We start from the raw sequence: 72,089 nt of genomic DNA on the forward strand, positions 1-72,089 counted from the left end.
AAGTTTGATTCATTGATCTGTAAATTTGCTCATGTTGCATCTGCCACAGCTACCTAGACTACACCTCCTCCCACCCTGCCCCCTGTAAAAAACGCCATCCCATATTCCCAATTCCTTCGTCTCCGCCGCATCTTCTCCCAGGAGGAACAGTTCCATAACCGTACAACCCAGATGGCCTCCTTCTTCAAAGACCGCAATTTCCCCCCAGACGTGGTCGACGATGCCCTCCACCGCATCTACTCCACTTCCCGCTCCTCTTCCCTTGAGCCTCGCTCCTCCAACCACCACCAGGACAGAACACCACTGGTCCTCACCTACCACTCCACCAACCTCCATGTACATCATATCATCCGCCATCATTTCCGCCACATCCAAACGGACCCCACCACCAGGGATATATTTCCCTCCCCTCCCCTATCAGCGTTATGAAAAGACCACTCCCTTCGTGATACCCTCGTCAGGTCCACACCCCCCCCCCCAACCCAACCTCCACTCCCAGCACCTTCCCCTGCAACCGCAAGAAATGCAAGACTTGCGCCCACACCTCCACCCTTACTTCCCTCCAAGGCCCAAAGGGATACTTTCATATCCGCCACAAATTCAACTGCAACTCCACACACATCATCTGTTGCATCTGCTGCACCCGATGTAGCCTCCTCTATATTGGGGAGACAGGCCGCCTACTTGTGGAATTTTTCAGAGAACATGTCTGGGACACCCGGACCAACCAATCTAACCACCCCATGGCTCAACACTTCAACTCCCCCTCCCACTCCACCAAGGACATGCAGGTCCTTGGACTCCTCCATCGCCAGACCATAGCAACACGACGGTTGGATGAAAAGCGCCTCATCTTCCACCTAGGAACCCTCCAACCAGAAGGGATGAACTCAGATTTTTCCAGTTTCCTCATTTCCCTCCTCCGACCTTGTCTCAGTCAAATCCCTCGAACTCAGCACCGCCTTCTTCTTCCTGACATCTTCTTCTTGACGTCTCCGCGCCCACCCCAATCCGGCCTATCACCCTCACCTTGACCTCCTTCCATCTATCGCATTTCCAACGCCCCTCCCCCAAGTTCCTCGTCCCTACCATTTATCTTAGCCTGCTGGACACACTTTCCTCTTTCTTGAAGAAGGGTTTATGCCCGAAACATCGATTCTCCTGTTTCTTGGATGCTGCCTGACCTGCTGCGGTTTTCCAGCAACACATTTCCTGCTCTGACCTCCAGCCTCTGCAGTCCACATTTACTCCTCTGTCTTAATTGTAAAAAGAATGGGACCAGCTTTTCAGAAAAAAAACAATGAATGCAATGGAAGTATTCAACAAAGCAAAATCAACTCATACTATTTCTGGCTCCCCAGTTGTATCCCTTTGCAATTCCAGCCTCCCATTTGCTATCCTCAGCTGGTCCAAATCCTTTACAACTCAGCCGCATATTCCAGCCTCGAGTGAACCCAGCATTTACTGACCACAAATCTGTCTCTGTAAAGGTACATGTATCATGCCTCATCATCCATAACTCTCACCAACAGACTTGATAATTCCATCTTCTTTTGGTCAGGTGTTTCTCCTTATACTCCATAAATGTGAGCACTTCCAAAAGTCTGCGGCCTGTATTCTGGAAAGAGCTCTTATTGTGAAAACTATCGGTCTGGCCTTAATGACTTTTGCCTCCTAAACTTCTAACTTCTCCAATCTAATTGTCACATTTTTTAAAGTCTTTCATGATGAATCCATGCCTTACTTTATGACTTTTAGTCTAACATCATCCTCCAACCTCTTGTGGTTTTAAGTTCTCTCACTGGTGCACCCCTTCCAGAGTAAACCTAAATCCTGGCCATGTATAGTAGCCTCATTGCAGAATTCCTTTCCAAATCCCATTTCTCTCCTGTCCTTCAAATGCATATCGTTTGAACGCTTTTAGTCTCTAGCTTCATATTTTGGCTTTTTTCCTCAATATGTTTCTGACCGTAATTGCACCATGCTTACCGATGCTGACTGCCAAGACAGTTCTGCTGTGTGATTGGGTGGTGCGTATGGTGACACTGCCGGGCTGATTTGTAGATGTGTATGGCGATACCGTGGCTGCCAAGTGGTCAGTGCGTTCATTGCGCGAGGGTTTTGTCTGGGCATCGCAGGTTTGATTAAAGTTGTTGAACAGGATGTGAGAAGTGTGACCAAGTGTTATGCAGATTTGCATATATCCCTTATCCACTAATGTAGTGTCCAAATTCAGTTTGTTTGTAATGAGACCTGTTACCATTCACTGGCTGGATCTTCCACAGAAACTACGTCAGTCCAGAGTGATAATGAGATCAGTATCCGTGCACTGAGGACGAACTTAAAAAGCACTAGACCATTGTGGACAAACTGAAGAAAGAACAGAAGAAATGTCGAAAGGAGCGATTAAAAGCTCAGGGGTCCAGCCTCATCACACAACGAGAGTTGAGATTGAACACACCACGACGCTGCAGATTTCAGCTGGGGACATATGGAACATGTGATCTTGAAGAGATTGCAGTTCAGAACATTTCGCATGTTTCCATGCTGCGTTCTGAAAACCAAATCAGCATCCATCTCCTTTAATTAAAAATTGATGGAGTCTATGAAGTTTTGTTCTTGACATCTTAAGGAAAAGTAATCTAGCAAGTTTCCTTTTTCTGTTTTTTTTTCTCTCTGCCATGAATAAGAGTTCATATATTCTGTCTAACGTTCATTCAAACCTAATTCCTCAAATTCCTCTACATAGCATCCTGTCTTCCTACTTTCAATAGCTTCCTTTTTCCAATGGGATCTTGTATATTCTGATGTTATACTTCCTTCTTCCTGACCAATGTCTCATTATTCTTTAATAAAACAGTTATGGGTCCTCTTTCTTGTTAAATGCTGCATATATGAATTGCTGTGATGTTGAATGGTGTGTGCAAGGGTTTGAGAGGAAAATATGGAATAAATAAACTTGTTTTTGATGACATTCAACCAACTGTGTTTTTTGTTATCCATGTTAATCTTTCTTAATTTTGTGGTTAACAAGATTTTACAGATAGCTAAAATTAGATTTGTTCATTCAGAAAAGTATTTGTGGTTTGTCTTGTACAGATTGCAAAGTAGTGTCGTGCGTACTCCTTTACATCCCAAAGTTTGATGTCATCTTCTCACCATATTGCTTTCAGTCGTGTGATAGTTTTATTAAGGCGGCCCAAGCTGAACTCAGTAAAGATCTTGATGTTGCCAACTGAAGTTTAAAAAAAGCACAGATTAAAACTCTGTACTCTACTGCTACTGAGAAATCAAAGATTAAACCGCTCTCTCCCTCTGCAGAGATACCTTAAGTAATGGATGTTAATTGTATAACCTTAGGAAGGGATGGCTCTTGTATTTCTCTGTTACACACTAGTGGAAACTTTTTTTTTCTAAATTAGTGGGTGACTAAATGATTCTTTACTGAGGAGACCAGGACATTTACAGAGACTTCACAGCAGAGAAACATGCCTTTTGGCCCAACAGGCAAGTGCAGATATTTAGTTTGCATAGGAATATACTCCAACATTTTCTCATCCCATCAGTATATCTTTCTGTATGTTTCTCCGTGAGGTACTTAACAATTTCCCCTTGAATGTATTCATGATTTTCAACTTAAGCATTCCTTGTACTCGATATCATGTGGTTCCATGTTGTCACCTTTGTCAAGGAGAATGTTTTGTTTTGAATTTCTGATTTGATTCCTTAATGTTATCTTCCTGTTCAGGTCAGCCTCAAAAGTGAAAACATTTCTCCCTGCATGCAGTTTAAGCACCTTCAGTTTTAAATTTCTCAATGAAATCTGGTTTAAAGTTCTCCATCCAGTTACTATCTTGTACAGTTAATAGTAGGGCCCTTGTGAGTGTTGCTGACAAAAGAAAGACATCTCGGCTTGCAGGTATATAGTTCCTTGAAAGTGGAGTTTCAGGCAGAAATAGTGGTGAAGAAGTCATTTGGCATGCTTGCCTTCATTGGTCAGAACATCGACTGTAGGGGTTGAGGCAAGTAGACAAGTCCCCTGGGCTGAATGGGATTTATCCAAGGATTCTCTGGGAAGCTAGGGAGGTGATAGCATAGCAGAGCCTTTGGCTTTGATATTTGAGTCGTCATTTTCTACAGGTTTGGTTCCAGCGGACTGGAGGATTGCAAATGTTGTGCCCTTGATCAAGAAGGAGAGTAGAGATGACCCAGTTAATTATAGACCAGTGAGCCTTACTTCTGGTGCAGGAAATGTTTTGGAAAGGATTATAAGAAATAAGATTTATAATCATCCAGCAAACACCAATTTGATATCACATAGTCAAAATGGTTTTATCAAGGGCAGGTAGTGTCTTACAAACTTCACTGATATTTTGAGAATGCGACCAAGCATGTTTATGAGGGTAGGGCAGTTGACGTGGTATACATGGACTTCAATAAAGCCTTTGATAAGGTTCCACATGGTAGGCTGTTGGAGAAAATGCAGAGACATGGAATTGAGTGTGATTTAGGAGATTGGATTAGATACCGGCTTTCTGAAGGAAGGCAGCGAGTGGTAGTTGATGGAAAATATCCAGCCTGGAGTCCGGTTACTAGTGGTGCGCCACAAGGATCTGTTTTGCAACTACTGCAGTTTGTCATTTTTGTAAATGACTTAGATGCAGGCATAGGTGGATAGATTGGTAATTTGCAGACAACTCTAAAGTCGGTGGTGTATTGGACAGTGTGGAAGAATGTTACAGGTTGCAGGGGGACTTGGATAAACTGCAGAATTGGGCTGAGAGGTGGCAAATGGAGTTCAATGCAGATAAGTGTGAGGTGATGCACTTTGGGAAGAATAACAGGAAAGCAGATACTGGGTCAATGGAAAGATTCTTGGTAGTGTGGGTGTGCAGAGGGATGTTGAAGCCAAGTACATAGATCCCTGAGAGTTGGCACCCAGTTGGATAGTACTGTTAAGATGGCATATGATGTGTACAGTTTCATTCGTAGAGAGATTGAGTTCCGGAGCCGCAATATCATGCTGTAACTACTCAAAACGTTGGTGCAGACATACTTGGAATATTGTGTACAGTTCTGATGCCCATATTTCGGGAAGGATGGGGAATCATTGGAAAAGGTGCAAAGGAAATTTACGAGGGTGTTGCCTGGTCTAGAGGGAAGGTCGTATGATGAAAGGTTTAGAAATTTGAACCTTTTCTCATTCGCAAGAAGACTAAGAGGGGATTTGATGGAGATATACAATTTGATCTGAAGTTTAGATAGAGTCGACAGTGAAAGTCTTTTCTTCTGAGGATGATGACATCAGTGTGTACAAGGGGTCACAACTACAAATTTAGTGGTGATAGATTTAAGATAAATGTCATAGGCAGGTTCTTTCGTCAGAGTGTGGCTAGGGCGTGGCATGCACCAATGTAGTTAACTCAGCCACATTAAGTAGATTTAAACAATCCTTTAGTTAAGCACATGGGTGATTTTGGGATAGTGTAGGGGGATGAGCTGAAAATAGTTCACAGGTCGGCGCAACATCAAGGACCAAACGGTCTGTTCTGCGCTGTATTGTTCTGTGACTATAGTGCCACAAGAGATTTCTCCTGTCTTAACTAGAGTGACAGATTTTGTATTGTGAGCTTACGAAATGTCACTGATCTCTATCAAACATGTACGAGGAGAAAGTGAGGACTGCAGATGCTCGAGATCAGAGTTTAAAAATGTGGTGCTGGAAAAGCGCAGCAGGTCAGGCAGCATCAAAAGAGCAGGAGAATCGACGTTCAGGCATGAGCCCTTCTTCAGGAAACCTGAAGAAGAGCTTATACCCGAAACGTTGATTCTCCTGCACCTTTGATGCTGCCTGACCTGCTGCGCTTTTCCAGCAACATATTTTTATTCAAACATATACGAGGTAGAGCCAGGGCAATAATACTATGCTGCAACAGGAGGGGAACAGGTAACTCCATACAAAACCTTCTCACATATTTCACCACAAAAATCGAGCGCCTTCCACAAAAGCACCTCTATATCGCACCACAACACTTTGCCCCACAATTGTGGTAACTGGTTATGCACAAGGAGTGCAACCTTCTGTTCAGGTGCCCTGAAACACTTGGTAAAGACTAAAATCATCTGACATTGAGAGCCCCACCACATTGCATTCATTTTCTATCGTTTTAACTGTTCCTGACTTCCCTTGTTTTTCCTAATGAGCCTGTTCAAAGTTGTTATTACACGCACCTGCACAAGCTGTGAATTGAACCCAGGCCTCTCAGTCCAAGATTCGGGGTATTTTCACCGCATCACAAGGCATCGACTCTAACTTTCCTTGTCCCTAAGCCTGTGCGTCACGCCTGAATCAACTCTGCAATTAGGAGGAAGGAGCGGAACTGGAGGACCGAGCAGCGGTCTGTCCTCCACAGAGTGAGTGAGGAGCGAGGCCAATGCATTCTCGGGGAGTGAGCGCTTTAGGATTGGTCAGAAAGCAAACTGTTTTTGCAGGATTGATCATTCTCACTACATAGTGGAGCATAAATCAATGTGAGATTTTAAGGAATAGTTGAGATGTAAATCTGATAACGTACATGTTTCCAATGGATTTTCACAACTCGAGTAAGAAATTTCTTTTCAAACTCTCAGAACGATTGGTAATTTACATACCTGGCCTTTATGGTTGAGTTGGGCCGAACAGTCTGTTTGCACTTTGGAAAACAGAATACAAGCATGGACTACTTTCTAAACGGTGAGAAAATTTATAAAGCCAAAGTACAAATGGATCTGGGAGTGCTCGTCGATGATTCTCTAAAGGTAAACATGCGGGTTGAGTCCGTGATTAAGAAAGCGAATGCAATGTTGTCATTTATCTCAAGAGAGTTGGAATATAAAAGCAGCGATGTGCTACTGAGACTTTATAAAGCTCTGGTTAGGCCCCATTTGGAGTACTGTGTCCAGTTTTGGGCTCCACACCTCAGGAAGGACAGACTGGCAGTGGAGCGTGTGCAGCGGAGATTCACACGGATGATCCCTGGAATGGTAGGTCTAACATAGGAGGAACAGCTGAGGATCCTGGGATTGTATTCATTGGAGCTTAGAATGTTAAGGGGAGATGTAGTAGAAACTTACAAGATAATAAATGGATTGGAAAGTGTGGACGCTAGGAAGTTGTTTCTGTTAGGCGAGGAGACTAGGACCCGTGGGCACAGCCTAAGAATTAAAGTGTGTCAATTCAGAACAGAAATGCGGAGACGTTTCTTCAGCCAAATAGTGGTGGGCCTGTGGAATTCATTGCCGTGGAGTGCAGTGGAGGCCGGGATACTAAATGTCGTCAAGCAGAGATTGATAAATGCTTGACATCACAAGGAATTAAGCGCTGCAGGGAGAATGCCAGTAAATGGAGTTGAAATGCCCATCAGCCATGATAAAATGGTGGAGTGGACTCGATGGGACGAATGGCCTTACTTCCACTCCTGTGTCGTATGGTCTTATGCTAGACATTTCTATGACTGGAACTCGAGAGAGAAATTGTTAGTGTCTAAGATTTCACCCATGATTCTGTGTGGATATGAATATTCTCTATAAACTCACCAATATCATCAGATGCATGCACTGTTTGGTTTCTATGGAGAGCATGCACAGTGTCACATTGATCAGGACAGTGAGAGTGTGAGAGAGAGAGACATGAAGCTGCTTTCTCCGGCAGCGGCTGCAATGGGCTTCAGAGAGCGGCGCCCAGAGCCGGTGTGTGGGAGCCTCGCTGGTGAAAAGGAACGGAGAGAATTCATAAATCCCGGAAAAAACTGAAGAAGTCCCTCTCTGCCCGGGTGAGGAGGTGGCGGTCTCTGAGCAGGGAAGTGGCCCAGGGTCACGGCAGCCCTTTATTTGAGGGAAGAGGGCGCGAGGGCCGCCATCTTGAGAAGGTCAAGGTGCAGGAGGGCGGGGCTATCTGGGTCTGTAGAACAATCAGAGGAAAGGGAAGACCCATTGTTCTTGATTAATTCCACGAGCACAGCCTCACTGCGCGATCCCACAGGAATATACTCTCTCAGTCCTGATGTGATGTTTCACCCAATCAGAACCAGCAGCTCTCCTCCTCTCTCAGTTCCCCTTCTGATCTTCCTGCAGCATCTGTCCCCTGGAACATTGAGCTGCCTGTCCTGTCCCTCCCTTAGCTGTTGTTCTGTAATATCTGTGATATCCCAGTCCCATCTTAGATTACTTGAATGCACCTGATTGATTTTTCTTAACATCAGCATTTGTTTAATACTCACTTACAGATTTTTAATTACTTCTTTTTTGAAGCATTTGTTTCATAATCAATCATTTGCCATGGTGGGATTTGAACCTGTATCCAGAGAACATTCGCTGAGTTTCTGCTTAAATTGTCACACGGCCATAACTTCGCCTGCTCACGGGTTGCTCATCCCAGTGCAATATGAATCAACGCGCCTTCTTCCTGCTCAATTATTTGATCCTGACACCTTCCTGCAAGCTGGTGATATCACCCAGTATGTCTCCATGTGGTATCCCTCACTGTGAGGGTCTAATTGCTGCCTCTGTCAGGGACTCTCGCTCTTGCAGCTACTCCAGATCCTGAGCCAACAGAATTCTCTACTCCAGAGAGACGAGGCTGCACAGGCCAGGGATGAGCTTGGGATTTTCCAGATATCCGTGGGACACAGTGCCGTTCGACATGTGTCGCCCTCACTGAATCAGACTAATTTCCCATTCTGTCCATTGCTCTGTCTCCTGTACGGACTCAGGAAGTTCCTGACTCAGTAGACTTCCCAACTGCTGGGTGTCTCATCCATCACCTCATTGAAGATTATTGGTCAGCCAGAAATACGAAGGGCAGGGAGATCTGGAGCCTTCAATAAATCCTGCAGCGAGGTAAGATAATTCACAGTGTACAGAGCGGAGAGCAATGAGAGGGTTTCAAACATTGGCTAACAAAACATGACACAGATACATTGCTGGAGGGGGAGCACAGTACCGACACAACCAGACTCAATCACCATCCCTACTTGAAGTATTGTTGTACGCGGACAGCATCGGGAGTGTCACAGTTATCAATCTAGGCCTGTGCTGTCTTCGTGAGCATCAGTACAACAGAGGGGCAAGCAAACCTCCCACGTGAGGGTGGGAATGCTGCCTGGAAACTTTCTGCTCTTTGTTCCCTCTACAACACTTGTATCTATGTATGTTTCGTGATCAGTGACTTTAATCATTCTAACGCCGATAACAGATTCTGTATCTGTAATCTCCTCCACTCACACCAATCCCTTCACATATTTGAATTCTGCTCCAATGCAGGCTACCATCCATATCTCGCTAACATGCTTAAGTCTTGACAACATGTCTGTCTTGATAGTCTCTCCTCCAATAACTGGAGACGTAGGGTCTATTTCTGTGCAGCATGACTCTTTGGCTGAACTTGTCCATGCTGCCCAACTTTTCTAAATGTGATAAGTCACGTTTCCCTGCATTTGGCCCATGGCCCTTCAAACATCTCCACTCCATATTCCTGTCCAAGTGCCTTTTCCATGTTGTCATTGTACTTGTTTTTACCATTTCCTCTGACAGTCCATTCCGTCTATGCACCATCCTCTGTGGAACGTGTTGTTGCTCAGCTGGTTCTTTAAATCTTTGCTCTCTCACCTCACACTTATACCCTTTGAACTCACCATCTGTTCATCTTACTTATGGCTCTTATGGTTTTACAAATCTGAATAAGGCCACCCCGTAGCCTCCTCTGCCCAGGAGAAATATTGATGACAATGTTACAAATATCTCCAATTCATATACTCAATGCTCTGACCTATGAAGTGCACCAAATGCTGCTTTCACCACACTGTCCACATGTGATGCCACCTCCAAGGAACAATGTCACTGCACTCCTTGGTCTCTCTCCATTCGACCTCAATGGCCAGGGCCCGACCATTAACTGTTTTAGTTCTATCTGGTTTGTCTTAACAAACATCCGACACCTGAATTAAATTTCATCTTTCACTCCTTGGCCTAGGGGCCCCATTGATTAAGACTCCCTCCAATAACTGTAATCCCTGCCCAACATCCCACTAATCCTGGGATCCACAAACATACTAACAGGGACTCCTATATTTTCACTCATATCGTTTATATAAATGATGCAAAATATTGGTCCCAGCACCAGTCTTTATGGCAAGCCGCTGGTCAGAGGCTTCCAGTCTGAACAACAACCCTCGACCACCACCCTCTGCTTCCCAAGAATTATGTACCTGAACCCCGAGGTGTCTCTGTTTTACAACACTACTGAAGGTCCTGCCATTTATTAAATAGGATCTACCCTTGTCTGTTGTACCAATTGCATTGCCTCACATTTATTCAGATTGAACTCCATCCAAGGTTTGTCAGCCGTTTCCCCCATATTCTCAAGATCCCATTTTGTGTGCAGATGGATAGCTCTCCCTGATCCCTTGGGATCCAACCATAATAACCATTGTATCATGCTCAATCATTTTCATTCCCTTGCTGAATCGAGAAACGGCGTCTGTTGCTCTGCCTTCATCTCTCTCCTTGCTCACACAGAGTCATAGAGTCATAGAGATGTACAGCATGGAAATTGACTCTTCGGTCCAACCCGTCCATGCCGACCAGGTATCCCAACCCAATCTAGTCCCGCCTGCCAGCACCCAGCCCATATACCTCCAAACGATTCCTATTCATATAGCCATCCACATCTTCAACAAACTTAATTAAGTTTATGAGACATGTTTTCCCATTCACAAATCCATGCTGACTGTCGGTGCGCAGTCCTTGTCTTTCCAAATGCATGGGTATCCTACCTCTCTGAATGATCATCAATAACCTACCCACCCTGATGGCCGGCTCATCAGTCTGTTGTTCCCTGGTTTTCCCTTGCATTTCGTATCAAATAACGACACAACATTATATTTTGAGTCATACGGCATGGAAACTGTTCAGCTTCATCTGAATAAAATCTAAAACCCATCCCGTCCCACCTGCCTATTTTTGGATCATATCCATTCAAACCTTTCCTATTCCTATTCTAATCCAAATGCCTTTTCAACATTGTAATTGACCTGACATTCACCCCTTGTTGGCAAAATTAATTCCACATGCAAACCTTCTCTGTGCAACAATTTGCCCCTCATGTCTTTCTTTTTAATGTCTCTTCTCTAAACTTCAAAATGTACACCGTTTTGAAACTGCCCTGTCCACGGTAAAAGATAACTATATCCATCTCCCTCATTATTGTATTAACTTTTATCAGGTCGCCTCTCAACATTCATGCTTCAATGAAAAATTCCAGTCTATCCAGCCCTTCCTTATTACTGAAACCTTCCACACCCAGCAGTACCCGAGTACATCTCATCTGAACACACTCCAGCTTAATAGTATCCTTCCTATAACTGGGCGACCAGAACTGTACACAGTATTCCAGAACAGACCTCACAAATGATATGTACAATCTAAACGTGACTTCCCAACTCCTATACCCAAAGGACGAGGCAATGAAATCAAGTGGTGCAGCACTCTCATAAGCATCCTTTCTCTCCATGTGGCACACTTCGCCGAATTATGTAACTGAACCCCGAGGTGTCTCTGTTTTAAACCACTACCGTAGGTGCTGCCATTTACTAAATACGATCTACCCTTGTTTGTTGTACCAATTGCATTAAATCACCTTTATTCAGATTGAACTCCATCCAAAGTCTTCAGCCATTTCACCCATATCCTCATTATCCCTTTATAATCTAATCAAATCTCCTCCACTGTCCATTATTCCAACCTCCAGTCTTCATGGTGCACGTACATGGTGTCAATGGAACAAATATCTTTGATCATCTTGCCACAATCTCTTTTTCAGCTTCCCAAATGTCCTAAAATACTCTGGATCAGTCCTGGAGATTGATCTACCTTTGAATTTTACAGCCTGCCGCACCCCGTCTTCTATATTGTGGACTAATTTCAAAAAATAGCGTCATAGAGATGTACAGCATGGACACAGACTCTTCTTATCAACTCCTGCATGATGTTTCTAGTCCCATTTGCCAGAATTTTGCCAAAATCCCTATAAACCCTTCCTGTTCATATACCCATCCAGATGCCTGTTAAATCTATACCAGCCTCCATTACTTCCTCTGGCAGCTTATTCCATACATGTACAACCCTCTGTGGGAACCAGCTGTCTCTTAGGTCTCCTTTAACAGTTCCACTCACAGTTTAAAGCTATGCCCTGTAGTTTGGACCCCCCAAGTCGGGAGAAAATGTCTTGACTATTCACCTATCGACGCCCATCATGATTTTAAAAAACATTATAAGATAACTCCTCAGCCTCCCATGTTCAAGTGAAAATCGCACCAGTTAATTAAGTATTTCCCTGAAGCTCAAACTCTCCACCACTGGTAACATCCTTGCTCATTTTTTTCTGAACCTATTCAAGTTCCACATCATCCTTCCGATGGCACTGAGACCAGAATTGCACACAGTATTCCAGAAGTGGTCAAACCAAACACTATTTAGTTCCCAGAGCTCCTCAGTCTTTATCCACAGTAAGCTGCAAAGTGAAATATTTGTTTCGGATCTTGTGGTTTCACACACCGTTGGCTTCGTTGATCATTATGGACACTGGTTTTGTCCCTCGCTATTCTTTTCCTCTTAACGCATATGTAAACTCTCTTTGGATTCTCCTTAACCTTATCTGCCAAAACTATCTCATGAAACGTTTTGCATTCCTGATTTCTATCCAAAGTGCCCTCTTCTTCTTCACCAGAGCATGAACAGTCAGCCAGTGTTTCCTAATTCTGTCACCATAGTGGTGCACACAAACGGGAACGTGCATCTTATCTCCCATTTAAAATATTCCCTCTTGCTAGACTTCCCTTTACCTGCAAATGGCTTCCACTTTTAAAAATCATTATGTCTAATAACATCAAGACTGGTCTTGCTCAATTTTCTAACTTGAATTTGTGGACCAGGCCTGTGATTTACCAAAGCTATTTCCAAACTAATACAAGGTGCGGGCAGATTAAGCCCCATTCTCCAGTTGGGCCGTTTATATATTGACTGGGAGTTTCTGGAACGTACTTAACAAATTCTTTCCATTCAAATATTTTTTTTTACGGTTGCAATCCCAGTCCAGGTTTGGAAAGGTTGAAATCCCCTCCGATTACAACTCTCTTATTCTAACACATATCTGAGATCTCCTGACAGATTTGCTGCTCCATCTCCCACTGACTACCGCTGTAGTACAACTGCGGTACAATCATAGCAGACTGATGAACATTTTTTTTTCTCAGTTCCACTAATATTGTATAACCAGGCGATTCCTCATGAATGTTCTCTCTAAATACTTTTTTGATGTTTCCCCCAATATAAACCAGCACCGCTGCGCCTCTTCTGCCTCCTGTTCAATCCTTCCCATAGCATCTATTCCATGGAACAATGAGCTGCTGCCAGTCCATCTGTTTTGCAAGTCTACCATATCTATTATCTCCCATTTCCAGTACCCCAGCCGTGCCCTGCGTTCATCTGCCTTAACTGTTGAGGGCCCCACAGCCCTGCCAGACTAGTTTAAATCTTCTCGAGCAGCTCCAGCAACTCACCCCATCAGGATGTGGGTTACCCTCCCGCTGCCAGTTCAGGTGCCTTCCCCACCCGGTCTATCTGTGGTTACACCTTCAGGGATCTATGGACTTTGACACCAAGACCCCTGTGTTCCTCAATACTCCACAAGGACTTCTGTTCATTCTGTCTATACTTCTCTTACCATACCTTCCACAGGATTTGACCTCACACTGATCAGAAGTAAACTACATCTGAGTTTACTCTGCTCAGTTTATCATCTGATCGATTTTAGACAGGAGCCTGAGACCATCCTCCTGACTGTGAACAACACCCTCATCTGCAAACCTACTAATGATATCTTCTGTTTTTACATCCAAGTCATTAATGTACATAATAACCAGCAATGGCTCCTGCACAGGTCCCTGTGGTACACCGGCTGGTGAAAGGCTTCCAAACACAAAACAGGCCTCCACCAGGTGCCGATCCAATTTGCCAACTTGCCTTGGATTCCATGGTCTCTTCCCTTTTCGACCAGCCTTCCATGTGGGACATTGCCAAAGACCTTACTGACCTCCATGTAACCCACATCATCGGCACTGCTCTACTGAATATTTTGAGAGGCCATTTCAAAAAATTCAACTCAATTCCTGAGGCGGCATTTTCCTCTACCAAATCCGAGATGTTACAGCCAATTTGATCCCTGCCTTTCCATGTGTTTATGCATCCTATCCCTCAGAATTGTTCCCAATAATGTCCCTCCCACTGATGTCAGACGATCTGTTCTGTAATTACCTGGCCTATCCCTGCTGCCCTTCTTCAACAACTGAACCATATTAGCTATCCTGTACTCATTCTGCACTTCACCTGTGGTCAGCAAAGTATTAGATATATCCACCAGGACCCCAGCAATCTCCTCCCTTACCTCCCTCAGCAGCCTGGGATGCATTTCATTGAGCCCTGGGGATTCCTCCGCCTTTATGCCTGTTAAAACTTTTAATACCTCCTCCTGATTGATCTTAACATGTTCCACAACCTCACCATTCCAACTGAATTTCCCGGCTACAATGCCTTTCTCCTGTGTGAATACAGATGGGAAGTATTCATTGAAGAACTCACCTACTTCCTCTGGATCCATGCAAAGATTGTCCCTTTGGTGTTTAACAGGCCTCACTCTTTCACCAGTAATCCTCTGACTCTTACTGTACTGTTAAAATATCCTGTGGCTTTTCCATAGAACTGTCTGCCAAGGATATTTCATGACCATTGTTTGGCCCTCTTTTCTAAGGACCCCTTTGCCTTCTCTATACTTGTAAAGGGCATCAACTGTGTTTATTGCACTGTATTTTATTTATCAAACTCACGATATCACTTGATCAGTATTTGCTGAAATTGCTGCCTTTGCCATTCACTCTACAAGGAACACACTGGCCATGGATCCTCACTGCATCACTTTAAATTACTCCCACGTTGCAAATAACGCCCAAATGCAGGCATTTCCTCCCAGTCTCTGTTTGTCAGATCCTGTCTAATGTAGCGGTAATGACAGGAGACTCCGTTGTGAAGGGAAAGACAGGAGAATGTGTGGCTGCAGAACCAGTATGGTGTGCTGCCTCCTGGGTAACAGTGTCAAGGATGTCTCCGGGCAGTTACAGAACATTCTGAAGGTAGAGAGTGAACAGCCAGAGTTCATTGTGCACATCGGTCCACATGACAGAGGTAACACAAAAGGAATTGGATCCTGTGAAATGAGTATCGCGCGTTAGGTCAGAAGTTAAAAAGCTGACCTCAAGGGTAGTTATCTCCATTTTATTCCCAGTGCCACTCACCAGTGGATATAGAAATAGAAAGTTAGGTCGGATGGATGTATGGCTGAGGAGCTGGTGGAGGGGCAAGGGTTTTTATTTCTTGGATCATTGGGATCTCTTCTGGGTTACGGGTGACCTGGACAAGGGGCTGGTTTGGACTTGAAGCAGAGGTTCACCAGTATCACTGCAGGGAGATTTGGTAGTGTTACACTGGAATGTATAAACTAGTTAGGCAGGATTTTAGGACTCTTAATAAGAAAGGGACCATTGAAAATCAGTGGAAAATACATTATCCATCAAGAACAAGTTTCCTATTCAGGATATCCAGGGGCACAGTCAAGGGAGGGAAAAGATACTTGGTTTAAAGGGCATTCATTTCAACACACGAGGCCTGACTGTTAAGGTAGACGAGCTCAGAGCATGGATGAGCGCTGGAGACTGGGACATTATAGCCATAACAGAAACATGGCTGAGAGAAGGGCAGGATTGGCAGCTCAATGTCCCAGGAGACAGAAGCTACAAGCATGACAGAGGGACAAGTGAGTGAGGAAGGGGAGTTGTCCTTTTGATAAGTGAGGACGCCAAAACAGTGCTTAGAGAGAATACTCTGAAGGGGTCATCAAATGAGGTCATATGGTGAGAAGTTAGAAACAAAGAGGGGATGGTCAGTTTGCTGGGAGCGTGTTCTAGACCCCCAAATACCCAGCGTGAACTAGAGGAGCAGATGTGTAGAGAGATTGCAGGTACCTATAGAAATAATAGTATAGTACTGTTTGGAGATTTTAACTTCTCCTGTATTGACTGGGACACTCAGAGTGTAAAAGGCCCATAATGGGTGGAATTTGTTCAATGTGTCCAAGAAAGTTTCCGAGATCAATATATAGGGGGCTCCACTCAACTCAGGCGGGAGCAACACTGGACCTCCCCTCAGAAACCGAAGTCGGGCAAGTGACTGAAGTGTCAGTCAGAGAGCACTTTGGGTCCAGTGACCACAATTGTCTTCGTATTAACATTGTTATGGAAGAAGATCAGACAGCTCCACAGGTTAATGTCTTAAACAGGAGCAGGGCCAGGTTTGGGGCCATTAGGCAGCATCGAGCAGGGGTCGATTGAGTGAATTATAAAATCACACAACACCAGGTTATAGTCCAACATGTTTATTTCAAAACACTAGCTTTCAAAGCGCAGGTGATCTTCCCAAAGGTTAAAATTAACACTAAATTTGTTTGATATTGCATTCCATGAAACTACTACCCTGTTGCTATAAATTCTACGTCTTATGATTGGGCTCCACAACCACCTGATGAAGGAGCAGTGCTCTGAAACCTAGTGCCTCCAAATAAACCTATTGGACTGGTAGCTGGTGTTGTGTGATTTTTAACTTTGCCCACCCCCGTCCAACACAGGCTCCTCCACATCATGCTCCCATCACCTGGGTGAGTCCGTTTGAAGGAAAAGGAATGGCTAACAAATGGGAGGCTTTTGAAAGTGTGTTGTCAAGAATCCATGGTCAGTGTGTCCCCTGATAGAGTTAAGGGCAGGTTTAGGGATCCCTGGCTCATGAGGGATATTGAGGCTCTGTTCAAGAAAAAAGAATACAGCATACATTGTCTTCAATGTTTCTGTGTTAATGTAACCTCTTCCAGTCCTAAAGATACGATCACTCGCTGGAGACTCTACAATCCTTTCAGGACCCTACACCACTTCCAATCTGCAGAACCCAATGAAAGCCTGTGACTCTCCCAATCCAGTTCCGACAAGACTCACTATTTGTGTGACATCCTCCTGTCGCCAGCACCCACTGTATCAATGTAAGTTCCTCCTGTATCTCCATGCATTTACTCATCTCCGTAACCTTCTCCAGCTCTTACACCCATACCTGTGTAAATGTCACCCTCCCATACAAACCTTCCCAAATTGACCAAACTGGAGGAGGTTACTTATACTTCCTTATTTGAGAAACTGTCTCCAGAACAATTACTGTCCTTCTGGAAAATCCGTCAGACTCCACACCCTCCATGTCTAAATACTCTGCCGAAGTAAACCTTCCTATATCTATGAACAGTTTCAGTCACGACTACCCTCCATATCTCTGTTTGATCCTCCAGTCTATACAACCGACTTTATCTCTGTCATCTGTTCCATTCACCGCACTCTGGGGAAAAAAGCTTCATGCTATCCAACCTGTCTGTACAGCCCATGATTTTGTAGACCTCAATCAGATCCCCAGTCAACGTTTGTCTTTCTAATGAAAATAATCCAAATCTATTCAAACTTCCTAAATAACTCGCCCCTTCCATACCAGACAACATCCTGGTAAAACCCCTCTGCACCCTCTCCAAAGCATCCACATCCTTTTGGTAATGTGGTGATCAGAACTGCATGTAGTATTCCAAATGTGGTCGAAACAAAGTCCAATAAAACTGTAACATGATCTGCCAACTCTTTTACTCAATATCCCATCCAATGGAGGAAATCATGCCATATGCCGCCTTAACCATTTTACAGGCCTGTGTTGTCACCTTCAAGGAACAATGGCCCTGAATACCCAGATCTCTCTTTATGTCAGATTTCTCCAGGACTTTTTCATTTACTTTGGTCTTGAATTGGATCTTCTGAAAATGCATCGCCTTGCATTTGCCTGGATTGGACTCTCCATCTATCATTTCTCTGCCCATCTCCCCCCTGTTGTATACTCTGACAGTCCCCTTCACGATCTGCTTCTCCACCAATCTTCGTGTCATCTGCAAACTTGCTAATCAGACAAACTATACATTGCTCCAAATTATTTATGTATATCACAAACAACAGTGGACCCAACACGGATCCTTGTGGATCACTGGGCACAGGTCTCCATCTTGAGAAATTCATTTTACTATAATCCATGCGCATGTCCAAAAGCTAAGTAAATGTCCCTAATGTAACTATCTCGACCACCAATGCTGGTAGTGCATTCCACACACCCACCACTATCTGCATAATGTACCTACCTCTGACATCTCCCCTAAACCTACCTGCAATACCTTAAACTTATGCCATATCGTAATAGCCATTTTCACAAGGGAAGATACTCAGGCCACCCACTCTCTGTATGCCTCGCATCATCTCGTACTCATCAATCAAGTCAGCTCTCATCCTATTCATTCCAATGGGAGAAGCCCTGGCTTCCCCAACATTTCTTAATTAGACCTACCCTCCAATCCAGAAAACATCCTGATCAATCTCTTCTGCGCCCTCTCCAAAGTTTCCACAACTTTCCTATTATGAGGAGACCAGAACATAACAAAATATTCCAAGAGTGGACTAACCAGGGATATATGGAGCTGCAGCCTCACCTCACAGGTCTTTCACTCAATCCCCTTGCGAAAGAATGCTAAGACATCACACGCCTTCTTCACACCCTTTCAACACGGCTAGCATGTGTGAAGGATTCATGAACGTGGACCCCAAGATTCTTCTCTTACTCCACACAACCTAGAATCCTGCCTTTAACACAATAGAGGTTCTCAGCAGAAACCTTCAATCTTAAACACTCCCTGTTTTAGTACCTTCCTCCAGTCCCCACAAAACCCATAAACTGTGAAACGTCTTCCAGTCCCTACAATCCTCCCCAGCTCCGTTACCTCCTTTATTAGCGTGAACCGTCAAAATTGTCAAAGCCAATTTTAGCCACTTCAACATTACTAATAGCTACAAAATCATCCAATCCTGATATTCCTCCTAACCCTGTAACTCCCACCACCCTACAGTACTCTTCCAGGGAATATTGTAAAAGAAGGAAGAGTTTTAGAGTCCCAGTCATGATAGGAGATAGGAAGGGCTGCTGAATCTGGAGGGTCGTCCAAATATAGGAGGGGATAGGAACCTGCAAGAGGTTAGAGGGAGCGAGATTCATAGAACCTGCAGGGTGAGACCGGGAATGGGTTGTGCAATCTGATGGATATTTTAGTCTGAATGACTGATTTATTTTTGATTAGACTTTTAGGTCGACCTTGATGACCTAATTTTGGAGATGTTTCCCAGAATGTCTGTGCACAGCTTCAGATTGCCCGGCTGGGAGATATGAGTTCAGATGTGTATCTATTTGCCCATTCTGTCTGTGTGACTGATACTGACCTGGAGCTGCACTGATAAGAAAGCACTCTCCGTGCATCTGGTAACCTCCAGATCTACATGGCTGACCAGAGCTCATCTCATCAAAGCCTTCATTTATTTTTTCATTATATTCAAATGGCAGTTTAGTGAGATGCAGGAATTGAGGATTGGGAAAATGAAACCTTTATCATTGGAAGATGAGAAGCCTTCAAAACTGAGATTACAGCTTTCCAGAGACAGTATACAGTATTCCAATTAGGGTGGAAGGAAATGCTGGTGGGTGTAGGGTATGCTGGATGACGAGAGAACTAAGCTTTTGGTTAAGAAAAAGAAGGAACAATTTGTCACGTATAGACTCGAGAAATTAAGTGAATCCTCAGACTATAAAGGCTGGAGCAGTGTACTTAAGAACGTAATCAGGAGGTTAAAAAGGGGACATGAGATAGATCTGACAAAGTCGAGTCGCAGGGAAGTGGATAGTGAAGAAGGTGTTTGGTATGCTTTCCTTTATTGGTCAGATCATTGAGTACAGGAGTTTGGAGGAGAATCTAAAGGGTTTATATAAATAAATAAAGGACAAGAAGTTAAGGAGGGAGAAAATAGGGTCCCTCAAAGATCAGCAAGGCTGCCTTTGTGTGCAGACGCAGGAGATGGGTCCGATACTAAAGAAATGTTTTGCATCAGTGTTTGCTGTGGCGAAGGAAATGGAAGAGAAAGAATGTGGGCAAATAGATGGTGACAACTTGAAAACATTCATCTTAAAGAGAAGGAGGTGCTGGATGTCTTGAAACACATAAAAGTGGATAAATCCCCAGGAACTGATCAGGTGTACCTTGGAACTTTGTGGGAAGCGAGGGAAATGATCTATGTGTGCCTTGCTGAAAAATGAGTATAATCGATCATCACAGGTGAGGTATTTGAAATTTTGAGGTTGGCTAACATGCTGCCATTAATTCAGAAATGTGGTCAGGGAAGGCTAGGAAACTATAGACCAATGAGCATGACATCAGTAGTTGTTAAAGTGTTGGAGGGAATCATGCGAGATAGGATTTACATGTATTTAGAAAGGCAAGGAGTGACTAGGGATAGTCAGCATGGCTTTGAGTGTGGGAAAACATGTCTCAAGAAATTGATTGCCTTTTTTGAAGATGTAACAGAAAGGATTGATGAGGGGCGATCATTGGATGTGATCTATATAGACTTCAGCGAGGCATTCATAAACGTTCCCCTGGAAGATCGTTTCGCAAGGTTAGATCTCATCGAATACAGGGAGAACTAGCCGTTTCGCTAGAGAACTGGCTCGAAGGTAGAAGACAGAGGGTGGTGGCAGACGGTTGTTTTTCACACTGGAGGCCGATGGTGTGCCACAAAGATCGGTGCTGGGTCCGCTACTTTTCGGTAATATATGAAAGAGTTGGACATGAATGTAGGAGGTACAGTTAAGAAGTTTGCAGATCACACCACAATTTGGGATATAGTGGACAGTGACGAAGGTTTTCTTAGATTACAATGGGATCTTTATCAGATGGGCAAATGGGTTGAGGAGTGACAGATGGAGTTTAATTCAGATAAATGTGAGGTGCTGCATTTTGGGAAAGCACATCTGAGCAGGACTTATCCACTTAATGTCTAGGTCCTAGGGAGTGTTGCTGAAAAAAGAGACTTTGGAGTTCATAGCTCCTTGAAAGTAGAGTCGCAGGGAAGTGGATAGTGAAGGAGGTGTTTGGTATGCTTTCCTTTATTGGTCAGATCATTGAGTACAGGAGTTTGGAGGTCATGTTGCAGCTGTACAGGACACTGGTTCGGACACTTTTGGAATATTGCGGACAAGCCTGGTCTTTTTACTATTGGAAAGGTAGTGGGAAACTTGAAAGTGTTCAGAAAAGATTTACAAGGATGTTGCCAGGGTTAGACGATTTGAGCTATTGGGAGAGGCTGAAACGACTGGGACTCTTTTCCCTGGAGCGTCAGAGGCTGAGGGGTGACATGCTTGAGTGTTATAAAATCATGAGGGGCATGGATAGGATAAACAGGCAATGTCTTTTCCATGTGGTGGTGGAGACCAGAGCTAGAAGGCAAAGATTTAGAATGAGAGATGAAAGATTTAAAAGGGACCTAAGGGGCAACGTTTTCACGCAGAGTGTGGTGTATGTATTAAATGTACTGCCAGAGGAAGTGTTGGAGCCTGGTACAATTGCAGCATTCAAAAGGCATCTGGATTGGTATATGAATAAATAGAAGGATTAGTAGGATATTGGTCAATTGCTGGCAGATGGGACGAGATTAGGATAGGATATCTGGGTGGCATGGATGAGTTGGACCGAAGGGTCCCTTTATGTGCTGTACCTCTCTAGGTCTCTCTGGCTCTAAATGTTTTCCACTGTTCATTTACAGCCTGACATTTCAGTCTGTTTACCCTGTTAACCTTGGTCAGTTTTCTCTCTCAATATCATGTAATTGGATTTGTTACTGATGCTTTAGTATGCTTTATGGTCACTTTAAAATGTCATAATCTCTTTAAATTCCGGTATAATTTCTTCAAGGATCTCGATGCAATATTATTCTTTCACTGAGCTTCATCACCCAACGGTCGATCTGAGATAGGTACATCCCTAGCCATTTGCACAATGTGTTATTCAAAGAAACACTGACTAAAATATTCAAGAAGGATCTCGGATAATATCATTCTTGCCAATATGTCTGTCCCAGATTATACAAAGATTGAGGTCTCCCAAAATCATCACACCACCTTTGTAACAGAGTGTAATGAATTCCTGTTTAATGCAGGGATGAGCAACGAAATAATGCAAGGCAGTTTAAAAACTGTTCTCTTGCTATTGTTTTTGACACGTGGCACCCAGAATGTGCATTTAGGCTGATTCAGCTGCATAATCTGAGGCCAAATGCTTTCTCTGTAAGGCCTTTGTTATCCATTACTGTCAGGGATCCCATTTTGCTTTTCCATTCTCCCTGAGTTCCTGTAAGGTTGTTTACTGTTGAATATTTATGTTCCACCTTTTGTTCACCCTGTAATCACGTCTGTCTGGTGACTACATCCCAATTTTCTCTGTGTCACAAGTCTCCATAATACAGATAGTTTATCCTTGCGAAAAAAAACTTAATAATTTACATTTTCCCACAATGTCCTGTTACAATCCTATTCGCTGGTGCACAGTTTTCTTTCAACTCTGTCCCTTACTCTTCCTTTCTGCTTGTCTTCAGCCACATTCCCATGCTGTTCTGATGCTTCACCTTTTCTCTTTGGATTTGGAAAGCTCCATTCACCTGAACCCTGTCCCTGCATCCTCTTTGTCAGTTTAAAGCCCTGTCCATAAACCTACCGACATGATTGACCAGGACACTGCTTCCAGCAGGGTTGGTTTTAATGCACTCATAGCATGTTGCTGTCTCTGGCTGACCAGTATCTCAGGCCCACCCTGACCAACCTTTGAGCTAAGTGGATTGCCAGATCATTTCAGAGGGAATTTGAGAGTCAAACCCATTGCTCTGTGTCTGGATACATATGTAGGCCAGACCAGCAACCTATAACAGATTTCCTTACTTAAAGGGTATTAAGTAGTCGGAGGGGTATCCCTGCTACCGGGATTAAATTCTGGATGAACAGTCGAGTGAGAGTAACCCGAGGCCATTGCCTGGCCCACTGATAGCTACCTCATTCGTGAGTGCTGATCCCAGTGCACCGTCTTCGTGACCGTGGTTTGATTGTGATACCTTCCTGCACTCTGGTGATATCTCTCCATGTGGTATCTGTCACCGTGAGGGTTTAATTGATGCCAGTGACTTCAGCTTTTGCAACTACTCCAGATCCTGAGCAATCGATCTCTCCACTCCAGGGAGACGAGGTAGCACAGGTCAGGGATGCAGATTGGGATATTTCAGATCTCTGTGGGGCTCAGTGCCATTCTCCATGTGTAACCCTCACTGCATCAGTCAAATTTCCCATTCTCTCTATTTCTCTGTCTCCTGTAGGTAATCAGGATGCTTCTGACTAAGCAGAATTCCCAATCCCTGTTTCGTTCATGACCACAGTGAAGATATTTGGTTTGCCAGAGAGAAGGAGAGAGAGAGATCTGGAGCCTGAAGTTAATCCTGCAGATAGGTAACATCACTCACAGTGAACCGAGTAGAGTGCATGTAAGGTCCGGAAGACATGACATCGATACAGTGTTGAAGGGTGAACACAGAGCAAGATGGTTTTCAGGCTCAATCCCCACCCTCTTGTTTACTTTCATCACTGCTGTACTGAGCCTTCCCATGTCAATATAGGAAGTTGACAGTTATCAATCCAGGTCTGTGCTGTCATAGTGAGAATCAGCACAACAGATGGGAAAGCAGGCCTCCCCCCAAGGAGATGGCATTGAAACCTGGGATCCTTCTGTTCTATATTCCCCCTCACGCTGTCTCTTGTTGTGTGATAGAGTCATACAGCAAGGAGACATACCTTTCGGTCCAACTCATTTACGCCAGTGTCTTGAATACTTGTACTTCCAAGAAAATTTCATGTTTCTATAACCTCCACACTCCCATATTCCCGCTGTATCTTTTAAACCTACTCGAATGCTGACGACTCTTTCTATGTGTAAATTGCTTCAGTGATGATAACATGCCCAATCTCAATAATCTCATTCTGCACTCAGAACAATAATGCCTAGTTCTGTATTCTTGCACAATACTTACAGTGCCCCGTCTCTATTAAAAGTTCCAGCCTGGACCGAAATACCCACCTGTGTACCTTCCTCAAGCCCCAGGAGAACATGATATCACTGTAACGTTCTGCAAGCCCTACAACGCACCTGCCTCCTGGCCTACAGCACCACACAATCACAGTAACCTTCTCCCATCCCTACTGCACTCCTTATCAATATAAATACCTCCAAACACTTTTCAAATCACAACAGCACTCCACATCTCTGTTTGCTGCTCCACTCCCTACATCCCTCCCAGCACCTCAAACACCCTCTCTTTGTGTAATTCTGCAATTTGGCTTGCATGGTGGTTCAGTGGTGAGCAATGGTGCCTCACAGCGCCAGGGACCGAGGTTCGTCGGGTGACTGTCTTTGTGGTGTTTGCACATTCTCCCTGTGTCTGTGTGGGTTTCCGCTGGGTGTTCTGGTTTCATCCCACAGGCCAAAGATGTACAGGTCAGGTGAATTGGCCATTCTGAGTTGCCCATAATGTTTGTTGCATTGTCAGAGAGATGTGGGTCTGGATGGGTTACTCTTTGGAGAGTTGTTGTGGACTTGTTGGGCTGAAGTACGTGTTCCCATGCTGAAGGGAATCTAATCTAAACTCTCCCTCTGCGTTTCATATTATTATCCCTTATTTCTCCTTCTATCCATAAACAGCCACGGACCCTTCAAACCTCCGAGTCTCTGAAGCTCCCACAGCTCCCTCCTTAACGGTGTGACCTTTTCCAGTCCTGGAAAACTCTGAAAATGTGAACATCCTGCAATCCTCCCCATCTGCGTAATCCTCTCAGGTCCCTGTAACACCCCCGATCTGTGGAACCAACTCCAACGTTTGCGTCGCTCCTGATCAGTTTCTACAAAACTTACGATCTCTGTCACATTCTCCCGTCACTATCACCCGCTCTGTCAATGTAAGCTCCTTCAGTCTCCCCATCAATCTAATCATCTCCATAACCTTCTCCAGCTCTTATACACCTATCTGTGTAAACGTCACACTCCCCTACAACCATCACGAAAGCAGAAACCTCCTCTAGTGTGTGCAATGCTCCCAATCTGTGTTCGTGTCTCCAGTCTCTATTGCTGTTCATGTCTCTGTAACCTCTGACATATTGTCCAGCTTTCCGGTCCAATTAATTTCCAGAACATCAGCATCCGACATCAACAAATGTTTTCATTAACTACAGCCTTTCTTATCTCTGTTCGTTCCCCAATTCCATACAACTTCATAATCACTGTAAATAGCACCATTCCACAAAACACTCCCTGTCTGTGTAAACTACCCTAATCCTACAGTGAGAAACCTCACTGTCCTTTTGATCACCTGTGATCCCTTCAGATCTCCCTTTATCTTTCCTGACTCCATTGAATACAGCTCATCTCGTGTTATAACTCCTCTAATTCATATGTTACTCCCCATCTCTGAGATATTCTTCAGTTACTGCAATTCTCATTCTTTATCTCCAGAGCTTCCAATCCCCCTGGTCGATGTAAGGTTATTGATCCCTGGCAGCATGTTTAATACCTGGAGCAGTCTCCAACTCTTCAATACATCCTGTCGCTGTAACCTCCACAAATACTACAGCTCACTGTCTTTGTAATATCTTCCAGTATCTGCAACCCTGTTGATTTCTGTAACCTCCTCCAGAGCAGCACTCCACATCTCTGTGTAACTGATGGGAATGCTGTAAACCTGCCTTCACAGCCTCACTAACTCTCTGAACTCCTGCAGCCCTACAACTTTCAGTATCTCTGGCTCCTCCAATCCCTACACTTCTCCCTGGCTGTGTGAACTGTTCCAGCCCCTTCAACCCTCCCTATGTCACTCACCCCTGCAGCTTCAACTATTGTCCATGTCAGTGTAATTCCCGGCACCAACAATCCTCCCGGTCTCTATAAACTCCTGCAGCTCCAACTACCACCCCTATCAGTGTAATCTCCAGTCCGTCCAACCCTCCCTTTCTCTATAAACTCTTGTAGCTCCAAACACCACCCAATCTGACAAATCTACATTGCCTATAACCCTCCCTTTCTCTAAATACTTCTGTAGCTCCAACTCGTACTGTGTAATCTCTAGTCCCTATATTCCTCCCGATCTTTGTAAATCCTTCAGAACTGATAACCCTGTAACTCTCCTTGACATCTTTCAGCCCGACAACCGATCTGAACTCTAATCACCAACAGTGATCTCAAACCACCTGAAATCTGAAACATCCTCCAGTCTCTACAACCCCCTTTTCTCTGTTAACTTCTCTGATATCTGTATTCCCCTTTATCTCCAGTTAGAGATCCTTTTTCAGGGAAACAATGTCTCAGTACCGTATCTGTAAGAACAAAAGAATCTTTGGTGCATCAATAAATTTGCCTCATTTTCTAAATTTTAACGACTACAAGTTCAACCTTCTCTACCTCTTCTCATCAATATCCCTCCATTTTGAAGAACAGCCTGTTGAACATTCGCTGGGCTGCCTCCAATGCAAGGACATTTTCCCTTTAGATAGGAGACCAAACCTGTTCACCATATTCTCAGTGTGGGCTGACTGGAGTCCTCTATATTTATTATAAGCTTCCTCTATTTTTATTCTCCATTCCCTTTGAAATCAATGCCAGCATTCCATTTACATTCTCTATGATCTGTTGTCCCTCTTTTCCACTTTTCTGAGATTTATACACAAGAATTCCCACGTTACTCAGTGGCGGAGCTTTCTGCCCTTGATCCGAAACCAAGGGGTGACAGCGATAATCAGGAAAGTGCTGGAATGTATGGTAAAAGATATGCCAGAAATGCTTACTGCACACTTAGAATCCCATGGAATAAGCGCAGTCCATAAGACTATCATGTATAGGGGTAGAATTAGGCCATTCATTCCATCAGGTCTATTCTACTATTCGAATATGGATGAATCGTTTCTCAACCCCATTCTCCCATTTACTCCCTGTAACCCTTAATCCCCTCACTCATCAAGAACCGAGCTATCTCTGAGTTAGATACACTGAATTACTGAGCATCCACAGCCCCATGAGGCAGTGAGTTCCACAGTTCCATCACCCTCTGGCTGAATAAATTCCTCCACATCTACATACCAAAGGGACATCCCTTTACTCTGAAGCTGTGCCCTTGGACCCTAGTCTCTCGTACTAGTGGAAACATCCTCCCCACGTCCGTTCCATCCAGGCCCCTCAGAATTCAGTAAGTTTGAATGAGATTCTGCCGTGCCCTCTGAAACCTCATCAAGTACAGACCCAGAGACTTCACCTGGTCCTCATATGGCACGAAATTCATCCCTGGGATATTTCTTGGAAACCCATATCTCGTACCCTTTCACATTCTTTGTCCAGACTCTGAATGATTAACGTGTAGAGAGTAGTCCCAACACTGATTCCTGCGGAGCTCCCTTCATCACCAATTTCCATCGTGAAAAAGACCCCTTTCTTCACACTCTCTGCCTTGTGCCAATCAGACAAATCCTCTATCCATGTTCAGCATGTTGTTCTGAAACGGAAATTTCATTTCACACCCACTGCTGGATTTATTTTTATGTCTGGCTGTAAACAGCAGAGTTTCACCGTTACCTGTCCATCTGTAATTCCCTGGAGAAGGTGGTGGTGAGCTGCCTTCCTGACCCATTGCAGTCCTTTGGATGTAGGGACAGACACAGTGCTGGGAGGTTGGAGCGTGCCTTGGAGGGCACGTTGGAAATGCTGGGGTTCCCGTGCACCTGGAGCTCCTGTCTTTCCAGTGTATAGTGGTTCCGGGTTTGTGAAGTGCTGTTGAAAGACCCTTCCTGAGTGACCTCAGTGCTACTTGTAGATCTTTTATTCATTCATGAACATGAGCTTTGTTGGCTGCACCAGCATTTATTGTTGATTTGGAGTTGTCCCTGAGAAGGTGGTGGTGAGCTGCCTTCCTGAGCCACTGCACCAGCCGTTGGAGCTGTTGTTATCTGTGTCCCCTCCAGCAGGCGCTACAACACTCCTCATGTCTCTAACTGCAGACAGACAATGCAGCTCTCCCTTTCATATCTGACATCCTCCTCACCTTATAAATCTGACAATTCCTCACAACATCTCACCTCCTCCATTCACATCTGTGCGTGAGATCTCGAAATTTTCTTTATTCTTGTTTAAACATCTGATCGCCCAAACTCCCTCCTTTTTTAAATTTGTAACGCCTTCAGTTTCTGTAACTCTCCATATCACTGTAATCAATGGCAGCACAGGTTCCCTTCCTTCAATCTCTATAATTACAATGTGTGTGTGTGTAAAATTGACACATTTCATCCTCCTTATCCATCTCAGGATTCCAGCCCCCACAATCCCACTATTTGGAATGCTCCTATTCTCTGCACCTCCTTAATTACTGAGGGTCTTTGAAAACCATCACTGCCCCAAAGGTTTATATTACCCCAAGTTACTGCAAGTCTTCTCACTCTGTCTGTCACTTCCAAGTCTGTCACATCCAAGTCTCCAGGACCAGTCAACACTTGCTGGATGTCAATTTGCATTTGTTGAAGTCTGCACATCTCTGTTAGCAGTTCTGAAAAAGCCCTTTAGGCTCTACAAAGCTCCGTCATGAACAAGCTACCATCTTTCTATTTCCTTTGCCTTCTTCGATGTCTGAAACTCTCATGTCTCTTCAGTAAACTTCTTTAGTTGCTGCAGGTCTGCCTTGCTCCCCACATAACCTGTTCCATCCCATAAAACTTGCCCAAAAACTGGAACACCGTCTGCTCTGTCTAATCCTCCTCGTTTCCACTGTTTTCCAGGAACAACGGCGATCCTATAAGAGAGCAGTGCGGAATGGGACGTTATAAATCTCAGCTGAGGCTTGAGGCCTAACATTGCCTGGGAGTCGCAAAGGGAGGGAACCTGAGTGAAAGCAGCACAAAGCGAAAGAATATACATCAGCCACGAGGATCAAGGCCGACTGGGACTTGGAGTTGGAGAAACAGCAGAGCAGGAGGCTTAAAATCAGCACCGAGCCACAGAGGGAGTGATTGTGTGAGGGAGTAACTTGGAGCAGAGGCTTGAGGCTAACTTACACCTGGGAGTTACAGAGGCAGCAAAGTGGGAGGATATAAATCAGCACTGAGGATCAAGGCCTAATCGTGCCTCACAGAGACGGTGACCCTGTGAGGGAGCGGAGTGGAGTGGGAGCTGGAGGATTACACGTACCCGGGATTCACAGAGACGGTGACCCTGTGAGGGAGCGGAGTGGAGTGGGAGGTGGAGGATTACACATCCCTGGGAGTCACAAAGACTGTGACCCTGTGAGGGAGCAGAGTGGAGTGGGAGCTGGGGGATTATACGTACCTGGGAGGCACAGATATAACTTTCTGCTGCTGGGACCTGCCTGCACTGAGTTTGACAGAAGTGCAAGAGCCATCACAGAAAGTCTGTAAGTTCATTGGTTGATAAATACACCGTTATAAGCAACTGTCCGTAATTGCTATAATATGCAAATTTAGTTTTTCAACTCTGAAATAAGGGTTGAACACAGAAATAGGAGGGAGAAGTGAAATTCTGAGCTAGTATCGTAAATTTCCCTCAGTAAGCCACAGTTGAATAAGGGACTTAACCATATTGTTATTTCCCTGATGTTAACTTCATTCTAAGTAATTAGTTAAGTTACTCTAGACATGTTGCATTTTACGACATGGCAAGACATATTTGTCGGATGGAAAATGTATTCTGTTACATTGGGAAGTCATAGCCCCAGCTGATGTCCTAGAAAAACACTGGGTCTTGGAGCTCAGACAGTGACTCGAGACTGTGTTATGCTGAGAGTTAGGGGGATGGCACACACACAGAGCAAATCACACTGCAGACATGACGGCCTGGAATATGGAAGGGAATAGGGGACTAGGCAGTTGAAGAGAAACAGTCAGGGAATCCAGGAATAGCCTGATGTCTCCCTCCCAATTCAGTTACCCAGTTTGGAAGCTAATGTAGGTGTTGGCTGCTCAGGTGAGTGTACTCAGAGCCATGTCTGGTACCACAAGCAGCCTAAATGTACAGGAGAGGAAGAAGGAGCAAAAGGCACAGGGGAGACAGGAAATTGAAGAAGATGTCAGCATGGAAATAATTCCAGGATAGTGGAGTTAAGATTGTCACTGTGTCTGCAGGACATTCGTCTGAGGGCCAGTGAGCAGTCAAATGTCATGTCCAAGTTGGTCGGAATGACCTGGGTCGGAAGGATGAAGTGGTCTCGGCATCAGAATTTAGGGAGCTAGGTGGATGGTTACAAGCGGGACCTCAAATGTGGCAATCCCTGGAATACTCTCAGTGCCGTGTCCAAGTGAGAACAAAACTCGTAGTTTTAGGTAGATGACCATGCTGCAGCAGGAAGGGCTTCAGATTCCTGGGAATCCTGGGAAATAGGGAGTGGTTCTGGGGAAGGCAGCAGCTGTAGAAGCTGCATGGGCTAACGTGACAGAGCTGGGACTAAATGTCATACGGGGTGTGTGGGAGGGGTTGAAAATAACTTGGTGTATGCTTAGGATCCAAAAAGGAATCGTAGAGGAGCCTACCAGGATTCTCAAAATAATGGGAGATGCAGTTGGTACTAGTTTACGGCAACAAGCTTATCAGTGGAAGATTGAGTAAGAAAGAAAACCTTAATCTGAGGTACTCTGCATAGACATGAATACCCGGAGTGCGGGAGTTCCAGATGCAGATTGGTGTGAGGAAATCTGATGGACTGATCACCGAGAGCTGGCTCAAGATTGACAGGACTTGGTGTTAAATATTGCTAAGTATAAAGGATTCCAAAATGATAGAAGGGAAGGGAAAGGATGAAAGTAGAAGTATTGATTTAGATTAGCGTTAGTTAAGGAGTCCAAGAGAAAGAGGATCCGTCCAAGGACAGAATGAATTTGGCTGGAGCTACAGAACAAAAAGTATACAATTACACTGTGAGGTACAGTCTGTCGGCCAGCAATCATTGGAAAGGTTGGAGTGAATAAATATGCAGGGGCATTTGCGAGCGATATAATACTGCAGATTAGTTCGACCGAGAAACGTAATTTAATCAGATCTTGACAGAGATACTGGTTGTGAAGAGTCACGATGGGCAAGTTTTCCTGGATTACATGGAGGAAAGCTGACTGCAGGAGTATGTGTCCAGCCCAAGAGAGCACGTACTGTTGGACCTGCTACTTGGGAAAGAGGTGTTGCAAGAGGATCCACTGTCGGTAGGGGATGGTTTTGGGGCAGAGCGATCATTTTATTGTAAAGTTCAAGATGATGGTAGAGAATGATATGCAATAATTGAGATGGAGAAACATTAGTTGCTTGAGAGCAGCCTTCAATGGGGCAAGAATGAAGCTGGGAACTTTTCAATAAGGTCAGTGAAATGGTAGCTTTATATAGTGTGAACCCAGTCAGGTTGAGCAGGGATTATGGAGATGTGGCTGCAGTGTAATCACGACTGAGAATAGCAAATTTAGCAATTTTGTAGAAATCTAACACGCTTTCCATTGCACCACAAAGTTTGTGAATTTGAACCACACCAGAATTGGAGTTTAGTTCAGTTTTCAGCTGAATCATTAATTGTTGTGCTGATTCATCGCCAATTCCTGTCTTCTGGAGTTCTTGTCCCTGCAACTGACCAGAGGCAATTCCTTACCTTCTTGGTTGTGAGTTTTTACGGAATCATGATCAGACCAGAACCACATGCTCACTCGCAAAACCTGCAAATTTCGTGCAGAAACTCATTGTCGCGAAACACATTTCCCTCCCAAATGCACAGAAATGTTCGATTGCTTAAATGTCTTTATCCCGTTCTGTGACAGGATGTTGTGGATGAGCTGGGTAAAGACATTGAGGTGTTGGTCAGCCATGATGATATCAAACGACGGGTAGGACACGTGTTTGGAATAGCCTCCCCCTGTTCCTCTGTTTCTGTACTGTTTCTTACAGAGGGTTTTCAAAATTAACATGATGAGGACAATGTGAATCGACACTATGGAATATCAGCGTCCTCCCTTTTTCACCACCGCTCTCACAGCCAGAACAGACAGCTCCTATTGCAGCTTTAGATCAGACAGTGAAGGATTCTCTCAGGTGCTCTGACAGACTGCATGCTCCTTCACACAGGTTTCCAACTGGGTACATGGAGCAAGCAAACGTATTGGGATTCAGGGACAGATTTCCATTCTGCTGGGCTGTAGTTCTGTTCACGTGAATTTCTGACATGCTGGGACTTTCTGTGTATTCTTCCTACTTTATGATTTAAACTGTAATTGAATTTTTGTTATTGTATAACATTCTTACATCTCCAAATTTCTGCAAACTGTGCAACGTGTTCTTGGATGTAGGAATGATGAAGATTATTAATGTAAGCAATATATTTCATATTACCTGTATGAACTTTCAGAAGGAAGTTGGTGAAGTTTCATTGATTCGAATTCTGAGCCGATTGAAGCTGATCGAAGGAAAAGCCCTGCGACAGCGGCAATGTAACATTGTCTGTAAACAACACAGGAACCAACGGAATCCCATTTTTCAATGTCGTGTATTTTTTCACATTTTTTGTGTCCCTTTGGTATCCTTTTCGTGAACCTGATGCTTCAATAATCACAGGTTCATGTCAGTTTCACCTTGTCTGCAATAGCTTTAATTTCAGAACCAGATGGTTCAGGGAAATAAAGCAGGTTGAGTGACTGAGGTACCAGTGGGGCAGCACATCGCCACTAAAGATCCCACAGTGTTGTGTGGTCCAATGGTTTGTACTGCTGCCTCAACAGGGACTAAAGTTCCATTTCAGCCTCGGTGGACTGTCTGCGTCGAGATTGCACATTCTCCCGTGAATGTGTGGGTATTTTCCGGGTGTTCCAGTTTCCTACCACAGTCCAAAGATTGTGCAGGTCAGGTGTGTTGGGCATTCTAAATTGCCCATAGTGCATTTGTCAGAGGGGAAATGGTTCTGGTTGGGTTACTCTTCGGAGGGTTGGTGTGGACTTTTGGGTCCGAAGCGTCTGTTTTCATACTGTATGGAACCTAATAATCACAGCAAAAGTAGAGCATTGAGTTAAAGTTACCAAAGTACGTGTAGGTCACATGACAGTTACGCTGTCTGTGGCTCCAGTCTCGCAATTGGTCAGCGCCTAATACTTAAAGGTGCATAACATGCCAAGTTGTAAGTTCAATGCTTATCTGAAGATGCTGTTACTGACATTTACCAGGGATTATTGACGCATCAGACTGAAGCGCAGTTGAAAACAATGTTGAGTAAATTAGCCTTTGTTTGTAAATTCCATTTTGTGACGTGGGGAAATGTTTTGCCTTTGTTAAACATGCCAATTATTAACAGATAATCTGCAAATATTCCCCAGGTGAATATCCATCTGTGGATAGAGAAACAGAGGTGAAGTTTTAGCTTGATGACCTTCCTCAAATCGCTGACCCAGCACTGGATTACATCCTGGGAAAGTCTGTATAAATCGTTTCATATCATTCAATTTCCTGCAAGCTGCACAGCTCATTCAATGATTCGAAAGTATTAGATTTAACTCCTTGTGGAGTTTGACTATTGTCAGTAAACCTGGTAAAGCATCTAGGCAAGTAGTTTTGCTTTTGTGAGGAACAAAGGGTCCATCTGGAATAAGGTTGAATCTTGACGCAGGATTTTTCAAGCGGATTTAAAAGAATATTAAATGGACTCACTCCCCTTTCGGTTGATTATGACCAAATGTTCAAGACAACAGATGGCAATGATAATGATGTTTTACATCGACAGGCCAAATCTTGCTCACTAGAGGCACCACAATATTACAGATCAGGTGAGTGGTAGAGATGATGATCCTTGTGGAAACCTGAGACAGTGAGAGAATTAATCCCACGCAGTTGGTCTCACTTTTCTCATAAACCAGTTAGTCAGCGGACTGAGCTAACAGACTTCCAATCAAGAGCTAAACCAAACAACTCAGTGCATTCAGAGTATATAATATTTCATGTTGAATGAGTTGCTGCACCTTCCAACTCCACCAGCTCTTCTTATACTTAATATTTTCAGTTGCAGGTGTCATGCAATTTCTTTCCTATGAATGTTTCCATTTTGCATCCCCATGCAGAAAGTCCAGAATCACTGTCGCTGTTTAATTCTCCCTGTGGTTGAGTGGGTTTGCTCAGGGTGCTCCGGTTTCCTCCCACAGTCCAAACATGTGCAGGTTAGGTGAATTAGCTGTGTTAAATTGCCCGTACTGTTAGGTACAGGGGTAAATGTAGCGGAATAGGTCTGGGTGGATTGCGCTTCAATGGGTCGGTGCGGACTTGTTGGGCCGAAGGGCCTGTTTCCAAACTATAAGTAATCTAATCTAATCTAATCTAATCTAATTCACTCCTTGTCTGCCTGCACTCGCTTTTCAAATATTCTTGAATCAGCTCTTAAAATGATTCTATTTCTGAAAATTCATCTCCGAATTCAATAACTCTCAGAATAAAAATACCTACTCCAAACTTCTTTATCATTTCCTGATGGGTTTGAAGGTCTAACGTCTAGTTTCTACTCACCTAAACGAGGGAATTTCCCTCGTATTTACTCGTAACAACTTCACATCAGCTGGATAACCTCTCTTCGGACACAACTAAGTCTTTCCTGATTTCTCCCGCATTATTCCTTATTCAATGCCACCATCCCATTAAACCCCCTCTTTTCGTTTCTAGTGGCTTTACCTCCCAGTTAACCTTATTTCCATCGTTTCTAACGACATGGTATCATGACTGTGTCATTCCTAACGTGTTTATAGTCCAGGAAACACTGCCCATGTCTTTTATCTTGTCTTTATATCCCTATATATTTCAACCTGAGATAGGATGCTAGGTCCAATTCAATGAATGAAAACTCACCACTAAGCTGTGCAAACTTATAACCGACACGGAAAGGTGGAAGCAATTTCAATTACAGCTGACTGGATTGGTTGCAGCAGAATCGGGTCAAATCCTAGTTACATACATGACTCTTGTTCTTATAGTTATTTGTTCTCTACGTGGGCTGAAGTTACAGAGTGAGGGATCAATCACTATTGCTAGTCATAAATAAGGGGTTGGGTATGAAATACTGAAGTTGTGAGATCAGAGCAGTTTCTATTGACATAGACCATTCACTGTTCGAATATCAGTATTAGGATTTAGACAGAGAGCGATTTTGAACGAAATTTGAGCAGGGAAGTTTACTGCATGATGTAACACCAAATTGTGTGGTTACTTTGTTGTTTGCCTCATTTGTGTGTTTTGCCTCTTTGGGGATTTTGAAGTTGCCCACTCTATACAAAAGTTCAGTGCTTTTGTACCATTATACAAAAGATGCAGTACAACAACACCCAACACTGTTTCAGTCTACTTGCACAGTTATTGACCCCTGGAAACAGTACTGTGCACTCTCCTTTAGTCTGGAAAATAATTTGCTGCATTCCCGCTCTTATGGCTCTTTTCATTCCATCGGCTTCTGTTCTTCACGGAATTCGATTCAGCAGATCTTGTCACTGAGTCATTTCTGTTTTGTGTTCAGATCATGTTAGCAGAATATCACAGTCCATAACACAGAAGTCAGACCATCCTCAGGGAACCGTATTCTGCTCTTGGTCATATCATGAACACCAGGGAAAAATATCTATGATCTTCAAAATTTGCTAACCTGTTTTTCAGAAGCAAGATAAACAGTTCCAGGTTTCTGCTTTTGTTGTCACACGGACCAAGATTGTAAATGCTGTAACCAGTTGAGACTGTCCGCTCTCCCACATCCATTTTCTCCCCAGGAAGTGTTAACTTGATGGTCTGAATTGGATTCTTCTCAAAAGAAGAATATTTTTATCCATTGATTTCTGGTTTATAGCCACTAGGATCCCGCTGGGCCCCTGTTATCGCACTGATGACAGCAGTTTCCAGCCGTCTTCCGCTTCTTTGTAGCAAGTACCTTCGCGGATGAAATCAAAAGACGTTCGCTGTGACTTTGTGATACTCTACCAATGGAAACAGCTCTATCAATGGAGGCAGCTCAGTCCGCTAGGATGGGATAATTTCTGCAGTGTGTCCTGCGGATCAGATACAGTGCATTTTATCATTCAGATCATACAGAGTGAGAGCGCTCGAAAAGGCCAATTGGTCACTCGTACCTGTGTCCGCTTGGGAGTTACAAAATATGGGTTAAAGCGGAAACACTGGGGATTGGATAATGTTTGAAGTATTTACGTGAGGCAGGAAGCAGTAAAAGATACACTGTGAAGTGATTGGGATCTGACTACAGGAGCAGCAAATAGGTTGCACAGCGCAGAGGAGAGCTTTGAAGTATTGAATTCTGATTGATGGGCCGATCATGCTTTCACTAGGCCACGCTGTTGCAGAAGATAATATGTCAGAGTCTCTTGGAATTGTGATGTCGCAGGCAAATATCACCGTTACTTTGCAGGAAATTCCCTTTTCCAATGTGACGACAGTCTGTATGTAAAATAGCTTCAATATTTAATCCTTTCTCATAAATAATTCCACTCCATCTCAGTGTGTTCAATTGTCTTCTTTCTAATTTACCTGTTATTGTGCCTGCATTGAAGTTGCTTTGCTCCTTCTGCGTATCTTTTACAGTCTGGGTGATGTGATGCATTTGTACTGACCCACCTTCTGACAGAATTTTCCACTTCACTTCAGCCCACCCTAACTTCGCTATCTGATACCATTCCCATTGTCTGGTTTAGCGCTCGTCTCAGACCCAGACTACCCTCGCCCAAAATACACGCAAAACTCAGACACAATGTGATCACTGCAATCCAGGGACATCTTCACTCCGAGGTTATTGATTATTCCTTGGAGAAAGTTCGGACTGCAGATGCTGGAGATCAGAGTCGGAAGTGTGGTGCTGGAAAAGCACAGCAGGTAGTCAGCATCCACGTTTCAGGCATAAGCCCTTCAACAGGAATAAGGCTTTTGAGTCGGGACTGATAGATAAATGGTAGGGATTTGGGGTTGGGGGAGATAGTTGGGAAAGTGGTGGTTGGATGAAGGTGAGGGAGAAGATGATAGTTCAGAAGGAGCCGTGATGGAATTGGTCCAGAGGGCGGTGCCAAGTTTGAGGCTTGAGACTTGAGGCAACGGAAATGAGGAAACTGTTCAAATCCACTCTTATCCCGTGAGGCGACAGAGTCCCAAGGCGCAATATACGGCATTCGTCCTCCAGGTATTGGGTGGTTATGGTTTGGCGCTGAAGGAGGTCTAGGACCTGCACGTCTTTGACGGAGTGGGAAGGGGGAGTTGAAGTGTTCAGTCACGGGATGGTGAAGGTGGTGGGTGCGTCGTCCCAAAGATGTTCTCTGAAATGATCTGCAAGAAGGTGTCCTGTCTCCCTAATGTCGAGGAGACCACACTGGGTTCAACAGATGGAGTAGATGACATTATACGTTGCAGAGGTGAATTTCTAACAAATGTGGAAGGATCCCTTGGGGACCTTGACGGAGATGAGTGGAGTGGTGTGGGAGCTGCTTTTACCATTCCTGCGGTGGCATGGAAATATGCCAATAGTGGGGTGTGGGTTTTTTGGGGGTGTAGACCTGACTAGGGGTTCGTGGATGGAATGGTCTTTTCAGAATGCTGATAGGGGTGTGGAGGGAAATATATACCTGACAGTGGGGTCTGTATGGAGATTGCAGGAGTGGTGGAGTCTGATGTGTTTTATGCTGAGTTTGGTGGGGTGAAAGTTGAGGACCATGGGATTCTGTTCTTGTTGCGAGAGGGGTGGGGTTTAAGGGCGGTGGTGAGTGAAGTGGAGGAGATGCACTGACGGGCATCATCAACCACGTGGGAAGGATACCAACTGGGACTTTCTGAGGTGGAATTGGTCATCCTGGGCGAAAATACGCTAGAGGCGGAGGAATTAGGAATAAGGGATGGTGTTTTTACACGAGGTGGGGTGGAAGGAGGTGTCGTGTTGGTAGCTGTGGGAGTCGGTGGGCTTGTAATATATGTCTGTCATTGGTTATTCGCTGGAGACGGTGATGGACAGTTCCAAGAAGTGGAAGGGAGTTGTCAAGAAGATCCAGGTGAATTTCAGTTCTGGGGGAAAGGTGTTGGTTGGTGAACTGTTCAACCTCCTCGTGGGAGCAGGAAGTGGGGCCAATGAATTCATCAATGTAGTGGAGGAACAAGTGGAGAGAGGTGCCAGAGTAACTGCGAAAGTTGGACAATTCCACATATCTGACAAACAGGCAGGCATAGCTAGGTCACATGTGTGTGCCCATGGCTACCCCTTCGGTTTGGAGGAAGTGGGAGGATTGGGCAGAAAAGTTGTTGAGGGTGAAGACTAATTTAGCCAGCTGGATGAGGGTGTCGGTGGAAGGGTACTGGTTGGGATGGGGTGAGATGAAGAAACAGAGGGCTTGGAGACTCCGTCATAGCTAATGCATGTGTACAGAGACTGGATCTCCAATATGAAGATGACGCGTTGTGCACCAGGGAAATTAAAGTCTTGGAGGAGATGAAGTGCATAGGTGGTGTCACAAACGTAGGTGAGAATTTCCTGGACTGGGGAGACAGGAAGGTGTTGAGGTAGGAAGAGATGAGTTGGGTTAAACAGGCGCAGGCAGAGACAGCAGATCTTAGGAAGGAGGAGAATCGGGCAGTGTGGGGTTAATGGACAATGAGGTTGGAGGCTGTGAATGGGAGATTCCCCAGAGATGATGAGATTGTGATCGTCTGGGAGATTATGTACTACCCGACAATGCCGATGCGACGAGGTGGCCGAGAGGTTAAGGCGATGGACTGCTAATCCATTGTGTTCTGCACGCGTGGGTTCGAATCTCACTCTCGTCGCTGTTTTTGGATTATCACAGCTGTCTTATTGTAATTGGAACTCCAATGGTTAGTTTATCTGTATCGATCATATTATAAAACTTCAAAGAATAATTTGAGACTTATGCCTGAACTGAACGAAATGTAGACTGAATTGCGATAATGAAAAGGAACGCGATTTTCTTTTCCAAGTAAAGTTGCTGTGAACGTTAATCTTATGAAAGAGATCCAGGGAAACGAAATAACGAGAGATGCGATGTGCATGTTTAATGCAATGGGATTCTGAATGAGTGTTTTATCACATGAAATCTGGAGCAGGTTGGGTAGATGTGATTCATCTTGCTGGTTAGAGCACAGAGAGACACCACAAAATAATAGAGATATTTCCAAAGGTGCAGTGGGTGGGTGTAGCGGCACAGAAAACTGGCTGTGAATGCACAGTAGAGAATTGCCGATGTGGGTACCGTGCATTGGCAGGGACAGACTTACACATTGGTCTCGTCCTTCCCCCCTTGCTCTTCCCATTGATGAATACTGGATATAAGACACAGATAAACACGAGATGTGGGAAGCAAGCTCCCTCTCGTTATGCACACACTGGATGCATCACACTGAACTATGAACAACTGGAGAAATCAGCATGTTAACTGCAGGAAGTGAACATAAACTGTGCATTAATAACCACTGATTAATGCAGCATAAACTAAATGTCTAAGGATCTAAAATGTCTTTAAACGAATGTCATTAACAGACGTTTCGTTCTAATACCTAACATGGCTTTCGTGGGAAATCATGTCTCACAAACTTGATTGAGTTTTTTGAAGAAGTAACAAAGAAGATTGATGAGGGCAGAGAAGTAGATGTGATCTATTTGCACTTCATGGACGACTGATTAGGAAGGTTAGATCTCATGGAATAAAGGGAGAACCAGCCATTTAGATACAGAACTGGCTCGAAGGTAGAGGACTGAGGGTGGCAGTGGAGGGTTGTTTTTCAGACTGGAGGGCTGTGACCAGTGGAGTGCCACAAGGATCGGTGCTGCGTCCTCGAGTTTTTATAATTTACATAAATGATTTGGATATCAGCAACAGAGGTACAGTTAGTAAGTTTAGAGATGACTCCAAATTGGAGATGTAGTGCCCAACGAAGAGGGTTACCTCAGATTATAACAGGATCTGGCCAGATGGGCAAATGGGCTTAAAATGGCAGATAAAGTTTAATTCGGATAAGTGCGAGGTGTTGCATTTTGGGAAAGCAAATCTCAGCAGGACTTATACAAATAATGATAGGGGCTTGGGAATGTTGTTGAAGGAAGAGACCTTGGAGTGCAGGTTCATATCTCCTTCAAAGTAGAGTCGCAGGTAGATAGGGTAGTGAAGATGGCGTTTGGCATGCTTTCCTTTATTGTTCAAAGTATTGAGTACAGGAGTTGGGAGGTCATGCTGCGGCTGTTCAGGGCATTGTTTAGGCCATTGTTGGAATATTGCGTGCAATTCTGGTCTCCTGCCTATTGGAAAGATGTTGTGAAACTTGAAACGGTTCAGAAAGGATTTCCAAGGATGTTGCCAGGGTTGTAGGATTTGAGCGTTAGGGAGAAGCTGAACAGACTGGAGCTGTTTCCTCTGGAGCATTGGAGGCTGAGGGCTGACCTTATAAATGTTTACAAAATTATGAGTGGCATGGATACGAAAAATGGACAAAGTCTTTTCCCTGGGACCAGGGAGTCCAGAACTGGACGGCATAGGTTTAGTTTGAGAGGGGAAAGTTATAAATGAGACCTAAGGGACAACGTTTTCATACAGAGGGTGGTACGTGTATGGAATGAGCTGCCAGAGGATGTGGTGGAGGATGGCACAACTGCAACATTTAAGAGGCATTTTGATGGGAATATGAAGAGGATGGGTATGGAGGGATATGGACCGGGTGCTGGCGGGTGGGACTAGATTGGGTTGGGATATCTGGTCGACATGGGCAGGTTGGACTGAAGGGTCTGTTTCAATGCTGTATATCTCTATGACCACATTTCAAGGTGGATGACAACAATACCAATTTTATTTTGAAATTGAGATCGATTTCATCAATTTACACAGCGAACAAGTTCAATTTAAATAATACAAACCACGTTCGCTCACACGGAATAAAACTGTGATTTTATTAAAAACATTATCCTTTTTAAGTAGCAGTAATTCAAAATGAAAAATAAGTTGTAATTTTTATTGAACATACGTCAGTTAACACCATTATCTTACTTCGCATTGACTGCAATATGCACGTGCTAAATAAAGTTTAAGAAAGAAAGTATTTTAGTATGATTCGGTGGTGATGAAAAATACGATTAAGTTCCCTTGACACCACGAACGATCCGTTAAAGTCCAGATGATCTTCCAAAAGATCGCGCATGTTGACACATACATCAAGTTTCGGCAGAAAGACACTCACCTGATGAAGGAACAGCTCTATGAAAGCTCGTGCTTCCAAATAGACCTGCTGGAATATGCCCTGATATTGTGTAATTTTTAACTTTGTCTACCCAACTCAAACACTGGCACTTCCATATCATAGAGAACACCAATCATGTCTCAGCGCTGTCAGAGAAGACAATCCTGAAATAGCAACGCACATTGTTCATAAGTACGTTTCATTTTCAGAAACCAACCCATTCAATCGCTGTAGCTTCTGTGTATTAAAAGCACAGAAAAGGAATCGCTGACACTCAGTTTTGATCGTATTTTGAAACTCTTTGTGAAGTGGACTCAGAGGTGAATGAAGGATGAACTGTCCGACTGCGCAGACAGGAGGAAGGCACTTTTCCCTTCTTTGATGAGCTGGGGTATTGACTGATCTAAGGCATTAAACAGATTCCTGGTAGACATGCTCTCTCTGCATCAGGTACAAAATATCCTGATTTCCTGAACCGTAATGACACCCAGGCCACTCAATGAAAGCGCCGAATACTAACCACTGGTTCACCAGGGATGAGGGCAGAAACTGTTGCACCGTTTCTTCATTACACAGTTTTTAAAATTGTGTCACTGCAGATACGTTTCCCCTCAAAGATGAATGAATTATCAAGTGTTTCCAGCACAGAAATGGGTCCCATCATCTCCCTTCCCAGCACCTGGTCTGTACTCTTGTAAACTCTGATATTTCACGTGTTCATCTCAATGCTAATTACCCTGGAACGTTTTAATCTTGTAAGATGTAATAAATGGGATTGAAGTTTGAGATGGGGAAAATATGTTCACACCCAGTCGGGGAACTGAAGCCCATTTTTACCCACAGACTAAAGCACGCAGGCACATTTCCACAAGAGTGAAACAGGCCTCTGGAGAAAACAAACAGAAAGTAAGATTTCGCCCGCTTGGCTGATATTGTCCCATTTCAGACTTCAACGCCAGTGTCTGGTTACAGCAAAGAAAGGAAACATTCAGCCCCTCCCGTCCCAGTGTTCCTTGCTAATTGTTTCCCCATTACTCTGTATTTTATACTGCCTCACCTCGTTCTTGCAGCAAAACTAGATCGTTGCTCTCGCTCGCTATTTCCTGTCCTGCCGAACGGTTTTCCTCAAGTTCTTGGACTGAAAAACAGGAATGGGATATTTCAAACACTTTCTAGTTTACAAGACCAGTGATATCACCACTGAGCCAGCACATTGCCAGCTCAGAGGTAAGGTCTCATACATTAGAAACTTCAATGCAACAGATGATTGTTTAGCCTCAGTGTTGTAAGGCAAACAACAAGACTGGAATAGAGCCGAGGGCATCATGCACAGAAGGATGGGAGAACAGAATGATGAATCTCATGGTGTCCAGGATGGTGTTAACAGAAATCTTCCCTGGAAGTATAGTGATGAGGATTCAATGCTTTCACTGTCATGGCTTGTTAAATGTTAACGTTTTCAGTAATCGATATGAAATGCTGCCTGATCTTTCGAAGCAGAATGATGTTGTGCAGCAGTCAGAACCGCTTCCCTGCATGTTACAGTTCTGCATCAGCAACGTCAGCTGCAATTGCCTGACGTTCAACCACTTTAAATCAAGAACGGAGAGGGCGTCACTAAAATGGAAGGGGAATGGTGGTTTGTGAGAGTTAACTACATCCCTCGTGGGGCCAGGTTCAATGTCGATACTGAATATCGGTTTTCCTGTTTATCTTGGTATACTGACCACTCCATATCAATTACTCATATTATCTGCCATTTGTGTGGTTCTTTGTTCATTGCACGTCGGTTCAGTGTTCCGGGAGGACCATGCTTTTTTAATTTGGCATGTTTTACTCAGGTCGGTTTTGCAGTTTCATATTAAGGCCAACAATTTTAGCAACAGAAAGACACCATTCAGACCATTAAGTCTGCTCCGCTATTGAATGGTTTCATGTCTGATCTGATAACCTTGAACTGCACTTTCTTGCGTTTCCCCATAACGCTTGATGTCTTTGCAGTTTCAAGAACTGCCGATCTCAGCCTCATTACACCTAATGACACTTCCTCAACAGCCTTCTGCTACAAGAAAGTCCACTGATCCAGAACTGTTTAAGAGAATAAATGCTTCTCCATCTCTGTTTTAATTTTGAGATCTGCATTCTAATACGAAGTTATAAATCATACAACACCAGGTCATAGTCCAACAGGTTTAATTGGAAGCATTAGCTTTTGGAGGGCTGCTCCTCTATCAGGTGTTCGTGGAGCGCAAGAGTTATAACATACAGAACTTAGAGCAAAAGTTTACAGTGTGATGTAATTGAAAATATGCATTGAAAAATATCTTGATTGTTTGTTAAATCTTCTATCTGTAAGAATGACCATGTTAGCTTCACTTCTTTCTTATGTAATTTGCAAAACCTTTTTGAAAGTTACATTCTCAGGTGAACTCTAACAGTTAGTGTCAGCCCCGATAATACTTTGAAGGTGTTAGTCCCTGTGTGCTGTGTCCGTGCCATAATGTTTAGGCTGACGCTAATCTCGGCACAATGGTGAGCACTGCGCAAGAGACCCAGGTTTAATCCCCGCTTAAGGCGACTGACTGTGTGGAGTTTGTGCATTCTCCCAGTGTCTTTGTGGGTGTGCTCCGGTTTGCCCCCACAGTCCAAAAATGTGCAGGTTATTTGAAGTGGCCATATTAAAATGCCCGTAGTGTGACGTGTAGGAGAATGGATCTGCGTGGGTTGCACTTCGGCGGGTTGGTGTGGACCTGTTGAACCGAAGGGCCTGTTTCCACTCCGTCAGTAATCTAATCTAAACAAAATACCACGCTGCAGGCAAGGATGTTTTGAGGCATGGTACATTGGTGAAACCGAGCAAAGGGTACAGCAACAGATGAATGGAACTGCACATCAATCACAGACATTTGTGCCCCTTTGCAGCTGCAGAGCACTTCCTTGGTCCAGGACATCCAACCTCGGACCTTCAGGTGACAATCCTCCAAGGCGGACTTCAACACAGGCAGCTGCTAAATGTGCCTGAGCAGAGGCTGATAGCAAATTTCGGAACCAATGGGGATGGCCTCAACTGTGATCTTGGGTTCATGTCACAGTACAGGTGGTCCCAATGCCCTATCTACACACAGCGACCCTCCTCCACACACACACACACACACACACACACACACACACACACACACGTGGGGTGAATTTGTACTTGCAAAATTACATTGCACTTTGATCAAAAACTGCATGAATCCATGTAAATCTCTCTTAACTCGTTTTATAAAATTCGAATCAGTCTAAACATTATGGAACAGACAACAGCACACGGGGGCTGACACCAATTCTTAAAGCTCACATGAGAATGTAACTTTATAATAAAAAGATTTGCACTTTACAAATGAAAGAAGTGAAGCTAACATGGTTAATTTAACAGATGGGAAACTTAGCAAACAATGAAGGTATTTTTCAATGTACACTTTCAGTTACATCACAGTGTAAACTTGTGCTTTAAATTCTGTGTCTTACAACTGTGTACTCCACCTGATGAATGAGCAGCAGTCTGAAAGCTAGTATTTCCAATTTACCCTGCTGGCCTATAACCTGGTGTTCTGTGATTTTCAAATTTGCATACCCTAGTCCAAAACCTGCATCGACAAGTCATTCAATCCAAGGCATTCTGGTTGCAGAATCAACCATTGTGCATTCAACTTATTAAATCCTTGAAAATAACCTAAATGTTTCAGTCAGCATGATTTTTGTAGTACTGAGTCTGAGCAGGAAATGGCAAATGCTTTCAACGTTTATTTACATTGGAATTCATCTCCGATATGAAATTCTCACTGACTCTGACAGCACTGATATCTTTGCTATTTTGTAATGTCAGGAATTCATGTTCAATTTACGCCTTTCATAAGGAACTACAAATATTTTTCCGAGACTGGAAATCAACGTTGGGAAATAGCAGTGAGAGAGCTGAATTTGAACACTTTCGCACCAACGAAGACATATGCAAGGTTTGCAAATTTTCTTGGTGACTTTGTTTTTGACTTATTGGTTCAGTTGAAAAATGACAGTCATTGTGTTTTTAAAAGCATGGCGAATGGCCCTTCCGCCTATTGCATCATTATCAGTCATCAAACATCTCGTTTGTAAAGACAGTTTCCAGCACGTGACTCGTCGTCTGGTTTGTTCTAAAATTTCAAGTCTTCAGTTAAATTGTTATTCAATTTCTTAAGTGCTTAAGTGGAACAAAAACACCGCTGTGGACTAACAGTTCTGAAAGTGAAACTCTTTCTCAGAACCGTTTGTCAGTTTTCCTCAAGATGCTGCGGAAAATCTTTGTGTACTCACATTGAAATTGGTTTACCCTGTTTCTTCTTCAGCTTCCTTCTTCTTTCTATTAAATTGTTTAGATTCCAATACAGAAACACGGTGCAGGTTGCAGAAGTCACGTGTTTGTACTTCCACTGACACTGTCTCGGCAGGAGCTTCAGTCCTTCCCCACGCTGATTCAGACAGCACTGTCCTTCCTGTGGCATGTCCCATGGAAAATGGAAGGACAAGCATTAATAATCCGCATTTGAGAAATTAGCGACAGTTTTAAAACATTTGCACTGCCCCAGCGAGGAATTGAGCTCCTATCTCAAGCATAACATGCGACGACACTAACCACTATACTCCCGAGGACAACAGTTTCAAAGGAGACCCCTCAGCCCGTTGTGACTCAATTTGTCAAAAACAACTGCTGAACGACTCGAACCGTTTAGCCCATAGCTTTGTACTATTGGCAGAACATATTCACATCTGAATATTTCTTCAGGTTCTCAGGGTTCCTGCCTCTCTGACCCTAACAGACACAGTGTTGCAAATTCCAACACACGACGACCTATAACGCTTTTCCACACATCTACTTAAACCTTTCTGTCTTTCTCATTAAATTTCTCCCCACCCCCCCCTCCCCCTCCCCCTCCCCCTCCCGCTCCCGTAATCGATCTTTCTGTCAATGGGAAACGTTCCTTTCAGTCTACCTTATCCATACCCCTCATTATTTTGTACATCTGAACCATGCCTTCTCACAAATGCCTCTGCACCATGAAAAATAACCCCAGTTTGTCCTGTCTCTCTTCATGACCAAATCTCTTCAGCCGAGACACTATCCGAGTGAATCTCTCCTGCACCTTTCCCAGTGTGATCCCATCCCTTCTACTCCTGTGAACTGCAGACAATTGTCTAGGTAGAGTCAAATGAACCTTTTTTTTTTTACATTCTGCATCATCATGTGGTGTTGGTCTGCAGCATATATTTCCGAGACGTCTGGAGTGACATGGAGGCCAGAGAAGTTAAGGACGGCAGATTCCTTCCCTCACGGACTTTAGTGAAACAGATGGGCTTTTGAGACAACGGGTTTAGCGGTTCCTTAGTTGGAGATATTTCTTGCATTTCTATTTTACCAGCGGCGTGGTGTGGTGAGAATCGAACGCGTCTCACCAGAATGTGACCTGGCCTTTTATGTTAAAATCCAGCAATGATACCAGTAGGCTATTGCAGAAAGTCGTCATGGCTGATCTTTTCCAATAGAGTCTCTTTTCCCCAATTATTCTCTGTGTCCATTTATTGAGCCTCACGCTCCAATAATCTCTGGTCCATGTCAGTAAAAGCTGCTAAAAGAGAATTGATCTCACAGCCACGATATCCAAACGGATCGAAGGATTTGAAGGTGCCAATGAAGAGATTGGGGCATGGTCGCCCAGCAAGAGTAAGTGCAATGGCATAGACTGGACGGTATCAACGTGAAAGTTTAAGTTAGATTGTGCAATGCCTTAGTTAAATGGGACGAGGGACGGAAAAGAGAGTGAGGGCGAGTGGGAGGGAGGGACATCTTCGAGAACTTTTGGGTTTAAATCTTGATGCATGAAACGCTGAAATACCAGAGAATGAAATTCGATGGAAAACAAATCATCACCTCGGAGAACATTATCATGTAAAAACGAGTTATTTCTTACAGTGTTTCATCAAAAGTAAAACATTGAGAGAACTGACTGCAATGATGTGGATTCGATACGAAGTCGCAGCAATCCCAACGCAGAAAACGAAATACTAAATGGTTGCAGCACTCCACAGACCGCACTTCCAACCCGCAGCCACTGTGGTAGCAGAGGAAACGTCAGGAAGAATACACAATATCAGGACTTAATGACAGGCATGTGGGAACTGGGAATGGGCTGAATCTTTAACTTTAACGTCCACAGAGTCTGGGGAGATTCCATGAATAAGAGTACTGGAGAATGGGATTAATGAAACTCTCCAGACTCATGGGACAGTGCAGAATATTGTTGAAACGTATGCTTCAATAACATTATAGTTTAACATTGGCTACTACATCACTTTGCCCACACAAGGCAGTACCAACTGCTGCAGGCAATCACACTTAATTCCAGTTCCAGACCCGGAATCAGGGAAACTGTGTGAAGCAGCCACGAAGATCCAATTGGAAGTTGGGATGGAATGACAGGAGAGGGGCGCGTGTATTTCCGAGGTTGACACTGCTCCTGGTCAAAAGCGGGGCGGAAGGGAATACTTGCCCCCATTTATTACATTATAGCCATCAGCAGTACATGTTGTTGATACAGCCGATTGGCGCATCTGAAGCGTGTTGGACCTTTACATTTGGGGTGGCAATGTTCGAAATTTCATTTTCCTATTTGGATCAGTGTTCTTGACATTAGCAGTAGCAGCTGCTTATGTTTGCATCAGCTCAGGATCAGCTTCTTGCTCCCAGTAAATTCTGCAACCTGGAGAAGGTGGTGTTGTGGTTATATCGTAAATGAGTCATCTTTGGGGACTCACACACGGAACTGGTAATGTTAAAGTTCGACGAATAAAACCTGGAATGGAATCCTGACCTCAGGAACAGTGAACATGCCTTGAATTTCCTGCAATCCCATTCATGCATGACCCTTATACAGGGGATGCTACCATCTTTACCCAATCCTGCCTACTTGTGACTCCAGGTGCAGAACAATCCGAGAATGCCGACACTGTGGGTAGGCTGGCAATTCGGCCCATTCCAGTCGACACCATCCCTTGGAAGCACATCCTATCAGACCCACACTCCATACCTATTCCTTTCCCCTTCATTTCCCATGGCTGATCCCAGTAACCTTCACACCTTCAGACTGTGGGAGGAAACTCACACAAGCAAAGAGAGACTGTGCAAACTGCAAACAATCTCACGAGTCTGGGATCGAATCCATGTCTCTCGTGCAGCGAGGCAGCAGCGAATCAGAATGAACAACAAATGCTGTCCTGACCAGCGACGTCCACACCCTGTGGGTGTATCAGGAAGAATAAAAACACATCCACAACATAGACAACGGGACTTATGTCTGCGTGGACATGATTTGAACCAATCGTTTATCCTGGGTAGATACAAAGACACCGATATCACAGAGAAACCAGCGCAATGAGGAATTCAAATACCTGCTGCAGTGGAAACTCTTTTACTCAGTCAAACTGGGGACAGACTGTTCAACGGTTCCGTGGTAAGGGCTCAATGGCCAATAAAAACTCCAGCGTAGCCAGCAATATGACATATACCAAACGGAGGTAAATTAAACTGTCAATGCTGCTGTTAATCCCAACCAGCTGCCGGTTTCATAGCGTCAAAGTCATAGACTCATGCAGCATGAAAACAGGTCTTTCACTCCTTCCACCTCATACTGCACATAATGCCAAACTAAACGAGTCGCATCTAACCGCTCCTGAAATGGCTCAGGGTTAATAATGCCCTTGTAATATTATTACTGCATTGTTAATATGAATGTCCAGATATAATTCTGTGGACATGTGTTCAAATCCTGGCATGGCAGATGCTGGAATTTTATTTCAATAAATACCTAGTGTTGATGAGTCTAATGATGATGTTGAATCAGTTGTTGTAGATCTGATTCACTCATGCCTGATAGGGAAGGAAACTGCCATACTTATCTGGTCTCGCTGGCATATGACTCCAGATCCATAATATCGTGGCTGATTCTGAACTTCCCTCTGGGCAATGAATTATGTACTAGGCATGAACGAATAGCTTTTGTTAATCCCACTGATACTTTCCAACTCATTTACCGATCCAAATATCCTGTAAATATTGTAAATGTACTTTCATTCATCACTGCCTCAGGAAGTGAATTGCACACATAAACCATCCTCTGTTAAAAAAAACTCTCATGTCTTATTTTAAACCCCTCTTTTCGTTTTAAACAATTGCCCGCTCGTCTTGAAGTGCCCTCCTTGGGGAAAAGACTGTTACAGTTAACTCAAGCAGAAGTCTCAATAATTTATAAATTTCTATCAGGTCGCCATTCAAACTTCAGTGCTCGAGTGAAAATATTCTCAGCTGATCCAGCTTTTCGTTATAACACAAACCTTCCCCACTAGCCATACGCTGGTATACCTGTTCTAAACCTACTCCAGCTGAATAATGTCCTTGCTATTACTGGGCGACAAGAACTGGACACAGTATTCCAGAAGACGCATCACCCAATGTCCTATTCAACTTCAACATAATGTACCAACTCCTACGCTCAAAGGACTGAGCAACGAAGGCAAGATGATTTTTTTTAACCATTCTGTCTATATATGATGGAAACTAAAATGAATTATGAACTTGCATTCCTGGCCTCTGTGTTCCACAACACGATGCAACGCCCGATCATTAATTGTATAAGCCTGACTCGTATTTGATGTAGCAAAATGCAATACCTTCCATTTATCCAAATTGAACTTCATGTGACATTTTTCAGCCCAAAGATGCAATGGATTAAGATCCTTCTGGAATCTTAGATCACCTTCTTTACAGTCTCCTATTCTGCTGTCCTCTGCAAGCTTATGAACCATGGCTTCTATGAGTTCTATTGTTTTCTCATATAGGTCAACGATTTTTAATTAGTTGTCGTGGCCATCATTTCGCAGTTTGCAAATCATGTGACAATTAGTCATGTCATTAAGCATGAGGAAGACAGCTATAGACTGCAGGGAGATTGGAAACAATTGGCAAGAAAATGTGCTGTATGGAATTCAATCCAGTGAAGTGGGTGATAATGAATTTGAGGATTAACAATGATAAAAGTGTGACTGTTAACAATAACAAAAGAGAAATTGGAGTAGGCATTCACGAATATTTGAAGGTGATTGGACAAGGGATCAAGTGGTCTCGATGGGTTGGAGATACTTTCTGTTCTTGACCGCAGGTGGGAATATAAGAGCAGGGAAACGATACTGGAACTTTAGCAACGGCCTATTCAAGATCAATGACAGGGGAATCAGATGGACGGAAGTACGTACTGCAGGTGCTGGAAATCAGAATCAAGATTAGAGTGGTACTGAAGAAGCACAGGAGGTCAGGCAGCATCCGATTTGCAGAAAAAAATTAACGTTTCGGGCAAACGCCCTTCATCAGGAATAAAGCTTGGAGCCTCGAGAGTGGAGAGATAAACGGCAGGACTGGTCTGGGAAGAATTTCGCTGAGAGTGCAAGAGGTGTAGAGAGATGGGGTTAAAGGTGATAGGTCGGAGAAGAGGGTGGATCGGATAGGCGGAAAGGAAGATAGACAGGTAGGACAGGTCAGTAGGACGGAGCCAAGTTAGAAAGTTGGAACCCGGATAAGGTGACTGTGAGGAGATGAGGAAACTGGTGAAGACCACTTTGATGTCCTGGGGTTGATGGTACCGAGGTGGAAGATCTGGCGTCTGGTGGTGAGGGAATCGTGGTGGAGGAGACCCAGGAAGTGCATGTCCTTGGGAGAGACGGGGTGGGGGGGGTGGTGTGGAAGTAATTGATGTTTTTGGTCATGGGGCGTTGGAGTTGAATGTTGCGGGTGACCTGGAAATGTTCTCTGAAGCGCTCTCCGAGAATGTAGTCCCCAATGTAGAGGAGACCACATCGCGAGCAAAAGATGCAATAAATGACACGTGTGGAAGTACACATGCACATTTGATGGATGTGGAAGGCTCATTGGAGCCTTGGAAGGATGTGAGAGGTAAGATGTGGGTGCAGGTTTTGCGATTCCTGTGGTGGCAGGGGAAGGTGCTGCGAGGGGAGGGTGGGTCATTGGAGGCCGTGGACTTGACTAGGTAGTCATGGAGGAAACAGTCTTTGTGAAAAGTGGATAGGTGTGGGGATGGAAATATAAATTTCCCTGTCACTGCAGGAATTGCAAACCCTGCACCCACACCTACCTCCTCACCTCTGTCCAAGGCTCTAATGGAGGCTTCCACATCCATCAAAGTTTCTCCTGCACTTCCACACATGCCATTTCTTGGATACGGTCCTCCCGATGCGGTCTCCTCTAAGTTGGAGAGAGGAGATGGGTTCTCACACAACACTACAGAGAATATCTCCAGGATATCCGCAAGAATCAACTCCAGTGCCCCATGGTCAAACATTTCAACACCCCCTCCCACGCTCCCGAGGACATGAACGTCCTGGCCTCCTGTATCGCCACTGCCTCACGACCCGATGCCTGGAGGAAGAAAGCCTCATCATCCGCCTCGGGACCCTTCAACCCCATGGCATCAATTTTCACTTCACCCGTTGCCTCATTTCCCCTCCCCCTACCTTACCCCAGTTCCCACCTTCCAGCTCAACACCGTCCGCCTGCCTTGTCCCACCTGTGCATCTTCATTCCCACCTATCCACTCCATCTACTTCTCTGACATATCATGTTCACCCCCCCGCCTGCCTCCACTTACAGCACTCTCAGCTACCTTCTCCCCAGCCCCACCCCTTCCCATTTCTCTCTCCATCCCATGTGCTCCCAGTCTCATTCCTGATGAAGGGCTTTTGCCTGAAACGTCCATTTTTCCTGCTCCTCAGATGCTGCCAGACCTGCTGTGCTTCTCCAACACCACTCTAATCTTGAGGGGAGTCAGCTGATTGAGAGGGTTTTCGGGTATTTTCTATTGTTGACCACAGGCTGTGGATGATTGCAGAACTTTAGCAACCACCAGTTTAGTGAACAACGAAAGGACTGAGCACAAGTCTGGTCACGGCATAAATCAACATTTTTCTTAAAATTGTAAGATAAAAGATGGAAGGCTGAAGTTTGCAACTTTGCCCATCAAGGCCTTTTCACCAATGAGTTTCTCACTGATTCCTTTCCAAGTCAGGGTGGTATGGGCCTTGGAGGGTAACTTGAAAATGGTGGGGTTTCGTTGCATCTTCTAATCTTGTCCTTTTCGTCAGTACAGCTGTTGAGCTTTGAAGGTTGTCAAAAATGCCCAAATTACTTACTCCTGTGCATCTTATAGTTGGTGCACTCTGCTGCAATTGCGCCTTAGCGGTGAGGGAAATGACGATTGCAGGTGTTGAAGCGGATACACTCAAGTGACTGCATTGTCGTGGACGGTGTCCAGTTCCTTAAGTGTTATTGAAGTTATGCCCATCTAGGCAAATGGAGAGAGTTATATTCCACGTCTCATTTGTGCCTTGCAAATGATGTAGGATTCACGGAACAATGAGTTGAATTTATAATCAAAAAATGTCTCAAGAACATGTTTTTGCTGTCAAAGTGTTTATGTAGCCAGTTTCTATAAGTATTTCCCCCGAAATAATAGCTCTATGGACGATTACACGGGGTAATTTCTTTGCAGTAAAGTTGTTGAATGTCAATGAGATATGATTAGATTCTCATTTGTCAGAGTGATACTTACTCTATTTCGTCCTTGTGTGGACAAATCTGATTCCAGTGGCTGTCTAATTTCAAGATCCACTTTCCGTCTGTGATTGAAATTTCAACCGTTTCTTCACATAAATGTCTCCACCTGCCTTAACAATATGTAGGGTCGCTGCAGGGGACAGCAGAGATGAATGAACATGTTGTCAACAATGGAGAAAATGGAGCTTCGTGGAATGATTGATCAGGCTGGGAATATACTTCTTGAAACAAAGGAGACGGAGGAGAGCTCTAAAAACACAAAGTAACATTTTTCAACGTTCAATATTCATGGGATCTTGACAGGGTAGATACGGGCAGGTGGTTCACCCTCTGGTATGAGGAGAGCACCAGAGGACATGAACACAGAATAAAATGTTCCCGATTTAATTCAGAAATGAGGAGTAATTTCTTTGCTCAGGGGCCAGTTAATCGGTGGAACTCCTTGCCGAAATTGTTGTTGAGGCTGAGATGGTGTGCATCTTCAAACTGTGCCAGACAGACATTTAACCAGAAAGATGATGAAGCTTTGTAGAGGCAATGCTGGAGAATGGAGTTGAGGATTATCAGATCAGCCATGAGTTCGTTGAATGGTGGAGCAGACTTGATGGGCTGAATGGCCGATTTCCAATCCTACATCATTTGGTCTAACGCCCTATTTTATTGATATCTTTAGAATTCTGAGGGATGGGATGAAGTGATAGAAAAGTTTTCTCAAACTGATCAGACAGATCAGGAACTAAGCTCATAAGTTCATGAACAAGAAATGTGCAGTGGCCTGGATACAACAAATGGCACTGGGCACACTGCAGATGGGTATGTGCAGATGTTGTCATTGCTGAAGATATTATGTGGATCTAATATTGTTGCCAACTTGGTGATCACGCTGGATGATGGATCGCGGTATGATTCACACAGCAAAAGGTTGTGAAAGAATGAAAAATTCGTTTCATTGGAAAGGTTTTCTGCGGTTCCAATTCAATTGACTGTTTAAAATACTGATCAGAACTTTGTGTGGAGTATTACATTAAAATTTACAATCCCACTGGATAAACTATTGCACCCGATCTCTCCTTATTTGTTCCCCTTTCATTCGATGCAAATTCTTAGAAAGTCAAGATGGAATGAAAGGAGGAAAGAAACGTCACCCTCCTTTTCATTATCCCAATGTAACTTACAACAGAACCAAATTGCTTTACTTTGATTTTGATGAGGTACCGATTTATCACAAATCTCCAGTGCAATGAAGCGCAAAAGCAAGATTCTCCATCCAATGTATCCTAAAGATGCGAGGCACAAAGGGAAACCACAGGTGCGTTTGATAGAAGTAACAGCCAGAGAAGGATTCAAATCCAAACATGCGCAATGGAAGAGCAACCCATCGCCTTAACCTCTGGGCCACTTCAGCCCATTTCAAAGTGTCTCAAATGTGACCCCGTCAAGATTACATATGGTGCTCCGAGGCGATAAGAAATTCCCTGAGCGGAATCGAATCCACACCATTATGTTTCTGCTTTCGAAGGAAAAATAATACCAGCAAAATCCAAGAGATTCACCATGCCCTTGGAAGGAATACCTTGTCCTTGATTTATTCCGATTCGGAACTGTCTCAGAACGAACCAGCAAACATGAAATTCCCGTCACATTCACACGCACATTTAGTCTTGACACATAATGTTTCAGACAGTTTCTCTCTCACGTGAAGAAGTATATACGGAGAGAGAAGTGAAGGTTTTTTTTTAGCTTGATGGGCTTTCTCATATGGCTGAACCTGAACTGGGTAAAATTCCCGGAAATGCAGTTTTGTTCGTTTCGTTTTATTAATTTTGCTGCAACTTCACTCTGTTCATTCCAATGATCGGAAGTGAATTGGACTTATATGATTGGAACGCTCGATGTTGTGTTCAATTTTGCTCGGAATTTATTTCAGCTTAAAGAAAATACTGATGAGAAAAACAGAAGGTTAAACTACAAAACAAGATGCCAGTTTTGATGCTCAGTTACTTTGACAGATTTCAGTGGGTATCAAATGAACCCAACATCATGGCGATCGTCCTCCCACCTTGAAGGCATGGGGTTAAAGCAGGAAATCGATCTCTAAGAGACGGGTCACTTCCTTTTCATTACGGAATAGCTTGCCTTGACAATATGCCAAATCTGCTCAGTTCCATTTATAATGCTTCATATGGAATATTAATAGAAATCTTTCAAAACTCTGAGGGTTTTTTGCTGAATCTTACTCAGCTGCAGACGTTTCTGATATTTCTTTGCATCTGAAGTCGTCCAAATTAGATACTGATTCCTCGCACCTTCTACCCCCCACACCCCACTTTTACACTTTTACCTGGCCGCAGGCTGTCTCTCACCTGGTGAAACTCACTGCTTGTGTGTCTCTAAATGTGCCTTTCCAAATATTTTGGAAACGGATTCTCTGAGTGACAGAAACTCTGCTCCCATTATTTATTTGCCCTACATCGATGGTTTTGAAAGCCTGACGTTCAGAAATATACGAACTTGAAAGAGTGAATTTTCCATATATTTACTCTCTCCAAACCTCAAATACGCTGGAAAAATTCCATTCAGTTTTCCTTGGTTCAGTGTCAAATTTTCCAAAACACAAATAAATAAAACTCCATCCCCACTAAACGCCGTCAGCATCGTCTCTAATGTCTTAGCGACCCAGTAAACGCTGGCAGTGTCCTCTCTGATAGAATCACAGATTTCCTACAATGCAGAAAGTGCAGTTCAGTCAAACAGGTCTGGAGGGAGACTCTGAACAGCATCACAACCAGACCTCGCTCCCATCTCTATCCCTCCAGGCCTCTGGCTTGTGATTTCAAATAAACCTGCTGGAATAAAACCTGGCATCGTGTGACTGCTGAACTTATCACTGCGTTACCCATGGCTAACTCATTTAACTTACTGAATTCACTCCCTTGGCACATCAGCGCAATTTAACATGGCCAACACACCTCACCTACAGACCTAAGAGCAGTGCGAACCACTGAACAAATGTACCATCACATTGAACACTATCTATATCATGTGTAATGGCTTTACACACTGGCAACTCCGCCGAGTGAAAGCAAGCTGCGCCCACCAACCCGAATTCAATGCATCCAAACGGAGTTCGACGCTGTACAACCTCAGTAGTTCTGCTGGAAATGTTTCTGCACTCAGATCTGAATGGGTTTATTCTGTTTTCTTCCTCAGATTCCTGCTTTAAATAAACATATCAGTTAGGAGCAACTCTATTTCATGGTTTTCATTGCAACACAAACACAATGTGCAGTTTGCTGAAGTTATGTGTTTGCACTTTCATTGACAGTCTCTCTCCCCAGGAGCTGCAGTCCTTTCCCACGCTGATTCAGACAGCACTGTCCTTCCTGTGACATGTCCCATGGAGAATGGAAAGCCAGGCATGAATAACCTTCACTGGGGAACAGAGCGACAGGCTTAAAACATTCACGATGCCCCCAGCGGAGAATTGAGCCCCGTGACAGGAGGGGACACGAACCACGATACTGTGGAGGATATCAACATCGAAGGAGACCCTTCAGCCTGTTGTGGCCGCACTTGTCCAACACAACTGCTTGAAGACCTGAATCAAGTTCCATCGTTTAGCCCACAATCTTATATGTTTTGGCATCACAAATTAACATCTTAATTCTTTTAAAGGTTAGAATGATTTCCGCCTCTCTGACCCTTTCCGCAAATCGACTCAAACCTTTCTGCCTTTTCCCGAAATCTCTTGGCCCCGGTGTTCGATCTCTCCATCAATAACAAAGGCTTCTTTCGGTCAATCCTATCCATATTCCTCAGTATTTATTACATCTCAGTCATGTCTTCTCCAATCTCCTCTGCTCGGCGACAAACAACCCCAGTCTGTCCAATCTCTCCTCACAACTGAAACTCTTCATCCCAGACAATATCCCAGTGAATCTCTCCTGCAACTTTCCCAGTGCGATCACATCGATGCTGTACTCTGAATTGCAGAACTGCACACAGTAATCTCGCTCGGGCCGAATGAACTATTTTTGCTATTCTGTTACAGTATGAGGGCGTCGCTGGCTCGGCAGTATTGATTGCTATCCCGAATTGCACAGCGGGTAGTTGAGACTCAACCATCTTGTAGTGAGTCTTGAGTTACATGGAGACCCGAGCAGGTAAGAATGGCAGTTTCATTCCTTAAATGACGTCAGTTTGTTTTGTTTTATTTTCAACAATTGAACATGGATATATAGGAGTGATTAGATTCATAATTCCAGATATTTATTGAATCCCAATTCTACCACCTAACATGGTCAGAGTTAAATCCAGGTCCGTGGTGTCTGAATTAACAGTTCAGTGTTCAGTGGTAATAGCGCTTGGCCATTGCAGAAAAGTAGTGAAACTGATCTAATCCAATTAAGTCGCTTTTCCCCGAAACTGTTCTGTGCCATTTTCCTGAGCTGGACTCCCCCCACTCCGCCCCCAATAATATCTCGTCTATATCAGTAAAAGCTGCTACATGAGTATTGATCTCACAATAGTGGTAACCAAATGGATCAAATGGTCTGCAGGTCCCGATGGTGGGGTTGGGGAACGTTCATCCAGCAACAGTGACCACAGCCACACAGACTGATCGGTATCAATGTGAGAGTCTGTATTAGAATCTGCAATGCCTGAGTGAAATAGGAAATGACTCCGCAATCACATGATGAAAGAACAGCTCTCCGAAAGCTAGTGCTTCAATAAAACCTGTAAGACCATAACCTGGTGTTGGGTCATTTTTAACTTTGTACTCCATAGTCCAACACCGGCATCTCCAAATTAATGAGGTGGGGGTCTGGGATGGAAAGTTCGGTTAGTGATCGTAGGAAGGAAGAAATCGCTGAGAACAGGTGGATTTGAATTCTGACATATGAAACACCGAGATGTGAGCGAGCAGAGCTTGAAGGAAAAAAATATCACCTTGGAGAAAATCAAAACTTTCAAACAACTGATTCCTTTGTGTTTCACAAAAGCCTGGGACACCTAGAGCAATTACTGCCGTAACTCGGATTCGAACCGAGGTTGCTGCGGCCACAACGCAGAGTACTAACCACTATACGATCACGGCAAACCACAGACGAACACCCTAAACACTCAGAATAAGCAAAGTATCATAAGAAATATTAGGCAGAGCAACAAATACACAATATCAGTGCTGAGCGAACAGTGGCAGATATGTGGGAACTCAGAATGGGCTGACCGTTTAACATCGGTTCCCCCCGTGGCTGTGGTGATTCCATCATTAATGTGTTGAAGGCTGAGATAAATAGATTTCTCCAAAACATCAAAGACTCCGGGGACAGTGCAGCTTTTGTTACCTACACATCCACCAATATCATTTATTGAATCAGTTGCTCCCGGTGCAGTCTCCTGTACATTGGGGAGACTGGGCGCCTCCTCCCAGAGCGCTTTATGGAACATTTCTGGGACAACCGCACCAATCAACCATACCACCCCGTGGCCCAACATTTCAACTCTCCCTCCAACTCTGCCCAAGACATGGAGGTCCTGGGCCTCCTTCACAGCCGCTCCTTCACCACCAGACACCTGGAAGAAGAACGCCTCATCTTCCGCCTCGGAACACTTCAACCCGAGGGCATCAATGTGGACTTCAACAGTTTCCTCCTTTCCCCTTCCCTCACCTCACCCCATTTCCAAACTTCCAGCTCAGCACTGTCCCCATGACTTGTCCTGACTTGTTCTACCTGCCTATCTTCTATTCCACCTATCCATTCCACCCTCCCTCCCGACCTGTCACCTTCATCCCCTCCCCCACTTAACTATTGTACTCGATGCTACTTTTTCCCCACCCCTACCCTCCTCTCACTTATCTGTCCACTCTTCAGGCTCTCTGCCTGTATTCGTGATGAAGAGCTTTTGCCCGAAACGGTGATTTTACTGCTCCTCGGATGCTGCCTGAACTGCTGTGCTCTTCCAGCACCACTAATCCAGAATCTGTTTTCCAGCATCTGCAGTCATTGTTTTTACCAAGCTTTTGTTGAAATGTATACTTCAATAACAATGCAGTTTAACATCGGCTACTTCTCGAGTTTCCCGACACAAGGCAGTAACCAGTGCTGCCACATAGTCCCAGTTCCTAGCCCTAGAATCAGATGAACTGAGTGGCGCAGTCGTGAATAACCAATTTGAAATCGAGATGGGAATGAGGTCGCAGAGATACTCGATGGCTCAAGTGACGCAACCGGAGAATGTACGGTATTTCTATGATGGTTTAGAGGCGCAAGCAATTCCGAGGTTGGGAGTCCTTCTGGTCAAAGGCGGTGTAGAAGGGAACATTTGTTCCCGTTTATAATAACAGCAATCTACAGTGCATCTTACTGAGACAGCTGGAGCGTGGGCAGCTGGTTTGAAGTTTAATTTTGCTTCATTATCACCCAATTCCCTGGAATGAATTGCTTTCACCATTTTTATTTCAAATTGTTTGATATCTCCCTGCAGTCTGCCACTTTCTTCCTCATGATTAATGGTATGTCTAACTGTTGTATGATCTGCACACTGCTAAATCACGGCCACTACAAGTAAATATGAATCATTGATCTATATGAGAAAACAGTGGAACTCACAGCAGGCATGCAGCGTAGGTTTGCAGGCGACGCCAGAATTGTAGACAGTGAGGAAGATTATCTGAGTTTCAAAAGGATCTAAATCCAATGAGTCGTTGGACTGAAAAATGTAACATTGAGTTCAATCTGGATAAATGGAAGGTATTGCATTTTGGTACAACAAAAAGAGTATGGCTTTGCCTATGTTGGAGAACAGGGAAGCTCGGTGTGCAGGTACATAATTCCTCGTAATTTGCATTACCAACAGACAAGATGGTTCAAAGGCATTTAACATACTTCCCTTCATTGCTCAGTCCTTTGTGTATAGGAGTTGGGACGTTATGTTGAAGTTTTGCAGGACATTGATGAGGCCTCTTCTGGAATATTATGTCCAGTTCTGGTCGCCCAGTTGTAGGAATGATATTATTCAGCTGGAGTCTGTTCACAAAAGGTATACATACTTGTTGCCTGTGGAAGGTTTGAGTTCTAATGAAAGGCTGGATAGGCTGAGACTATTTTCAGATTCGAGATCGGGGTGCTGGAAAACCACATCAGGTAAGGCAGTATCCCAGGAGCAGGAGAACTAATTTTTTTTCGCGCAACTGTCCTTCACCAGGCTCTTCCCCGAAACGTCAATTCTCCTGCTCCTCAAATGCTGCCTGATCGGCTGTGCTTTCTCAGCACAACACTCTTGACTCTGATCTCTCATCTGCAGTTCTCACTTTCTCCTAGATGAGAGTGTTTTCAATCTCGGTTCGGGTTTTGAGCGGCGACCTGACAGAAGTTTATGAATAATTGAGAGGGAAGTTTAGAGTTAACGATAGCTGCCTTTTCCCAGGAGGGCGATTTCAAGACGAGAGTGCAGATGTTGAACTTGAAAAGAGAGATTTTTTTAAAAAAAAGACATAAGGCATTTTTTAGGGACGGTGTTTTACGTGTGTAATTAACTTGCTGAGGAAGTGATAGATGAGGGTATGTTTGCAACATTTAATGGACAATTAATTCCAAACATGAATGGGAAAGTGGGATTTTTAAAATAAATTTCTTCATGCCTAGTGCAGTTGTTATTTCCCAGAGGGCATTTAAGAGTCAACCACGGTATTATCCATCTGGAGTCTCCTGTGGGACAGAGCAGATGAATATGGCAGGATGCTTCCCGAACTGGCATGAGTGAATCAGATGGGATTTTCCACACAACTGATTCAGGACACCACGAGACTCTTCAACTCCAGGTGCTTATTGAATTCAAACTCCACTATCTGTCATGCCAGGACCTGAACCCCTTGTCCCCAAAATATTGCCTGGGTTTTGGATTAACAACACAGTAATAAAACTACAAGGGCATTATCACCACTCAGCGGGGACAGGAGGAGGCAGACCGGAATGGGTTAGTTTGGCAATATGCTCAGCATGGATTGGGTCGACTGACAGGCCTGTTTTCATGCTGTATGACTCTGACTGACACTATGGAGCAGGCAGCTGGTTGGGATTAACAGCAGCATTGACAGCATAACTGAACACCTGATGGGATATGTAATCCTGCTGGAGTCTCCGGAGGTTGTTTTGCTCAGTCATCCCTTCCCACACGCGGGACTGGTAAACGGTCTCTCCCCAGTGTTCCTGATTAAATGAGTTTCCATTTCTGCGATTAATTGATTCCCTTCCAACAGATCCCACATTGCCCTGCTTTCTCTGTGGTATCAGTGTCCTTTGTTCCACACAGGGTGAATGATCGTTTCAAATTGTGTCCACACAGATACAAACATTTCATGTTGTGAATGTCTTTTCATTCTTCCTCATTCACCTACCGGGTGTGAGTATGACTGGCCTGAACAATATTTATTCTTCGCCCCTCGTTCATTGCTGTCTGGCTTCAACACAAACCCGGGTTGTGATCCCAGCCTCGGGTGTCTGTCTGTGGGCACTCTACACATTCTCTGTATGTTTGCACTTTCATTTCTCCCTCAGACCAAAGATGTACCAGTTACATGGATCAACAATGGGAAATGCAGGCTTATGGGACAGAGAATACCCTGGGGACTGGTGGGATGCGCTTCTGATGTACCGTGTGGACTGGAAGGGCCGATTAGACTGCTTCCCCACACTGTGGAGATTCTTGAATTAAGGGTCAGCTCATGTTTTTCTGGTCCTGGAGTCTCTCGTGGGCATGACTGGGTGAAGATGGTTGAATCCCCTACATAAGGGTCATGAATGAATGGGTTTGCAGTAAATTAAAGTCATGATCTCTGTTCCTGAGGTCAGGCTTCTATTTCATGTTTTATTCGTCGAACGTAAACATCACCGTTTCCATGTCCCAATCCCCAAGGATGGCTAGTTTAAAATATCACCCCAACGCCACCTTCTCCAGGTTGAAGTCTTGACTGTGTGGAAGAAGCTGATACTGAGCTGATGCGAGCAAATGTAGCTGCCACCGCCAGTGTCAGAAACACAGATCCAAACAGCAAAATCATCTTTTAAACCCACCACTGCAAAGTTCAGAACTCAACACGCTCCACTTGTGCCACTCAGCTGTCTTAGAAAAATGAACTGGAAATCGCAATGATAGTATAACCGGGGCAACCATTCCCTTGAGCAGGAGCACACTCAACCGAGGAATTTCTTGCGCCTCTATACCATCACAGAAGGACAGGACGCTCACCTATTTCATCACAGGAGTCAGAGAATAACTCCGTGCATACATTCCCATCCCCATTTCCGGTTCGGTCTGGGACGGCTGTGCCGATGTTAAGCTAAAATGCTATTGAAGCATACATTTCAACAATATCCTGTACTGTCCCCCGAGTCTTTGATGTTTTGTCGAAATCGATCAAACTCATCTTTCAACATTCTCATTCAAGGGATCTCCACAGCCTCTGAGGACATCGAACTGAAAGATTCAACTCATTCTCAGTTCCCACATGTCTGTCACTGTTCCCTGGGTACTGATATTGAACATGTCCTGTTCTTCCGAACATTTCCTCTGCTAGTATACTTATTGCTGCTTGCAAGCATCCTGTTCTGTGGTTACTGTGATCGTGGTTGTCGGTTTTTTGAATTGTGACCACAGAAACCCCGATTTGAAACCAAATCACGGCACTTAGTATTCTCTCCGTTGTCCTTTTTGTGACAAATGCTAAGAAATTAATCGTTTTACCTTCAAATTCCGCTCTCTTACATCTCTGCGTTGCATTTATCAGGATTCAAACACACCCGTTGTCGGAGACTCCTCTCCTTCCCACGATCGTTAAACCTCATTTCCGTCCCTCCCCCCATTTCTCTGAGGCAATGCACAATCTATCACTCTCTTTCACATTCATACTGTTCTGTCTGTGCTGCTGCTGCGGTCACTGTTGTTGGGTGAACGTGCCCCAGTCCCACCATCGGGACCTTCAAACAAGTCGATCCATTTGGATACCGCGGTTGTGAAATCAATCCCCATGTCGCAACATTTACTGACATAGGCCAGAGACAATTGGAGCGTCAGGCTCATGGAAAATACGCTGGACAGTTTGGGTGCAAAGACATTTTATTGGAAAAGATCAGCTTTTGTGGCTTTCTGCGTTGGTCTTGTGGTAATTTCATAGCACTGATAATCCAGAGACCGAGGTAATAGTCTGGGTACTCGGGCTTGAATCCCACCATGCCATGATTGTCAAATTTGGTTTCAAAAAATATCTGCAAGGAAGAATCTAATGGCTACTATAGATCCATTGACAATTGTTGAAAACAAAATCTGTTTCACTCATGTCATTTCGGGATGGAATTTGCTATCCTGACTTGGTCGGGGCTGCTTGCGACTTCAGACTCATCGCAATATGATTGAGTCTCAACTGCCCTCTGGGCAATTCGGAATGGGTAATAAATTCTGCTTCGCCAGAATCGCCCTCACACTAATCCAAAAATTTTAAAACAAATGCTCATTAGGCTCAAACAAGTGTGTTGTGCGCAGTTTTGCAAGTCACATTATAGCAGGGATGTGATCACACTGAGAAAATTGCAGGAGATATTTCCCCGGATACTGTTTGGGCTGAAGAGTTTCATTTGTGAAGAAAGACAGGACAGAGTGGAGTGTTTGTCGCCGTGTAAAGGAAATGTGGACAAGACATGATTGAGTTAGAGTATGGACAGGGTTGACTGAATGTGTTTCCTATTGATGGAGGGATCGATCAGCAGGGGCCAGAGATTTAAAAAGAAAGACAGAAAGTTTTGAGAAGATTTGCGAAAAACCTTTATCAGCCAGTGGGTGATTGGAGTTTGGAATACACTGCCTGCATTTTTCAAAGCGGCAGAATCCATAATAACCTGAATAAAAGTCAGATGCGAACTTTTGATACGAAGGCATATAAAACTGTGGGGTAAGCATTGTGAAATGGGATTCAGTTCATTAGGCACTTGCTTTTGTGAAGTGTGGCCACATTGAGTTGGAGGGCTTCCTTTGACATTCTTGTCCTCAGTAGTATAATGGTTCATGTCCCCGCCTGACACAGGGATCAATTTTCCGCTGGGGACAATGTAAACATTTTAAAACTGTCGCTCCATTCCCAAATGTGGGTATGGATACCTGCCCTTCGAGTCTCGATGGGAGACTCACTGTCACAGGAAGGACAGTGCTGCCTGAATAAAGTTGGGGAAGCTGAAAATGTGTTGCTGGAAAAGCGCAGCAGGTCAGGCAGCATCCAAGGAACAGGAGAATCGTCGTTTCGGGTATAAGCCCTTCTTCAGGAATCCTGATTCCTGAAGACGGGCTTATGCCCGAAACGTCGATTCTCCTGTTCCTTGGATGCTGCCTGACCTGCTGCGCATTTCCAGCAACACATTTTCAGCTCTGATCTCCAGCATCTGCAGTCCTCACTTTCTCCTTAAAGTTGGGGAAGGACTGCAACTCTCAGGGAGGCAGAGTGTCAGTGAACGGCCAAACACGTGACTTCTGCAAACTTCACCTTGTGCCTGTGCTGGAATGAAAAGCATTTGACAGACTTGTTCCGGATTGAAGTGTTTACTAGAAGCAGGAAGCTGAGGAAAAAAACAACATAAACGCATTCAAATATGAGTGCAGAAACATTTCCCACAGCACGAATTAAATTGAATTTGGGTTCATTTGTTTTAATGAGGCTGTTACCAGGGTAGAAAACCATGAAAAAATGATACAGCATTTGCCCAGTATGATGGAACATTGTCTCAGTAATTCGCATTGCTGTTCAGAGGGAGGGTTAGGTTGATTGGCAAAGTTAAATTGCCCTCTCGTCTCCAGGGAGTGAATTAAGTAAATTAGGTGAATTAGCCATGGGTAACGTGGGGATAAGGTTAGAAGTCAAATGACGCCAGGTTATACTCCAACAGGTTTATTTGAAATCATATGGGGGAGGGATTCCCCTTCTTCAGGTGAAATATAAGGAAATAGGGAGGGGAGCTAGGTCTGGGTGAGATGCTCTTCAGAGAGTCGACACCGGCTCGATTGACTGAAATGCTCTTTCTGCACTGTAGTAGGATTCCTTGATTCTATGAATTGATAATGACGGTGTTTACTGGGGTGTAAAGCCATTAGAGAAGATGCTGATGGGGTTGTACTGAGGATGAGATTTTATTCACTTGTCTTCTTGGAAAATTGAGAACAGTTATCCCTGAACCAAGGAAAACTTAATGGGATTTTTTCAGGTTATGAAATGTTTGAACAGACTAAATAGGTGGAAAATTCCCTCTTTCAAGTAAGTAAACATCGAGATGACAGGCTTTCAATACCTTTGATAAAACCTTGGAAGGACAAAGAAATGATGTGAACAGATTCGCTGTCACTGCAAGAATCTGATTTTCAAAATATTTGGAAAGGCACAATTGGTGACATACAAAGAATAAATTTCACAAGGAGAGAGACAGCATGTGGCTAGGTAATGGTGCAGAGGTGGGGTGTAGTCGGTCGGAAGTTGCGGGAAACAATGTCGAAGTTGGTTGACATTAAACGTAAAGAAATTTCTTTAATGTGTGCAAAACTGAATAAGATTCGCTTCCAAAACTCTGAATTTTGAAAGATTTGGCATAATATTCCACCTAAAGCATTGTAAATGTAACTGAGTGGATTTTTATTTATTGTGAACGGAAGATATTACATAATGAATAGGAAGTGACCAGTTGCTTGGAGATCGACTTCCTGCTTTCATCACATGCGTTAAAGATGTGAGAACAAACACCATGATATTTGGTCCATTTAATACTCAGTGAAATCTGCCAAAGTAACAAGCAACAAAACTGGTGGGTTTTCTTTTGCACTTTAACCCTCTGTTTTTCTAAGCAGTATTTTCCTTAAGCTGAAATTAAGTCAGAGCAAATTTGAATACAACATTAATCGTTCCAATGAGATATATCTAATTCACTTCTGATTATTACAATGAAACTTGTGAGGTTTCAGCAAAATTAAAATAAAACGAATAAATCAGCATTTCTTGCGATTGAATCCAATTCAGCTTCAGCCATATGAGAAACGCCATTGAGCAACAACATTGCCTTTATTTCACTCACCATGGCTGCTTCTTCACGTGAAAGAGAAAGTGACTGAAGAAATTATGAGTCAAATGTAGGTGTAAATATGACGGAAAATTCTTGTCCTGTTTCATTCTGACTAGAAGATCTAGCACTCAGTTCTGACTCAGAATGTATTAATGACAGCTATTCATTCTGACCAGCTTGGCTATTTATTGGAATTTGCTGTTATGATAATTCGACTGAAAGCAGTAACACAATGGTGTGGATTTGATTCCGCTCTGGAACTTTCTCATCCATGACTTTCACCACATGTAACCTGATGAGGTCACATGTCACCCCACTACAAAATGTGCAGAGGAGACTGAGATTACGGTGCTGTTTTATTGCACCGCTGTGCTCCACATTCACGGGTTCGAGTCACACTCTGGTTGCTAACTTTACGCACCGCTCTAGCAGTTTTCCTTTGCACCTCACCCTCTGGTAAACACTGGATCGAGAATCTTGTTCTTGCCCTTCACTGCACGGGCGATTCACAAATAATCGACACCACATTAAAGTCGAAATGAAGAGTGAGAGCAGTCATTCTATTCAATTGTATATGAAATTGGTGGAATGAGAAGGAACGCATTTTTCTTTCTGCCCTACATTCCATCTTGTCTTTCTATGAATTTACATCGAAACAAAGAGAAAAAAATTACAAGCGATCGAGCGCACAAGTGTATCCAGTGAGGTTGTTCATGAGTATTTTAACCTAACACTTCACACAAAGATCTGATCAGTATTTCAAACAGTCACTCCGAATTGGAACCACAGAAAATTTCTCCAATGAAACAAACATTTCATTCTTTCACCAATTTCTGCTGTGTGTCAATCATACAACGATCTGTCGTCCAGCGTGATCACTGACTTGCCAACTGTATAAGATCTAGCACCTTCCTTCAGCAATCACAGCTTCTGTACACAGCCACCTGTGCTGGTGCCCAGTGTCATTTGTTGCCCCCAGGTCACAGCACATTTCTTTTTCCTGTGTTTATGAGCTTTTTTCCTGATCTGTCTGATCTGTTTAATAAACCTTTCCTGTCACTTCATCCCATCCCCTCACAATTCTGAACCTATGAATAAAATAAAGCCTTAGACGAAATGTTAAACCAAGTGGAAATATGCTATTCAGCCCAAGGAGTCTGCTCACCCATTCATGGTTGATCTGATTTGGAGATGCCGGTGTTGGACTAAGTAAAAAATCACACAACACGAGGTTAGAGTCCAGCAGGTTTACGTGGAAGCTCTAGCTTTCTGAGCGATGCTCCTTTATCAGGTGATAGTCACCTGAATATCACCTGATGAAGGAGCGTCGCTCTGAAAGCTAATGTGCTTTCAATTAAACCTGTTGGACTATAACCTCGTGTTGTGTGATTTTTAACATATTGATCTGATAATCTTGAATTTCTTTCTGCTCACTTAGCTCGACAAAGTGTCATCATCTTTCTGATTAACTATCTGGCACAGTTTGAAAGTACCCAACCACACAGTCTCAACAGCGGTTATTGGAAAATGTCACAGATTCTTTAACACCTGAGCAAAGAAATTGCTCCTCATTTCCGAATTAAATGGGCAATATCTAATTCTGAGATTATGTCCTCTGTTGCTCTCCTCAGAGCAAAGGGCAAGCCACCTACCCGTATCTACCCTGTCAAGATCCCACGAATATTGAACATTTATAATTGTTATTATGTGATTATAAAGTTCCTCTCCTCCTCCTTTGTTTGAAGGAGAATAATCCCAGCCTAACCAATCATATCACGATGTTCTACTGTATTCAGAGTTAACAACATGTTAGTAAGTCTGTGCTGTCCCTTACATATTATTAAGACAGATGGAGAAATTTCGACGAGGAAACGGGTTGAAATTTCAGGCGCAGATGGGAATTGGAATTTGAAATCAGAAAGCGATTAGAATCGGATTGACCCACAGAAGGACCAAATACAGCGAAGATAACTCTGACAAATGAGAATCTAATCATATTCGATTGACATTGAATGACTTCAATGTAACTGAATTTCTCCGTGTAATCGTCCTTGGAGCTCTTATGAAGGAAAAATGGAACCTGACCACCCCTATAAAGGAGTTGACGACAAAAACCTGTCCGTGGGTCGACTTTGTTTGATTATTAACTCAACTCTTGTCTTCGTGAAACCTACACCGTCTGCAACGCTCAAATTAGATGTTTAACAGAACTCTGTCCATTTGCCGAGGTGCGTGTAGCTTCAATACCACTTAAGGAACTGGACACCCTCCACGACAATGCAGTCACTTAACTGTATATTGTTCAACACCTGAATATTTATTCCCTTAACTGCTAACGCACAATTGCAGCAGAGTGCACCACATAGAAAATTCACTGGAGTAAGTCATCCAAGCTTTGTTGACAGAAACTTCAAAGCTCAAAAACTGTCCCGACCATAAGGACAAGGTTGAAGATGCACTGAACCTTCACCATTTGCAAATTACCATCCAAGGCACATACCAGCATGACTTGGAGAGGTATCAGTGATAAATTCATTGAGTGGTGAAGTAGTTTGATGGGCAAAGATTGATACTTCAGCCCTCTATCTTTCATCTTTCAGTTATTAAAAATGTAGTTTATTGCATGGACCAGACTTGTGCTCATTCCTTTAGTTGTTTCCTAAACTGGCGGTTGCTAAAGATCGAATATCATCCACAGTCTGTGGTCAAAAATAGAAAATATCCAAAAACCTCTCGAACAAATTATCTCCTTGTCCCTGTCTTCAGGGATCTGTGAATGCCCATTCCAAGATCTCTTTGTTCCTGTTCACCAATCAGAATCCTCACTGTTATTGTTACAACTCCCCAAATTCACCACCACTCATTGGTCTGGATTCAATTCCATTCACCATGTTGCCTTTCCACCTGAAGGATACATCCCTGCGGTCCCTGACATTATTCATCAGAGTCAACTACAAGACTATGTATCATCAGTAAACATCTAAATCATGACTCCTAATAAAAAAAGTTTGAATTATTGATCTACATCAGGAAACAGTGGTACTTCACTAGGAAAAAGCATCAAAACATGGTTCCTTGCTGCATGGGATGAACAACTGCCATGTTCCAATCTCCAAAGGTTGATAGCCCAGTATATCACCACTACATTTGCAGATGACACAAAGATTGGTGGAGTAGCCAGAAAACATAGGGGACTGTCAAAGAATGAAGAGGAATATAGACAGAAGACTTGAGCAGAGAAGTGGCAAATGGTGTTCTAACCAAGCAAATGTAAGGTGATGATTTGGGGAAGTCTAATTCCAGAGCCAAGTAATACAGTAAACGGAAGAGACTCGGGTAAACTTGATGAGAAGAGATATCTGGGTGTTCAGGTCCTTTGTACCCTGAAGGTGACTTCACAGGTGGATAGAGTGGTCAAGAAAGCACATGGTATGTTTGCCTTCACCGGATAGGGCATTAAGAATAAGAGCAGGCAAGTCCAGCTAAAATTGTACAAGAGATGTTTCGGCCGCGTTTAGAATACTTTGTACAGTTCTGGTCGCCAAATTACCAAAATTATGTCGACGTTTAGGAGAGAATGCGGAGAAGGTTTATGCAGATGTTGCTTTGTATGGAAGATGCAAGCTCTGAAGAGTGGTTGAGTAGATTACTTCTGCTTTCATTAGAAAAAAACGAGATGAAGGGGACCTGATTGAGGTCGACAATATCATGAAGGGTACAGACAGGGTGGATAGAGATAAGCTTTTTTCCCAAGATGAGGGATTCAATAATGAGAGGTCACACGTTCAATGAGAGAGGTGAAACTTTTAAGGGAGATAGACATGGAAAGTATTTTACACAGACGATGGTAGGTGCTGGAATGCGTTGCCAGCAGAGGTAGTAGAGGCAGGCACGGTAGATTCATTTCAGGTGCGCCTGGACAGATGCATGAGTAAGTGAGAATCAGAGGGATACAGATGCTTAGAAATTGGGCGACATGTTTAGATAGTTGATTTGCACCGGCTCAGGCTCGGCTGTCCAAAGGGCCTGTTCCTGGGCTGCACATTCTCTGTATTCTTTGTTCTTCTTTGTTCACGACACGACTAACGATGGGTTTCAGGTGAAATAGTGTTACTTCTGCAATCATAATTACTTATGCAAGGTAAATGAGCTCACACCAGTTTGTAATTGTTTCAACCAAGAGCTGAGTCAACAAGAATGAAACCTACATTAAGGAAATGTATAATTGTTTTCATATTAGCTAAAATGTGCATACAAGAATGAAAGGTGTCTGCAAGCAATAGTATATAGTACAGACAAATAGTTAAGGTGCTGTGAGGATGTAAGTTAAGCCAGATATGCTTGTACAAGCAGTAGTTATAAGCATTTGTTTCCCATTTCTGCAAAAACAAAAACCAAACCCCAATTAAAAGGTCGTAATTTTCAATATGGTTCTGGAAAGGGAGGGAATGTCACAAGTGGGAGAAATAGATCACAGTGAAGGAGGATATACCTTACAGTTGACCACAGTCAGGATGTGGTGAAAAGGCCAAGTAAAACCTGTACTTTGTTATGCACAAGGCCAGATAAGGCAAGAGAGAAACAATAGTAATGGGCACCGGGTTTGGAGTAGTGAATCCTATGTACTTGCTAAACTCTGCGAGTCTATTTCAGGCACCACGCTTGCAAGCGTATAATAAACATACTGATTGCTTCAGATCTTATCTCGCACTGAAATTATTGAAGTGAGTGGGCTAAGTTTCTCGCAATTGCGGGATCATCCTGGATATTCTTCCATCGCCGGGGGGAGTGCCTGGCCCTGGACACTGCGAACATGCCTCCCATTCACAATTGATGAGGGGTTTCTTGTTCCAGTTTTGTCCTCTCCCTTGGGTGACAGGTACGAATCCCACAAGAGAGATATCTGAATCAGACAGTGAAACAAGGTCGATAAAAAATATGTAGAAAAGGGGCCAGGCAACTCTGTGAACAGACCAACATCAGAAAACTGACTTTTAAGTATAAACTTGGTGGCCAGGAAAAGGGGTATTTAATCACTGAGTGACTGGTGAGGGCCCCAAAAAATGGGGTGTAGGCAGAGAAAGTCGAACTGTCACTGAGTAAAGGAAGAAAAAGTCCCTGGTAATATTCCTCCTGAATGTCCGTTGGGGAGGATGTTGAAGGAATGGACAAGTAACACTTGTACAAGGGAAAAAGATAAAAAGAAAATGATGAAATATTGTTGTTTAGTATGGACCAAAGACCCAATCCTTCGTCTGGCAGTCTTCTGGCCAAAGTACGGTTCAGGCGAGGATTGGGTCTGTCAGTATTTAGGTATGTATGTGAATAAAAAACAAACTTTTAGTCAAGAAGAGGCGGAGAATGCGTCCTGTTGGAAGGGCAGCTTGGGAATGATGGTAGTGAAGACAAGGGATTCCCCCTCTACCCGACCCAGTCCCTGGGATCCTTTTGCCTGTTTGCACACCCGGCCCCCCCTCCCCCACCCCCCCCCCCCCCCCCACCGTACCGTGAAATCATATTGGGTGAAAATGGGGGAGGGCCATAGACAGACAGACAGGGACAGGGAACAGATGACCCACAAGAGGAGAACGAAGGGGTGGTGCACGGGGATGTTATTGGTCCCCACTATCAATCCGCAACAAAAGGAAGGGAAGATAAAGTAAATGTAGAGGAGGCCTCTAGAGTATCTCAACGAAAGCCTAAGGGGGAAAAACCAAAACAAAAAAAGGGGAAGAATATAAAGACTTATCCCCTTCGGGAGGTACGAATAGCAGACAAAAAGGTTGGGTTTGAAACTGTCCCCCTCACCAGTGGGGAGGACAGAACATTTAAAAAGGAGGTGAAGGTCCTGATTGAGGATCGGTAGGGTTGTCTGAACAAATTGATCAATTCTTGGTGCCCAGTCTGTATACGTGGACCAATT

The 72,089-nt window shown here is 43.9% G+C and overlaps 2 non-coding genes across 2 annotated transcripts; one reads left to right on the forward strand and one right to left on the reverse strand.

Moving 5' to 3' along the window:
• The first annotated feature begins 38,877 nt into the window (after positions 1-38,877).
• trnas-gcu (transfer RNA serine (anticodon GCU)) lies at positions 38,878-38,959 on the forward strand. The gene has a single exon. It is a non-coding gene; the product is annotated as a tRNA-Ser (tRNA).
• A 19,139-nt stretch (positions 38,960-58,098) lies between these two features.
• On the reverse strand, positions 58,099-58,170 carry trnah-gug (transfer RNA histidin (anticodon GUG)). The gene has a single exon. It is a non-coding gene; the product is annotated as a tRNA-His (tRNA).
• Positions 58,171-72,089: the final 13,919 nt, after the last annotated feature.

The sequence above is a fragment of the Chiloscyllium punctatum genome, chromosome 18, assembly GCF_047496795.1.
Source record: "Chiloscyllium punctatum isolate Juve2018m chromosome 18, sChiPun1.3, whole genome shotgun sequence".
NCBI classification, from domain to species: Eukaryota; Metazoa; Chordata; class Chondrichthyes; order Orectolobiformes; family Hemiscylliidae; genus Chiloscyllium; species Chiloscyllium punctatum.